Source organism: Colias eurytheme, chromosome 22 (assembly GCF_061535395.1).
Source record: "Colias eurytheme isolate Ceu_HAF_F1 chromosome 22, ilColEury1 Martin Lab GWU primary, whole genome shotgun sequence".
In the NCBI taxonomy this organism is placed as follows: domain Eukaryota; kingdom Metazoa; phylum Arthropoda; class Insecta; order Lepidoptera; family Pieridae; genus Colias; species Colias eurytheme.
In genome coordinates, this window is record NC_143001.1 from 7597089 (window position 1) to 7658036 (window position 60948).

Consider the following 60948-nt stretch of genomic DNA (forward strand, 5'->3'; position numbering starts at 1 on the left):
CACGCTCCAAAAATTCTGCAAGTCATCCACCATTAATGTGATCTATACAATATTACCTAACTCCATTCTATTAGCCCAGAAACACACATTATTAAAAGTTTTCTTTGTTTTCTACTTTACTAGCTTTCCGCCCGCAACTTCGCCCGCTTTGTCTAAAACATAACAAATTATATACTAAAACCTTCTTCTTGAATCACTCTATCTATTACAAAAAACCGCATCAAAATCCGTTACGTACTTTTAAAGATTTAAGCATACATAGGGACATAGGGACAGAAAAAGCGACTTTGTTTTATACTATGTAGTGATTACCTAACTCCATTCTATTAGCCCAGAAACACACATTATTAAAAGTTTTCTTTGTTTTCTACTTTATGCACTAACTGAGCAAAAGTAGAGAAACTATATTCTCTATAACAGACTTAAGAGGGCGTATAAAGCCAGATAATTCTACGATTAAGCCTCGCCCATTACGCGCCATGCCGCGCGCCCTCACAATACCCTCATACACCCGGCTCATCCAACGTACGTAAAGTTCATCGCACGCTAAATTATACACAATATTCTTCGCTCGTTCAACGCGTATTTTCGGTAGTTAGTAGGTATGTTGTCTAAAATAATTGTATAAAACAGTGAAGTTGAAATCATCACAAATTATGTAATATGTCTTTTTATTATTATTTGTTTATAATTATTAATGATAATCTATACATATTATAAAACAGTAAAAAAACTGTCTGTAAGTATGTAATATATTAAAAAAAACAATATTAGGGAAACAGTATAGAGCACGAATCCGTAAAAAAAGTCTGTCGAAATAGCGAGTATAGATACTATTTTTAAATAAACATACGCAGTCGACGACACACATTCCTCCAGAACTTTATTTTGATTAATTTGGTTATAGTCCATTGAATGAGTCCCTCCAAGGGGGGTCTAGAGTGCGTGAGTTAGTAACGTAAGATGTTTCTTCGGAAACATGTCAAGAGTCCCTAGGTAATAAACATACTAAAACCCCGGGCCACTAGGAGGAGCCCCGGAGTGGGGGGAGGGGGGAAATGGGTCCATTTTTTCATTTTTCGCTTAAATCTCAAAAACGGTACATGTTAGAGAAAAACTTTCAAGGAAAAATTGAAAGGCCATAAAATTATCTACAAGTTGCACCTGAATAATTTTTTCCTATATCCTACCGTTTCTGAGTTATACGCAGTAAAACATGATTTTGGCTCAAACAATTTCAACATCAATCTATCAAAAAATATTTCTTTCTTTCAAAAAACTCAAATGTGCAACTTGTGACCAGTACTGATAGATTGCTCTTAATTAGTTCTATAATTGGTAAAATAAACACATTCCTCCATGGAAGCCTTTAGGAGGAATCGATTGTCAAAATATTATATTAGGGCAGTTTGAGTTACTGAACTTGATCTTTTTATTTTTTTCTTCCAAAAAACTCAAAAGTGCAACTTGTGACCGGTACAGATAGATTGCTCATAATTAGGTCTATCATTGCTAAAAATACCAGATTCCACCACGGAGGCGTTTACGGGGAATTGAATTTTATCAGGGTAGTTACGATACATGAACTTTTTAACTAACTACCCTAATAAAATACAAACATAATTCTCAACATTGAGATAATATTACTACATATGGAGGAGACACAACGAACAAAATCTGTGCGCCATGTTTTTGCTCAACTAAGTTTTAAAAATCATTATCTAGTCAGGTACTTACCGATAAAAGTTATTCTTTTGCACTTTTCCGTATTATTTGTGCAATATCGTAACACACACGAAGGCATATTTGATGCGTTTCACTTTAAAACCATTAAAAAACATAAGTGATGTAGGCGGTGTCGTCTCCATATGTATATCTCAATGATTCTCAAAAGGAATTTGTACCTATGTAGGTACCTTATTAATAATATTATATTTACCTACGTAATAAGAAACAGCAGTGCCAATTTGTTTTCATTGTCCAAAATAAAAAGTCAATTACATACATACACACCATAGAATCAAACCCAATTCAAACTATATATTATATCACACGCTCCAAAAATTCTGCAAGTCATCCACCATTAATGTATTCTATAATACAATATTACCTAACTCCATTCTATTAGCCCAGAAACACACATTATTAAAAGTTTTCTTTGTTTTCTACTTTACTAGCTTTCCGCCCGCAGCTTCGCCCGCTTTGTCTAAAAGTTAAAACATAACAAATTATATACCTTCCTCTTGAATCACTCTATCATTACAAAAAACCGCATCAAAATCCGTTACGTACTTTTAAAGATTTAAGCATACATAGGGACATAGGGACAGAAAAAGCGACTTTGTTTTATACTATGTAGTGATTACCTAACTCCATTCTATTAGCCCAGAAACACACATTATTAAAAGTTTTCTTTGTTTTCTACTTTATGCACTAACTGAGCAAAAGTAGAGAAACTATATTCTCTATAACAGACTTAAGAGGGCGTATAAAGCCAGATAATTCTACGATTAAGCCTCGCCCATTACGCGCCATGCCGCGCGCCCTCACAATACCCTCATACACCCGGCTCATCCAACGTACGTAAAGTTCATCGCACGCTAAATTATACACAATATTCTTCGCTCGTTCAACGCGTATTTTCGGTAGTTAGTAGGTATGTTGTCTAAAATAATTGTATAAAACAGTGAAGTTGAAATCATCACAAATTATGTAATATGTCTTTTTATTATTATTTGTTTATAATTATTAATGATAATCTATACATATTATAAAACAGTAAAAAAACTGTCTGTAAGTATGTAATATATTAAAAAAAACAATATTAGGGAAACAGTATAGAGCACGAATCCGTAAAAAAAGTCTGTCGAAATAGCGAGTATAGATACTATTTTTAAATAAACATACGCAGTCGACGACACACATTCCTCCAGAACTTTATTTTGATTAATTTGGTTATAGTCCATTGAATGAGTCCCTCCAAGGGGGGTCTAGAGTGCGTGAGTTAGTAACGTAAGATGTTTCTTCGGAAACATGTCAAGAGTCCCTAGGTAATAAACATACTAAAACCCCGGGCCACTAGGAGGAGCCCCGGAGTGGGGGGAGGGGGGAAATGGGTCCATTTTTTCATTTTTCGCTTAAATCTCAAAAACGGTACATGTTAGAGAAAAACTTTCAAGGAAAAATTGAAAGGCCATAAAATTATCTACAAGTTGCACCTGAATAATTTTTTCCTATATCCTACCGTTTCTGAGTTATACGCAGTAAAACATGATTTTGGCTCAAACAATTTCAACATCAATCTATCAAAAAATATTTCTTTCTTTCAAAAAACTCAAATGTGCAACTTGTGACCAGTACTGATAGATTGCTCTTAATTAGTTCTATAATTGGTAAAATAAACACATTCCTCCATGGAAGCCTTTAGGAGGAATCGATTGTCAAAATATTATATTAGGGCAGTTTGAGTTACTGAACTTGATCTTTTTATTTTTTTCTTCCAAAAAACTCAAAAGTGCAACTTGTGACCGGTACAGATAGATTGCTCATAATTAGGTCTATCATTGATAAAAATACTAGATTCCACCATGGAGGCCTTTAGGAGGTATTGAATTTTATTAGGGTAGTTACGATACATGAACTTTTTAACTAACTACCCTAATAAAATTTCAATTCCCCGTAAACGCCTCCATGGTGGAATCTGGTATTTTTATCAATGATAGACCTAATTATGAGCAATCTATCTGTACCGGTCACAAGTTGCACTTTTGAGCTTTTTGGAAGAAAAAAAATAAAAAGTTCATGTATCGTAACTACCCTGATAAAATTCAATTCCCCGTAAACGCCTCCGTGGTGGAATCTGGTATTTTTAGCAATGATAGACCTAATTATGAGCAATCTATCTGTACCGGTCACAAGTTGCACTTTTGAGTTTTTTGGAAGAAAAAAATAAAAAGATCAAGTTCAGTAACTCAAACTGCCCTAATATAATATTTTGACAATCGATTCCTCCTAAAGGCTTCCATGGAGGAATGTGTTTATTTTACCAATTATAGAACTAATTAAGAGCAATCTATCAGTACTGGTCACAAGTTGCACATTTGAGTTTTTTGAAAGAAAGAAATATTTTTTGATAGATTGATGTTGAAATTGTTTGAGCCAAAATCATGTTTTACTGCGTATAACTCAGAAACGGTAGGATATAGGAAAAAATTATTCAGGTGCAACTTGTAGATAATTTTATGGCCTTTCAATTTTTCCTTGAAAGTTTTTCTCTAACATGTACCGTTTTTGAGATTTAAGCGAAAAATGAAAAAATGGACCCATTTCCCCCCTCCCCCCACTCCGGGGCTCCTCCTAGTGGCCCGGGGTTTTAGTATGTTTATTACCTAGGGACTCTTGACATGTTTCCGAAGAAACATCTTACGTTACTAACTCACGCACTCTAGACCCCCCTTGGAGGGACTCATTCAATGGACTATAACCAAATTAATCAAAATAAAGTTCTGGAGGAATGTGTGTCGTCGACTGCGTATGTTTATTTAAAAATAGTATCTATACTCGCTATTTCGACAGACTTTTTTTACGGATTCGTGCTCTATACTGTTTCCCTAATATTGTTTTTTTTAATATATTACATACTTACAGACAGTTTTTTTACTGTTTTATAATATGTATAGATTATCATTAATAATTATAAACAAATAATAATAAAAAGACATATTACATAATTTGTGATGATTTCAACTTCACTGTTTTATACAATTATTTTAGACAACATACCTACTAACTACCGAAAATACGCGTTGAACGAGCGAAGAATATTGTGTATAATTTAGCGTGCGATGAACTTTACGTACGTTGGATGAGCCGGGTGTATGAGGGTATTGTGAGGGCGCGCGGCATGGCGCGTAATGGGCGAGGCTTAATCGTAGAATTATCTGGCTTTATACGCCCTCTTAAGTCTGTTATAGAGAATATAGTTTCTCTACTTTTGCTCAGTTAGTGCATAAAGTAGAAAACAAAGAAAACTTTTAATAATGTGTGTTTCTGGGCTAATAGAATGGAGTTAGGTAATCACTACATAGTATAAAACAAAGTCGCTTTTTCTGTCCCTATGTCCCTATGTATGCTTAAATCTTTAAAAGTACGTAACGGATTTTGATGCGGTTTTTTGTAATGATAGAGTGATTCAAGAGGAAGGTATATAATTTGTTATGTTTTAACTTTTAGACAAAGCGGGCGAAGCTGCGGGCGGAAAGCTAGTAAAGTAGAAAACAAAGAAAACTTTTAATAATGTGTGTTTCTGGGCTAATAGAATGGAGTTAGGTAATATTGTATTATAGAATACATTAATGGTGGATGACTTGCAGAATTTTTGGAGCGTGTGATATAATATATAGTTTGAATTGGGTTTGATTCTATGGTGTGTATGTATGTAATTGACTTTTTATTTTGGACAATGAAAACAAATTGGCACTGCTGTTTCTTATTACGTAGGTAAATATAATATTATTAATAAGGTACCTACATAGGTACAAATTCCTTTTGAGAATCATTGAGATATACATATGGAGACGACACCGCCTACATCACTTATGTTTTTTAATGGTTTTAAAGTGAAACGCATCAAATATGCCTTCGTGTGTGTTACGATATTGCACAAATAATACGGAAAAGTGCAAAAGAATAACTTTTATCGGTAAGTACCTGACTAGATAATGATTTTTAAAACTTAGTTGAGCAAAAACATGGCGCACAGATTTTGTTCGTTGTGTCTCCTCCATATGTAGTAATATTATCTCAATGTTGAGAATTACGCTATCAACCTAACTGTGCCTTATGAGATACTTATTCTTATATTCTTATTACTTATCTTAAATCAGTGTTATTTTTCATGAAATAACAAAATGATGTATTTTTTTCAGTTACTAACGTAAATTATATTTACTTAATAATTAATAAACCTTACAAAATCCTTCACTACAATATTTGAAATACATACTCTGCAAGGGCGGATCCAGCTTTAGTGCCAGGGGGGGGTCACATAGACGTGGTCAATTTTCAAAAGCTATATTTTGGTAATTTAATTGATACGTAGATTTAAAAAAAATGGTCAAGTGCGAGTCGGATTGGCGAACCAAGAGTTCCGTACAAACATTTTTATATGTTTTAATATTAAATTTATGCTTTTTGCGATTTTTTGAAATAAACTCAAACTCAAACATTCATTTATTCAATTAGACTACTATTTAGTAGCACTTTCGAATCGTCATTACATAGTATTTTTAACATTTACCACCGATTCGGAAAGCAGTATCTATGGAGAAGAATCGGCAAGAAACTCCATAGTTGCTCTTTTAAAATAATGTCAATAAATTTACATAATATGTAACTTATATCTAACTACATAATATGCCAAAGAACTGTCCTGTGGTTTTTACGCGACAACCCTCCATGGGTCTTTATCGTCCATATATTCCTGAATACTGTAGTAGGTACGCTCTCTGAACTAGTACATTTTTTATGTAAGTTTTAAATTTAGAACTACTAAACTCTTTAATATTGTGAGGAATTATATTGTTATAAGCGTATACGCAATCCCATAAATGAATTTTTAACTTTAGCTAATCGGAAAAATGGCATTTCAATTCTATTCTTGTTCCTTGTGCCATAATCGTGTCTATCTCCTACTCTTGTGTGTAAGTCAGAGCTTTTGTGTACATGCAAAATATTATTAAATATATACTGTGATGGTACAGTAAGGATACCAGTATTCTTAAAATGATCTCTTAGTGAGTCCCGAGCACGTAAATTATATATAGAGCGAATGGCTCTTTTCTGTAAGATAAATATAGTTTCTATATCTGCAGCCCTGCCCCACAGTAGAATTCCATAGGACATAATGCTATGAAAGTAGCTGAAATAAACCAATCTAGCCGTATCTTCATCGGTGAGATGCCTTATTTTTCGGACTGCATATGCAGCAGAACTGAGCTTACCTGCAGCGGTGTTGACATGGGCTCCCCACTGTAGTTTCTCGTCCAATGTTAACCCTAGAAATACAGTAGACTCAGTAGGATGCAATACCTCCCCGTTCAAGGTACCTAATACCTCTGTTCAACTTTTTTACATTAGGAAGTAAAAATTCAACACAAGTGGTTTTTTTGGCATTTAATAATAAATTATTGGCAGTAAACCATTCAGATATGTGTAAAAGAGCACTGTTCACTTCGTCAACATTTGGGTCATGCCTATCCACATTAAAAATTAATGAGGTATCATCTGCAAACAGAACTATTTCACACCTATCCTGCAAATAATAGGGAAGATCATTGATATATACCAAGAACAGGAAGGGACCTAAAATTGACCCCTGTGGAACACCAATGTTAATTGACGCACCGCTAGAACGTTCTCCATTAACAACTACAGTCTGTATCCTATCATGCAGGTATGACGCTATGAGGTTCTGGGCTTTTCCTTTAATTCCATAGTGATTAAGTTTACGTAACAAAGTACAATGTTCAACGCAGTCAAATGCCTTGGAGAGGTCACAAAAAATCCCTAGAGCATTTTTTGAGTTTTCCCATGCCTTATATATATGTGTTAGAAGTGCAACTCCAGCATCTGTGGTTGAGCGCCCCTTTGTGAAACCAAACTGTTTGGTGTGCAGTAAATTATTAGATGCAAAATGACTACTCAATTGGTTTAATATTAACTTCTCGAACACCTTACTTAATGTTGGTAAAATAGAGATAGGTCTATAATTGTTACAGTCTTCTTGATCGCCCTTCTTAAATAGAGGTATAACTTTACTAAGCTTTAGTAAATTAGGAAATGTACCATAGTCACAACACTTATTAAATATGAAAGCTAAATTTTTCGCAATATTTTCTATTATATTATTAACTAAATTTACGGACATTCCCCAAAGATCACAAGTATTTTTTAAATTTAGTGTCTTAAAGGCTGTAACAATATCATTAGCAGTTACATGTCGCAATTCAAATAATGTGCTGCACCCCGCAACATAGTCTTCATTTAAAGAAATCTTCAAATGCAAGCGCAACATCAACATTTTTGTCAATAACCAAGCCATTATTAACAAGTTTTATGGTATTACTTGATTTGCTTTTACCCATTTCACCATTAATAATAGACCATAAAGATTAAATATCAAGATTCTGTGTTCACGGGAAGTACCCTGTAGGTCTTGATTCCTGTTATTTAATTCAAATTCTATGTCAACGCAATCTGAAGAATAAGCAATTAGAGGCGCATATTCTGTAATTCGCAACTACTTGCAAGGGAATCATCAACCAAAATTCAAAACCTACAAGGTACTTCCCGTGAACACAGTCTTGAAATTTGGTTAAAAGCAACGACTTAAGCACTTACAAGCACAGATAAAGAAAAAAATCCTTTAAACAAAATTGTAAGATACAACATAATGAAAAAATATGTTTGCTCGGAGTCCTCGGTGCGTGAGTCCGACGCGCACTTGGACGATTTTTTGTTGTAATTTGACTGTATTTTCTATTGTTCGTTTGAAAAAAAAATTTGCTATTTTATATCCACGAACTGGGAGATTTCGATATTTGAGGTTTTGTGTGAAAAGTGTAACAGCAAAAGTTGTAGAAAAAAAATTAATTACATACAACTTTACCATTACACTTTTTTTATTATTTTTTTTAAATCGAAAAACCTGTTATTTGTCCTTAAATTACGACCATAGGTCGACCCTAATAAACTTTTTCTATAATTTTTGTTATATTCTCTTCCGTTACCGTTTGTAATTGATTTCATTGTTCTATATTACTTTTATGTCTCAAAATTCAATAAAAACATCATATTGAACAGTATTAATTTGTTAATTTAAAAAAGTTAATATTAAATTAGTGGTCCACTTAGGTCGTGGACCTAGCCCAGGGGGGGGTCATGACCCCGTGACCCCCCCCCTGGATCCGCGCTTGATACTCTGCTTATTTCTATACTAAACGGAATAGTCCCTTTTCTAAAATGTTTTCTAACCGAATTTTGGCCACAAGTCCACAACGAACAATGCGATTATATGCTATTTGCTACAGAATTATTACCATGGGGAATACCGAATATTTAGTAGCTAGTTGAGAGAAAACTAGTGCTCCTGTTTTATTTAGTAAATGTACAATTTATAGAGAAATTCAAGTATGAAAATACGTAACTATGTTGTCATTAGCATCTAAATCTATATATTATTATGTTATAAAAATGAATGTATTGCTAAGTGTAAATCTTGAGAACGGCTCGACGAATTCAGCGGAAATCGCCGGAATCGACCAAACTCGTGAAATTATTCGACGAGAAACAAATCCAGTGCTCTTACGATTTGCGATCTTCATAAACTAATTGTTGGATATGGTTATAGCTGGTACTAACGAAGGAATGTACATAAACAAAAATAAATGATATTCTATATTATTATATAATAAGATATTATATAACTTTAATAGTAATAGCGTAAGTGCATACACGCATTATTAAAACGAAAAACCCAACACGTCCATTATTTTTTGACCTTTGTTTTCTTCCAAGTTCCTAACAAACGTAGTTCTTCATATATTTGCTATAAATATAAACCAATCTTAGTTCGCTGTAAGGTGAACGTAAAAGTATACAGTTACAATGGGCAAATTGAACAAAAAATCCATAGTTCCGACTTACCTGTCACTTTAGTATAAAATAGATGGAGAATTTATTATGACATCAGTACACTACGAGCTGAAACTAAAATGTACACTGTACAAGCATATGTGAGTTATTTTTAATAATTATTAGTGATAGGCGTAACGGCTGAATATATTGTGATGTGGTTTGTGTGTGTGCGCGGTTGATTTTGTGTTTGCAAAAACTATAAGTAGATTTTTAAGGTTTTAGTGTGTGAAGTAGGTTGTTAAAATATTTTTAGGGAAGATAACACTATTATCTACTTTTAAACAGGCTTCAAAAGGAATTTACTTTCATAAAAAAAATGAAAAAAAAACATACGCAAACGTGCGTTCATATGTTTACGAAGAAAAATAATTAACCCAAAAATTATTACTCTTACGTCTTGATATGTAATTTAATATGTTTATTTCTTCTATAAAATAAATTTAAAAGCTCCATATAAACTACGGCACCTATCTGCACCCTTAACCTCTTTTTAATTACAACAGAGTGGCGAGAAGAACCTCTCAGCATAATGACTAAGTATTAGAAATTAATGACTGCGATTTTTTTCTTATTAACAATTTCTGGGTCAATTCTGTAATTAGTTTTTTTAACGAGAGATAGATAGAGGGCATTTTTATTTGATTCTTAATTGATTGACTTAAAATAAGCCTTAATTGTAGATAGAAAATATCGGTTTACAAGGAACTTTTTAACGGAATTTGGTTATTATTTGTCTCTATATTTTCTCAATTAATATTTTAAATTAAATCACGGGTTGACTAACCGCGCTTGCCATAAATATTTAAACCAAGTCCTTTAAAAATATTTATACCTCTAGTTTTTCATAACTCATCCTTCACTAGTTTTTCATTAAACGAAAATTTAAATATATAAATATTTAAATACATATAATGTTATAATATCTCAAATATCGAAAGGTGCATAATTCATAAATAATAGGTAATTCATGATGAATGAATAGGTAATAAATGATAATTATGTACCTAGGTTTCTGTTTTAGTGATGAATTTGCGTTATCCCGCTTTTCCAATTTAATCATACTTTATACACATCACCATCGTTCTTATAGAAAAACATCACGAGGGAATTGACATTTCCGAGTTACAAAGTAAAGGTTTCAATCTACTTATATTATGTACCTATTGAGGTATTCAGTTAGACGTATTATATATAATATTGTTTTTTTTAATATATTACATACTTACAGACAGTTTTTTTACTGTTTTATAATATGTATAGATTATCATTAATAATTATAAACAAATAATAATAAAAAGACATATTACATAATTTGTGATGATTTCAACTTCACTGTTTTATACAATTATTTTAGACAACATACCTACTAACTACCGAAAATACGCGTTGAACGAGCGAAGAATATTGTGTATAATTTAGCGTGCGATGAACTTTACGTACGTTGGATGAGCCGGGTGTATGAGGGTATTGTGAGGGCGCGCGGCATGGCGCGTAATGGGCGAGGCTTAATCGTAGAATTATCTGGCTTTATACGCCCTCTTAAGTCTGTTATAGAGAATATAGTTTCTCTACTTTTGCTCAGTTAGTGCATAAAGTAGAAAACAAAGAAAACTTTTAATAATGTGTGTTTCTGGGCTAATAGAATGGAGTTAGGTAATCACTACATAGTATAAAACAAAGTCGCTTTTTCTGTCCCTATGTCCCTATGTATGCTTAAATCTTTAAAAGTACGTAACGGATTTTGATGCGGTTTTTTGTAATGATAGAGTGATTCAAGAGGAAGGTATATAATTTGTTATGTTTTAACTTTTAGACAAAGCGGGCGAAGCTGCGGGCGGAAAGCTAGTAAAGTAGAAAACAAAGAAAACTTTTAATAATGTGTGTTTCTGGGCTAATAGAATGGAGTTAGGTAATATTGTATTATAGAATACATTAATGGTGGATGACTTGCAGAATTTTTGGAGCGTGTGATATAATATATAGTTTGAATTGGGTTTGATTCTATGGTGTGTATGTATGTAATTGACTTTTTATTTTGGACAATGAAAACAAATTGGCACTGCTGTTTCTTATTACGTAGGTAAATATAATATTATTAATAAGGTACCTACATAGGTACAAATTCCTTTTGAGAATCATTGAGATATACATATGGAGACGACACCGCCTACATCACTTATGTTTTTTAATGGTTTTAAAGTGAAACGCATCAAATATGCCTTCGTGTGTGTTACGATATTGCACAAATAATACGGAAAAGTGCAAAAGAATAACTTTTATCGGTAAGTACCTGACTAGATAATGATTTTTAAAACTTAGTTGAGCAAAAACATGGCGCACAGATTTTGTTCGTTGTGTCTCCTCCATATGTAGTAATATTATCTCAATGTTGAGAATTACGCTATCAACCTAACTGTGCCTTATGAGATACTTATTCTTATATTCTTATTACTTATCTTAAATCAGTGTTATTTTTCATGAAATAACAAAATGATGTATTTTTTTCAGTTACTAACGTAAATTATATTTACTTAATAATTAATAAACCTTACAAAATCCTTCACTACAATATTTGAAATACATACTCTGCTTTCAGTTCTCTCAGTTCCATACAAACATTTTTATGTTTTAATATTAAAATGCTTTTTGCAATTTTTCCTTTATCTGTGCTATAAGACGTAAGTTTCTGTTAAATAAAGATTAAATATCAAGATTCTGTGTTCACGGGAAGTACCCTGTAGGTTTTGATTCCTGGCAACACTTGCGAATGTTGATAAGCATGAAATGTATGTTTTAGCAATTTTTCCTGTGCTGACATTGCTTTTAACCAAATTTCAGAACTCTGTGTTCACAGGAAGTAGTACAATACCTATAGATTTTGATTCCCTTGCGATAATGTCGAAATTTGCGATAATTTACGGCATAAACGGCTGTATCTTTTGATTGCGTTGGCTTATAAGTTTGATTTTTTCACAGCTATAAGGAACCGTAGATTTGAGTATTCGGTATGAATTTCAGATTGATACCTCCACGCGTTCCTGAGAAAAAGGGTCTTGATAGGCAGACAAACTTGAAAAATATATATTTTTTTGCAATTATTCCTGTATCTGTATTATAAGATGTTGCTTTGTAGTTTGTACCGAATTTCAAGATTCTGAGTTTACGGAAAGTACCCTGTAGGTTTTGAGTTTTGATTCCCTTGCGAATGTCGAAATTTGCGAAATTTTTCGGCATTTACGGATGTATCTTCTGATTCGTTGACAAAGAAGTTTGATTTTATTATAGCGTAAAGTTATTATAGACTTGAGTTTTTGGTATGAATATCAAGTTAATACGTGTCAGCGTTCATGAGTAACAGGGTTGTAAGTTAAAAAATTTTTTTTATATTTTTTTATATTATAATCTAAGGAAAAATTCATGCTTTTCGCAATTAGTAAACAAAGTCGTTGTCTCTGTGCCTATGTCCCTATGTATGATTAAATCTTTAAAACTACGCAACGAATTTCGATGCAGTTTTTTTAAAGATAGAGTGATTCAAGAGGAATCCATACTAATATTATAAATGCGAAAGTATCTCTGTCTGTCTGTCTGTTACTCAATCACGCCTTAACTACTGAACCAATTTGCATGAAATTTGGTATGGAAATATTTTGATACCCGAGAAAGGACATAGGCTACTTTTTACCCCGGGACATAGGATAGGTTTTATTCCGGAAATCCCACGGGAACGGGAACTATGCGGGGTTTTTTTTACTGCGCGGGCGATGCCGCGGGCGGTAAGCTAGTCTGCGTTATAAGACGTTTGATTGTACTAAATTTCATGACTCTGTGTACTCGGAAACTACCCTGTAGGTTTTGATTTCTTAGGGAGTGTCGAAAAATTTCATCAATTACAGCTGCATCTTTTGATTGCGTTGGCTAAAACGTTTGAATTTTTCACAGCATCAAAGGACCGTAGACCGTAGGATTTCGACATTAGCAAGGGAATCAATACCTGCAGGGAGCACCCTGTCCCGTAAATACAGTCTTGAAATTGAGTAAAAAGTATCGTGTTATAGCACAATATAGTAATAACTGTGAAAACCCTAATTATTTAATTAAATTAAATAAAAATATATTTTTTAAATAATTTTAAACTTACAATCCCTTTACTCATGAACGTCTACATGTATTTAATTGATATTCACATCAGAACTCAGGTCTATAATAACTTACTTAAATCTGTTATTTAATTCAAATTCTATGTCAACGCAATCTGAAGAAAAAGCAATTAGAGCCGCATATTCTGTAATTCGCAACTACTTGCAAGGGAATCATCAATCAAAACCTACAAGGTACTTCCCGTGAACACAATCTTGAAATTTGGTTAAAAGCAACGACTTAAGCACTTACAAGCACAGATAAAGAAAAAAATCCTTTAAACAAAATTGTAAGATACAACATAATGAAAAAATATGTTTGCTCGGAGTCCTCGGTGCGCGAGTCCGACGCGCACTTGGCCGATTTTTTGTTGTAATTTGACTGTATTTTCTATTGTTCATTAAAAAAAAATTGCTATTTTATGTCTTATCCACGAACTGGGATATTTCGATATTTGAGGTTTTGTGTGAAAAGTGTAACAGCAAAAGTTGTAGAAAAAAAATTAATTACTAACATACAACTTTACCATTACACTTTATTCCGCAGTTTATAGTTTTTTTTTTTAAATCGAAAAACCTGTTATTTGTCCTTAAATTACGACCACAGGTCGACCCTAATAAACTTTTTCTATAATTTTTGTTATATTCTCTTCCGTTACCGTTTGTAATTGATTTCATTGTTCTATATCTTATATAGCTATTACTTTTATGTCTCAAAATTCAATAAAAACATCATATTGAACAGTATTAATTTGTTAATTTAAAAAAGTTATTATTAAATTAGTGGTCCACTTAGGTCGTGGACCTAGCCCAGGGGGGGGTCATGACCCCGTGACCCCCCCCCCTGGATCCGCGCTTGACAACAATGCTGATAACGATCTTATATAATATTGTTTTATTCCGTTTTTATTAATTATTTGGCGCAGTCTGTCGTGGTTTCCTTCTTTCCTTCCTATTTAAATCTACACTAATATTATAAAGATTTGTTTACTTTAGCTACTTTCATAGCATAATGTCCTATGGAATTCTGCTATGGGGCAGGGCTGCAGATATAGAAACTATATTTATATTACAGAAAAGAGCCATACGCTCTGTATATAATTTGCGTGCTCGAGACTCACTAAGAGATCTCTTTAAGAATACTGGTATCCTTACTGTACCGTCGCAGTATATATTTAATAATATTTTATATGTACATAATAACGCTTACTTACACACAAAAGTAGGAGATAGACATTGTTATGACACAAGAAACAGAAATAAAATTGAAATGCCATTTTTCCGGCTAGCTAAAGTTAAAAATGCATTTATGGGCCAAGGTATACGCTTTTACAACAGAATTCCTCATAATATTAAAGAGTTTAGTAGTTCTAAATTTAAATCTTATATAAAAAATGTACTTGTCAAGAGAGCCTATTACAGTATTAAGGAATATATGGAAGATTAAAACCCATGGAGGGTTGTCGCGTGAAAACCACAGGACAGTTCTTTGGCATATTATGATAATATATTATTATGATATTACTTAGGTAATTTGTAAAATTGTAAATCTGACATGATTAAAAAGAGCAACTATGGAGTTTCTTGCCGATTCTTCTCCGTAGATACTGCTTTCCGAATCGGTGGTAAATATTAAAAATATGTACTTAATGACGTTTCAAAAGTGCTTCTAGAAGAAGTCTAATTGAATAAATAAATGTTTGAGTTTTTGTTTGTTTGAGTTTGAAAGAGGAAAGATTTGTATGTTTGTTGGTTTGTATTGAATAGGCTCCAAAAGTACTGGACCGATTTTAATGATTTTTTTTCACTGATATGTAGCTTGTAGCTTACATAAATAAGCAGTTACATACGCTCTAAGCATAGGCTTTATTAAAATTCGTGTTTATTTTACATGGTTCAGCCCGGGCAGAGCCGAGATGAGCGGCAATATTTTATTTTGTGTTTATTTTATATGGGTCATCCCGGGCGGAACCGGGATGATCGTCATCGGCTAGTATATTATTATGCTTCGCTAGTAATATGCTTTGTTTTGAATATTTATGTAGTACATTGCACTAAATTCAATTTATAAAAGGCAATAAAGATTCCGGATCACGTCTAGATTTTTAAAAATTCCTTAAAAAATTCAGAAACCGACCGTATATTATATCATACGGTGTGACATGTACCATGTACATACAGAAATTATTGTGAAATTGCGTACTATCATTGTTAATTTATGTATTTATGTTTAATTAATGTTCTGTACTAACATAGTAATTAAGGAAAAACTAACAAGTGGACCTATGTTTTGTTAATAAATGAATTTGAATTTAAGTAGGTATATGTTTATTTCTCTGAAACTACCCTCCTAATACATACTTTACATTTGAGTTAAATGAAATTTTCAAAAATATAAAAATATGAAGATACATTCGTGCATGTTTTACTGGTCGATTTTTTAAGCCCAGCATTTTATGTCAAAGCATTTTTACTATAGTTTTCACTGGGAATCGAACCCAGAATTTTATTTTAAGCTCAACATTGAAAATCATAATTAATTGAATAAATAAAATACGTAATATTGCCATATATTACTTACTTTTCAAAAGAAGTATATATTATATCAGAGTAAAAATCAAAACGAGAAATAGAAATAAAACACCTTCATAAAGAATATCATTTATTCATCTATTTACAAACAACACTTAATCTAAAAATGCGCAGTAAGTCTGTCTATCTCGTAGAGATCACTGAATATCTCCTCCACTTTTGTGCCTATCTTCTTTGCGATCTGGAATAAAACAAATTATTATTAGTAAAAATACTTGTATTTTTTTGTAATCTTTGTAATATAAAAAAATCGGGTAGCGGTAAGGCATTTAGTGTTAAAGATTGAAAGAAAGCCATTTTATAACATTCAAATGCTTTAAAACTTTTTTATCTAATTTTTTTGTCTTAATTACATTGTACATAGAAATTAAATTATCTTTATGGTGTATCGGGGTAATTACGAATGACAGAGTAAATATACAATAATATAATATAAAAGTGTACTGATGATTGATTAAATAAATTGATTGTGAAGTGGTATTATCAAACCTGTATGTATGTATGACTATGTATGTATGTTTTCATACAATAACTTTACCTCTGAAGTATTAAAATTTTCGATATAAACCCACATCCGTAATTCGCCGATACATTAAAACTCGATTTTATTTAATTTGGTAATTTATATAAGAAAAATACTTACGTCTTGTTGTTCATTTATCGGCATCGAAGTATACAAAGAAACTAAATCTCCGTCCAAAATGCCTCGCGCCGGACCACCGCCTCGTCTCACACTTTTATAAGTCCTGTATAATTATAAAATATTATTATTTATATGTATAATTATAATAATTAATCATCTCATAATAAAATCTATTTATATAAAAGTTATTTTAATTACAAAATTGCAACTCAAGAACGGCTGAACCTATTTCAATGATTTTCGGTTCGATAGATTTGTCTACGTTTCATAAAATTTAAAAAGATTAAATTATACATATTAAGGGCGTATGTAATTATTTTAAAGATTTTTTTTAAAGCGTTTCTGTCGAGGGAATTCACATTTATCCATTTATATATTTTATTCAAAAGATTTTTATAAGACTTTCAAAAACTTCATTATAAAAAGCTTTATCGAAGAGTTTGTTTGCTTATTTGTTTGTTTGAAGGCGCTAATCTCGGGAACTATAGTAGAGCCATTTTAATAGGCAACATTTGACATTTCAACAAAATTCAACAACGTAACCTAGTAACGACGACATAGAATAACATGATATTTCGTTTTGTTAGAACTGCACATTTGCTTAACTTTTTTTCAATTACGATTACATATTTATAATAATAATGACCGATACAAGTAATTTTAAGATTTGATTTTACTGATAAACCATTCTAAACATAATAAACAATTTCTGAATTGAAGATCTGACGTCGCTACAATTTTGTGTCAATAAACCTTTTTTCTTTTTAAATACCAGAGACGTTACTCTAAAAATCGAAATCTGACATCTAGAATCGAATGCATTGATTACTTGTGAATAAAAATTATCATAAATTAATAAATTCGATTGACAAATGTTTCAAATCCGTATCGATTAATTCACTTTAATCGATGTTTTTAAGCAGGTTACCTCTCTTTGAAGATAAAATTGATAGACGTCAAATGTTGCCTATTAAATTGGCTCGACAATACTGGTCCGATTTGAAACATTCATTCGGTGTGAGATAGCCCATTTATCGAGGAAGGCTATATGATATATATCATCACGCTAAGACCAAAAGGAGCGGAGCAATGCGGGTAAAACCGCGGGGCACAGCTAGTAGTTTATAAGATACGATATTAAAATATAATTATAATTACCTATAAGCTCTAGGATTCAAACCGGCGATATGGCAACAATAATTATTCATAACATTTTGCAACATCAACAATCTTCGGTACACTTTTTCGGAGACTGGCAACACGTAGCCCACTCCACCGTCTAAGGTTGCTATATACAAAAAATAGTAAAATTAATTATTGAAAAATATTAAAATTATATACTTTATTGGCCTTTACCTTTGGATTCCTGATCAGGGCGGGTTACTACGATATTATTATAGCAGTAATATTTCCAGTGTGGGAAAGTGATAGCGCTTACATAGCGCTATCACTTTAGGACATATGCAAGTAATTCAGACGGAATTTATAATTTATACAGCATTTGAATGCTATAGAACTAAATATCGCAATCCGAATTTTTAATATACTTTAAAACTCACATGTCGTTGAGTTTGTTTGTCTTTGTCGTTGATTTGAGTGCAAATTTGCTGTTTACTCTTATGAAGTACTTTAAAAATCAAACCTGTATTACTATACAGGTTTGATTTTTTTAGTATATACTTATACTCACTGTAAACAGTAACATGTCGTCTTTGCTCGTTAATATTTCTCTGATTGACAAAAGAATTTGTTTGAGCTCGAGCCGCGATACGAAACATGGCGTGTACCTGCTGGCCCAGGTGGTAGTCGCACTTGCGGATCAGACGCTGACCTGCAGACATACATACATACATTATATTCATCTATATATCACATACATGTGTAAAAAAGTTAAAAAAAGACGGGTTGCACTGGGGGAGTGCCGGCAAAAGTGAAAACTTGATTATTAACGTTGAGCATGTTTGATATTTTGGAATGGTATCCGTCTTACGCTTTTTCGATCAGGTCACGTGTCCTGACGCTAGTTTAAGATTTTATACCCATTACAGAAAAAGTGCTCAACGCCGCTAAAGAAGTTTTCACTTCAAAAAGACAAAACAAAACAAATAAAACATTACCTCCATAACTCTCTCTAGCTTGTGGCTGATACATAAACAACGCTAGATTGCCTTCCACCTCGCTAACTAAGAAACCAAGACTAGTGTTGTCCACCATGAATTCCATGTCATATATCTGTCAAACACAATGTAATAATTGAAAATAAATGATTTAAAATTTAATGTAACAATTTATTGACTGTTTCATGCTCATTCAAATACTCAGAAAAAAATCGAAAAACTCCTAAAGAGGTATTTTTACATCTCTTTTTTTAATGGCTCTTAATTTACGCTAATTTGATTCAAACATCTATAATGGAATCTATTATTCAAAGTTTATTATGAAATAGCAGTTTATCAAAACGTCTCTCCATTATTTCCTACCTTAAAAAGCGGTCCTAAAAACACGGAGATCAGAAATTAAAAAAAAATCGTCTCTTAAAACAATTAATTTTGCGTAAATTATAAAACACCAAAGATAATACCAAAAATTCCAAACCATAGACTAACATTAATACTTTTACCAACGAAATATGGATCTGCGATATCCGAATTTTATGCAAAATAAATAAAATAAATCTCACCTGCGCGGTCCTAAAGTCCCGCGAAACCAGAGACAACGTTCTATGCTGGTCTTGATATCTCAATAGAGATATGGACTTATATACATCGGCCACTAAAATCAAGTTTTTAACAGCTAACATTCTGTGGACATAGATTTGTGTGTCTATGAACGCTACTCCCACTAGATCGTTGTCTTTGAGCTGCCAAATGTAAATCTGAAAGGGCATAAAAAAATTATAAAAATAAAGTATGGAAAAGTTTGTTTTAAGAAAGGCAGAATAGTGTAGCTTATATAGTTTTTAATTACAACCGTCTTGGAATACCAACTCAATGAATTTATTTTTTTATTGCATTCTTGTTAATGAACAAGTAAATACGAACAAACGGAATACATAATATAAGTCATATTAGATTACAATTTTGAGTAAGCTGGCAAGAGTTTCTTATTTTTAGAAGCCATCCAGAGCTTTAACAATTATATCCGATCTATAGTGTGAAGTCCCATGTCCCCTAGTGGGGTAAGGGGTAGATGCATTATACATACATCTGTTTCACTGATCGATTTTCTTTAGGGACAAGTAGGTGATCAGCCTTCTGTGTCCTGCCAGACCAAGACATTTTTTTTTCTTCGTTTCCACCGGGAATCGAACCCAGAACCTCTCCGGTTCTACGCTCACGCGTCAACCACTATACCAAGGAGCAAAACACTTGTGGCACACTTAGAAATAAATTAAGAGAGTTATATTATAAAGCTGAAGAGTTTGTTTGTTTGAACGCGCTAATCTCATGAACTACTGGTCCGATTTGATAAATTCTTTCGGTGTTAGATAGCCCATTTATCGACGAAGGCTTAGGCTATATATCATCACGCTACGACCAACAGGAGCGGAGCACTGCAGGTGAAACCGCGAAGCGCAGCTAGTATAAATATAAACAAGATCTCACCTTCTGTCCAACAGCCGATATGAGATACCCCAAAACCTGCGTGAGCGCAGTCACGGGCCCTTTTTGTTCTTTCGCGTATATTTCTTTAAATCTATTCTTCGTTAATGGCTGCCCTGGCTCAGGGACCACGTCGATTATGTCGTAGATTATTATCTGGGAATAAAAAAACATATATGTAATATAATAAGGAAATACATTATATATAATGTATTTCAACAAAACATATTAGAAAACAAATAATATGAAACGTATATGCTGCCATCTATTGCTAAAATTAGCAAAGTGTTAGTGAACTGTCACTTTTCACGTCCAATTAGAAATTAAATTTAGTCATTTTTACACAGATATTTGATAATTTTAGTAAATAAAAATGATTTAATATTTAAATACATTGTGCAATAGATATCTGAAATCTAAAAAAATAGGATATTTCTAAAACAAAATAATATATAAATAAACAAATTTAACTCACTCTTCCTCTAGAAGTGATGTCTTCTCCATAATTATAATTAGTACCAATAGCAATGTAACCGCGACGACCGGACCTAAGTGAAATTAAATAATTTTATTTAAGGTATTTACCTTATTAAGCATATTGTAAATGACAAAATAAATTACGTATTTCTAGTATGCTTTCGCGTCGAAATTAAATTTGAATTTTCATTAAAACCCAATCTGACATAGTCACATATGGATTGAAATTCAAATCAATAAAAATGATTGGTGCTTTAAAAGCATAGAAGGCAATTTTCATATACTTAAAAGGTTTAAAGCTAATCTATTCAAATCCGGTTAGAAGGACCAATAGGCCCAGATTAAAAAGTTACGCTTTATCATCGAAATTAGTGAAGCTTGAACGATTAAATTGTATCAACTTATTCCTTCTAATTATTGTATGCATAAAGAAACTTTATGACTATGTACTATCATACACTAAAAACAGTCTATATAACCAGGCATTTAAATCAATATAAAATTGTTTATTTGTAGCCATCTCTTCCAGGCAAGTTAAATAAAACCGGCCAAGTGCGAGTCGGACTCGCGCACGAAGGGCTCCGTACTATGGGGGGTCCTTAATATATTTTTATTTGCTGTTATAGCGGCAACGGGAATACATCATTTGGGAAAATTTCAGCTTTCTAGCTATCACGGTTTATGAGATACAGCCTAGAGACAGACAGACAGACAGTAATATCCCCATCTTACAAACAGGCAAAACTAGAATCCTCAAGAATACTAAAAAACAACTCACGTGGTCCCTTCATAAGATAACGATACATTTTTCAAACAAGTGACATGTTCCCATTCTTCCAAAGAAACCCGACTTCCGGGAACAACCTCCCATGAAACCGGCGAAAACAACATCACTGAAAATTTCTCTTGCATCGGGTAAGGGAATCTGGAGAGGGTAGAAAAATAAATTAAACAGAATAATATAATATGTATAAGTATAGAATAATAATTGGTTTGAGTTATCAGGCAGTAAAAAAAAAGTGAAGTCGCGTGTCCCCAAGTGGGGTAAGTAAGGGCAGATGCATGATGCATACATCTGTTTCACTGATCGATTTTCTTTAAAACAAAGGACAAGTAGGTGATCAGCCTTCTGTGTCCTGCCAGACCGAGACATTATTTTTCTTCGTCTCCACCGGGAATCGAACCCAGGACCCCCTCGGTTCTACGCTCACGCGTCAACCACTATACCAAGGAGGCGGTCAAGCAGTGCCTTCCTTGAATATTGTGAGGAAATCTACATTGCATATTATATTAAAAAGCTAATGTTATGAAGTGATAGTTTTGTAACATCGAATTATTGGTGAAAAAATAATTTTTATGGCGATTAAATTAAAAAAAAGGCCATGCTAAACTTAATTTTGTTCCCCATCCCCGAATATCATATATCATAGCGTCATTTTATTGGACTCCTAACACCTTTTTTTACTCTTCCTACTTATAGTATAAATTAAAAAAGACTGCGTGTATTTCTCGCAGATACACTTTACAAAAACCACTTTTTTCACTTAATTTTTAACCCTTACCTATCTCCCTTATTCTCGGTACTTTTTTCCTTGTCTTCCCCGTTAAATTTGTAATAAGACGTGGTCGGTGTTGACACGGACGACACTAAGCAATAAGTCTTCGACTCCAAATGAAAAGTGACTGCGTGAGGTGTTTCTCGTAACGGCACTTTCCGCACTGCCCATGGAGCGTCATAGGAAAGGTGGGTTGGTAATACGCTGATTCGTAGTGAGCCCTGAAAATATAAAAAAAGACGTGTGTCACTCGGGGACTGCCGCGGCGCTATTGCATGCTTTGCCTTCAAGCCACACCTCCGAGCCCGTCGGAGTGGGGAGCGTGAGGTTTTTTCGTTACGGAATTTCTGGATTCGGTCCCCGCGCTCAAGGCCCGCGATAGAAGCTATGCAATAGCTTAAAAACATAAAACAATAGATAGACAAACAAAATTACAATACAGACATGTTGGGTTCTGATACCAATACTACTTTGGACGAACAATAGAAATAAAAGAAGACCGGTTGAGAGGAAAACAGAAAATAACTTTCATAAAGTTGCAAATCTATACTAATACTAGCGGTCCGCCCCGGCTTCGCCCGTGGTACATATGAAAAATAGATGTTGGCCGATTCTCAGACATACCCGATATGCACAGAAAATTTCATGAGAATCGGTCCACCCGTTTCGGAGTAGTATGCAGACTAACATTGTGACACGAGAATTTTATATATAAGAAGAAGATTATAAAGGTCAAAAGTTATAAATATTTATCTGTTATTTCAATTTCCACGAATTTTCACTCATTTATTGAAATAAATATTTTTTATCTTTTAAAAAACTTGCTTTTCATTTCTTATCTTCCAAAAATGTTTTCCTAAAACTTGATCCAAGAACATATTTTTTTCTTTGTTCACATAACTCACCTTAGTATTAAAATACAAGAATCCTTGCGGGCAATTAGTATTATTGAACGACGCGAAGCTAGCAACAGGTGCTTCTTCCAAACTCAACGGGTGTAACCTTAGTTCCCCACGACCACTCAATATGAGAAAGTATGGCGTTTCCCCGCATATAAAAACGCCGTTATAACCGCCTACGTTACCTAAAAATATGAAAAAAAAAACGTATTTATAAAAGTAGGTGTATAAATATAAACGTCTGAAAAAATTTCTTTAATTTCTATTTCAATTTTTCTGAAAACAATGGTTGAGTCGCTTAACAAGTGATCCTATCATGTCACTTTTTGTCATTTCTTTTCACGTCATGTTTTATCAAATGACGTCACGATCTGTCGTAAACACATCGAATCACGCCACGTCACGTGCTGTCACATCATATCTTTTCACGTCATGTCTTATCATGTGACATCATGCTTGTCACAACACAACACATCACATCACATCACGTCACATCACTCACCGAAATATCTCAAATACCGCACGTTTTCCCTCAAGGTTGCGGCTTCGTATCCATCATCAGGCGTCACCAGCGGTGTCCCGCGGTAACCGAACGGGAACGAACAGGACACGCGGGAGAAACGGAGCTTAAGGTTGCCGCGGGGGTATTTGTAGGCCTGGAAGTGATTTATAAGTTTTTTATTGTATTTATTTTTGAAGTGAAAACTTCTTTAGCGGCGTTGGGTATAAAATCTTAAACTCGCGTCAGGACACGTTACCTGATCGAAAAAGCGTAAGACGGATGGATATCAAACATGCTCAACGTTAATAATAAAATTTTCACTTCTGCCGGCACTCCCCCAGTGCAACCCGTCTTTTTTTCCTCGTAGTATTGTCTGCAGGACACAACCAACGCTATTTATTTGCTATTTGCACAACGCAGGATTTGTATATTGTTGCAGACCCTCCACGTGCGTGCTGTGACCTGTGACCCGATGTAAGATCCTCTCCATCACGAACAGCACCCACCTGGTAGACCAGCAGCTGGTCGTCCATCCGCAGCAGCAGCAGCGGCCGCGAGCCCTTGTTGCCGAGCCCCACCACCAGCAGCTCCCGCAGACCCTCCACCAAAGTGCTGTGACCTGATGTCAGATCCTCTTCATCGTTGGGGTTCAAGGGCATGGGAACTGATTCTAAGCTGTCCGCTAGTATCTGGAATTTTCATATTATACACATCACTGAATAGTATAAAACAAAGTCGCTGTGTAGGCTTAAGGGCCGATTTTTCAATGCTTGGATAATACTTATCCGTCCAATAAAGTATTACACGATAATATTAAAGTGTCACGTAAACTGTCAAATACGAGCAATTAGAATACATTTTTAAAATGGTAGTTTTATACATTATTCGACGAATAAGTTTTAACCAAGGATTGAAAAATCAGCCCTTAATCTGTTAAATTATGCAACGGATTTTGATGCGGTTTCTTTTTTATAAATAGAGTAGGTAGATTGGGTTTAAACAAAGCGGACGAAGCCGCTAGGAAACATTAATAAATGTGGTACCAAAACACAAAGACCAAATTAAACATTATAATGCCAAAAAAGTTCCCAAGTCAGGCAAAAATTACAGAAAAGATTCTGTAACACTGGTTTAAAATCTCGGTCAAGTTAATCAATTGATATGTCAAGTTAATTAATCGATATCGATAGCTTAAGTTAATAAATCGATATCGATAGGTTAATTGAATTAATCGATATCGATAGGTCAAGTTAATCAATCGATATCGATAGGTCAAGTTAATTAATCGATATCGATAGGTCAAGTTAATCAATCGATATCGATAGATTAAGTTAATTAATCGATATCGATAGGTCAAGTTAATCAATCGATATCGATAGGTCAAGTTAATCAATCGATATCGATTGGTCAAGTTAATTATTCGATATCGATAGGTTAAGTTAATTAATCGATATCGATAGATTAAGTTAGTTATAATCGATATCGATAGGTTAAGTTAATTAATCGATATCGATAGGTTAAGTTAGTCAATCAATATCGATAGGTTAAGTTAATTAATCGATATCGATAGGTAAAGTTAATTAATCGATATCGATAGGTTAAGTCAATCAATCGATATCGATAGGTTAAGTCAATCAATCGATATCGATAGGTTAAGTTAATTAATCGATATCGATAGATTAAGTTAATTAATCGATATCCATAGGTTAAGTCAATCAATCGATATCGATAGGTTAAGTAAATTAATCGATATCGATAGGTCAAGTTAATCAATCGATATCGATTGGTCAAGTTAATTAATCGATATCGATAGGTTAAGTTAATTATTCGATATCGATGGTTAAGTAAATTAATCGATATCGATAGGTTCAGTTAATTAATCGATATCGATAGGTTAAGTTATTTATCGATATCGATAGGTTAAGTTAATTAATCGATATTGATAGGTTAAGTAAATTGATCGATATCGATAGGTTAAGTTAATCAATCGATATCGATCGGTCAAGTTAATCTTGTTACTTTGTCTAAGGCCCCTGAACCTATCGATATCGATTAATTAACTTAACCTATCGATATCGATTGATTAACTTAACCTATCGATATCGATTAATTAACTTAACCTATCGATATCGATTGATTAACTTGACCAATCGATATCGATTGATTAACTTGACCTATCGATATCGATTGATTAACTTAACCTATCGATATCGATTGATTGACTTAACCTATCGATATCGATTAATTAACTTAATCTATCGATATCGATTAATTAACTTAACCTATCGATATCGATTAATTAACTTAACCTATCGATATCGATTAACTAACTTAATCTATCGATATCGATTAATTAACTTAACCTATCGATATCGAATAATTAACTTGACCAATCGATATCGATTGATTAACTTGACCTATCGATATCGATTAATTAACTTGACCTATCGATATCGATTGATTAACTTGACCTATCGATATCGATAAATAACTTAACCTATCGATATCGATTGATTAACTTAACCTATCGATATCGATTAATTAACTTAACCTATCGATATCGATTAATTAACTAAACCTATCGATATCGATAAATAACTTAACCTATCGATATCGATTAATTAACTGAACCTATCGATATCGATTAATTTACTTAACCATCGATATCGAATAATTAACTTAACCTATCGATATCGATTAATTAACTTGACCAATCGATATCGATTGATTAACTTGACCTATCGATATCGATTGATTAACTTAACGTATCGATATCGATTAATTAACTTAACCTATCGATATCGATTAATTAACTTAACCTATCGATATCGATTGATTGACTTAACCTATCGATATCGATTAATTAACTTAATCTATCGATATCGATTAATTAACTTAACCTATCGATATCGATTAATTAACTTAACCTATCGATATCGATTAATTAACTTAACCTATCGATATCGATTAATTAACTTAACCTATCGATATCGATAAATAACTTAAACTATCGATATCGATTAATTAACTGAACCTATCGATATCGATTGATTGACTTAACCTATCGATATCGATTAATTAACTTAATCTATCGATATCGATTAATTAGCTTAACCTATCGATATCGATTAATTAACTTAACCTATCGATATCGATAAATAACTTAACCTATCGATATCGATTAATTAACTGAACCTATCGATATCGATTAATTAACTTGACCAATCGATATCGATTGATTAACTTGACCTATCGATATCGATTGATTAACTTAACCTATCGATATCGATTGATTGACTTAACCTATCGATATCGATTAATTAACTTAATCTATCGATATCGATTAATTAACTTAACCTATCGATATCGATTAATTAACTTAACCTATCGATATCGATTAATTAACTTAACCTATCGATATCGATTAATTAACTGAACCTATCGATATCGATTAATTAACTTGACCAATCGATATCGATTGATTAACTTGACCTATCGATATCGATTGATTAACTTAACCTATCGATATCGATAAATAACTTAACCTATCGATATCGATTAATTAACTTAACCTATCGATATCGATTAATTAACTTAACCTATCGATATCGATTAATTAACTTAACCTATCGATATCGATAAATAACTTAAACTATCGATATCGATTAATTAACTGAACCTATCGATATCGATTAATTAACTTAACCTATCGATATCGATTAATTAACTTGACATATCGATTGATTAACTTGACCGATCGATATCGATTGATTAACTTAACCTATCGATATCGATCAATTTACTTAACCTATCGATATCGATTAATTAACTTAACCTATCTATGACTCCTATCTATGTGTCGGAACATTTATCACCATATTATAAGTCCCTTCATGCTAAAACACGCCTCGTTGCAAAGGAAAAAGGTATAAAATTTGTCTGGGTAAGAAACGGGAGAATTTTGACCCGGAAGGATGAGCGATCTCAACCCATACAAATTAAGAACTTCGAATCTCTTAACAAAATATAGTATCATTGCCCTAGGAAAAAGTCCGATATTTAATATTTTACCATTCAATATATATTATCAAAATTTTCGAGGTATGAAAACTAAACTAGATGGTATAAGGTTAATGTCACTGCAAACCGAATACGACATAATTATTGGTACGGAAACTTGGTTGGATTGTTCAGTATTTGATAACGAGATTTTAAATGAAAATTATAATATATATAGAAGAGACCGGCAATCTACGGCATCTACAAAGACGAGAGGTGGTGGTGTTATTATAGCTATATCTAAACAAATTCAATCTGTTCGTATGCGTCACCTTGAAAGTATATATGAAGATTTATGGGTTTCATTGAAATGCATATCGGAGGGCAAAACTAAGGATATCTTACTATGTGCTGTTTACTTACCTCCTCCAGTGTGTTCATATGTATTAGATGGTATTTTGGAAAATATAAGTAATGCTATACAATCGCATCCATGTGAATCAATAGTTATAGGTGATTTTAATATGGGATTTATTGACTGGACGGTGGAATCAGATATGTATTTACGCCCGTGCAACTATGATACTTCATCTGGCTTGTCTCTAGTGGATTTCATGTCTCAAAATGATTTACTCCAATTTAATAATGTTAAAAATCATAACCAGCGAATTTTAGATTTAGTTTTTGGCCGAAATTGTCAGATTGAAGTATCAAAGGTTTCTGTTCCCTTAGCTAGATTAGACCCTCATCATCCGGCAATTAAAATTAATGTAGCATTATCGAAATCTAAATATTTAATAAACAAACCATATGCAAGTCGTAAATTTTTTAAATCTGATTATTGTTTGATTAACTCCAAGCTGTCAGAGATAAACTGGGAACAGGAATTGGTTTCGTGTAAAGATGTCAATGTTATGGTTTCAAAGTTTTATAGTTTGATCAATGATGTAATTAATCTTCACGTTCCCAGCCAAAAAACAAAAAGCCGAAAATATCCTATTTGGTATAGAAAGGATCTTATAAAGCTAATCTCTGAAAAAGAAAAACTCCGTAAAAGGTTTAAAATCTATAAAAATCCTAGGGACAATCTAGAAGTCAGCATCCTGAGTAAAAGAATTAATAAATTAATTAAATCTCAATATAAGGATTATATAACTAGTATAGAAGCTTCAATACAGCATCATCCTAAAAAATTCTGGACGTTCATTAAAAGTCGTAGAGGTTGTTCGTCGACTTTTCCCTCAAGAATGAAATTAGGTAATTTGTCTTCCGATACTGGACCTGGCATTTCCGAGCTTTTTGCTTCTCATTTTAATTCAATATTTTCATGTAGTGACCAGCAGGTATTAACCGCGGATAATGATATATATTCACAATTCTCCATATACGATATCGAGGTAATTGAGAGCCATATTCTAAAATTGCTCCGTTCCCTCGATCCTAGTAAGGGCGCAGGACCAGATGGAATCCCGCCATTTTTTATTATTAAAACCAGCCATAATCTTTCCTTTCCGCTCAAAATCATATTTCAGAAATCCCTAGAGTCTTCGATTTTTCCAACCGCGTGGAAGACAGCAAATATCGTCCCTATTTACAAGAAAGGCGATAAAGATGATGTCAAAAATTACCGACCGGTTTCTCTACTAAACACTTTCTCAAAAATTTTTGAACGCTTGGTACTATCCGCCGTTACTCCATACTTTAGCAACCTTATCAATGATTTTCAGCATGGATTTTGCAAAAATCGGTCGACAGTGTCAAATTTACTGCACTATTCAACATATATCAGCGAATGCTTAGACAGAGGCTCTGAAACGGATGCCATATACACAGACTTCAGCAGTGCATTTGACAAAGTCGACCATACAACACTGTTGGTAAAATTGAAGAATTATGGCTTCCACGGAACTCTTATCCAATGGTTTCATTCTTATCTTCGCCATAGGGTTCAAAGGGTGACCATGGGTGGATTCAGGTCTCGTGAATATATTGCGACGTCAGGGGTTCCCCAAGGGTCACACCTAGGCCCGACTCTTTTCTTAATCTTTATCAACGACATTTCTAACTGCATTAGTTATAGTAATTGCTCAATCTTTGCCGATGACCTAAAACTTTATCGTAGTGTGAACAATTCTGATGACGCATATCTTCTGCAGCATGATATAAATGCTATTCAAGTCTGGTGTAAGAATAATAAAATGGAGATTAACGCTGACAAGTGCCTTCACATAAAATTTTCTAGAAAAAAGAATTCTTTTAAATCAGCTTACACAATTAATCATAAACCTGTTAAGGAAGTGTCAGTAGTTCGTGATCTAGGTATATTATTTGACAAAAAACTAAACTTTTCAAACCATATTGATCATATATGTTCTAAAGCTTGGCAGATGTTAGGTTTTATAAAACGGAATACAAAAGATTTCAGACAAGCAAGTACGATAATTTGCCTATTTAGTGCCCTAGTTCGTAGTCTATTAGAATATGCTAGTACGATTTGGAATCCGCATTATCAAATTCATATAGGCCGCATTGAACGCCTACAGAAAGCTTTCACAAAGTACTTAGCTTTTAAGGATCACCGTATTTCGTATAGGGCAGCTTATAAAGATAGACTGGATCACTTTAAATTAAACTCTTTGGAAAATCGCCGTCGTTTACTCGATTTATATACATTGCATAAAATTATTCATGGGAACCTTAGCTCTAACCTAATTATGTATTTGAATTTGTCAGTTCCACGCTCTATTCCACGTTACGGTGTTTCTAGTACTTTCTGCCCAAGTCTATCCCGTACTAATTTAAAAAAGAATAGTCCATTTAATAGGTTAATGAAAACGTACAATAGTGTTACCAATAAAAGAAATAGCTTACAACATAGTAATAACGTTGACATTGACATCTTTCACGATAATTTTTATAGTTTTAAAAATAAAATAGTAAATTTTATTCAGTGACTGTGTTGTATTTTTGATGTATTTGATGTATTTTATGTGCTTTATGTGTTTTTATTAATTTGTATTTTATGTGTTTTAGCCATGTTTTAATTGAATTTTATATATTTTTTATTTCATGGATGTTTCAAATTTCAAAATTTTAATCATGTTATCATTGTAGTATTAATTTTATGTATTCTTGATAAATTTTTAATTATGTGATGAATTTTATGTTTTTTCGTCAATGGATGATAAACTTGATTATGTATTTTTAGACTTTTAAAACTGAAAAATTTTAAGACATTTTTTTTTTTTTTTTTATAATTGTTGTATACGCCTGCTTTATGGCCAATTCAGTTTATGAAATAATTATTAATGTATTTCTGTATATTGTATTAATTGAGTCATTATTGGTGTGTCTAATAAATAAATAAATAAATAAATAAATAAATTAACCATCGATATCGAGAAATAACTTAACCTATCGATATCGATTAATTAACTTAACCTATCGATATCGATTAATTAACTTAACCTATCGATATCGATAAATAACTTAACCTATCGATATCGATTAATTAACTGAACCTATCGATATCGATTAATTAACTTAACCATCGATATCGAATAATTAACTAAACCTATCGATATCGATTAATTAACTTAACCTATCGATATCGATTAATTAACTTAATCTATCGATATCGATTAATTAACTTAACCTATCGATATCGATTAATTAACTTAACCTATCGATATCGATTAACTAACTTAATCTATCGATATCGATTAATTAACTTAACCTATCGATATCGAATAATTAACTTGACCAATCGATATCGATTGATTAACTTGACCTATCGATATCGATTAATTAACTTGACCTATCGATATCGATTGATTAACTTGACCTATCGATATCGATAAATAATTTAACCTATCGATATCGATTGATTAACTTAACCTATCGATATCGATTAATTAACTTAACCTATCGATATCGATTAATTAACTAAACCTATCGATATCGATAAATAACTTAACCTATCGATATCGATTAATTAACTGAACCTATCGATATCGATTAATTTACTTAACCATCGATATCGAATAATTAACTTAACCTATCGATATCGATTAATTAACTTGACCAATCGATATCGATTGATTAACTTGACCTATCGATATCGATTGATTAACTTAACCTATCGATATCGATTAATTAACTTAACCTATCGATATCGATTAATTAACTTAACCTATCGATATCGATTGATTGACTTAACCTATCGATATCGATTAATTAACTTAATCTATCGATATCGATTAATTAACTTAACCTATCGATATCGATTAATTAACTTAACCTATCGATATCGATTAATTAACTTAACCTATCGATATCGATAAATAACTTAACCTATCGATATCGATTAATTAACTGAACCTATCGATATCGATTAATTAACTTGACCAATCGATATCGATTGATTAACTTGACCTATCGATATCGATTGATTAACTTAACCTATCGATATCGATTGATTGACTTAACCTATCGATATCGATTAATTAACTTAATCTATCGATATCGATTAATTAACTTAACCTATCGATATCGATTAATTAACTTAACCTATCGATATCGATTAATTAACTTAACCTATCGATATCGATTAATTAACTGAACCTATCGATATCGATTAATTAACTTGACCAATCGATATCGATTGATTAACTTGACCTATCGATATCGATTGATTAACTTAACCTATCGATATCGATAAATAACTTAACCTATCGATATCGATTAATTAACTTAACCTATCGATATCGATTAATTAACTTAACCTATCGATATCGATTAATTAACTTAACCTATCGATATCGATAAATAACTTAAACTATCGATATCGATTAATTAACTGAACCTATCGATATCGATTAATTAACTTAACCATCGATATCGATAAATAACTTAACCTATCGATATCGATTAATTAACTTAACCTATCGATATCGATAAATAACTTAACCTATCGATATCGATTAATTAACTGAACCTATCGATATCGATTAATTAACTTAACCATCGATATCGAGAAATAACTTAACCTATCGATATCGATTAATTAACTTAACCTATCGATATCGATTAATTAACTTAACCTATCGATATCGATAAATAACTTAACCTATCGATATCGATTAATTAACTGAACCTATCGATATCGATTAATTAACTTAACCATCGATATCGAATAATTAACTTAACCTATCGATATCGATTAATTAACTTGACCAATCGATATCGATTGATTAACTTGACCTATCGATATCGATTGATTAACTTAACCTATCGATATCGATTAATTAACTTAACCTATCGATATCGATTAATTAACTTAACCTATCGATATCGATAAATAACTTAACCTATCGATATCGATTAATTAACTGAACCTATCGATATCGATTAATTTACTTAACCATCGATATCGAATAATTAACTTAACCTATCGATATCGATTAATTAACTTGACCAATCGATATCGATTGATTAACTTGACCTATCGATATCGATTGATTAACTTAACCTATCGATATCGATAAATTAACTTAACCTATCGATATCGATTGATTAACTTAACCTATCGATATCGATTAATTAACTTAACCTATCGATATCGATTGATTGACCTAACCTATCGATATCGATTAATTAACTTAACCTATCGATATCGATTAATTAACTGAACTATCTATATCGATTGATTGACTTAACCTATCGATATCGATTAATTAACTTAACCTATCGATATCGATTAATTAACTTAACCTATCGATATCGATTAATTAACTTAATCTATCGATATCGATTGATTAACTTGACCTATCGATATCGATTAATCAACTTAATCTATCGATATCGATTAATTAACTTAACCTATCGATATCGATTAATTAACTTAACCTATCGATATCGATTTATTAACTTGACATATCGATTGATTAACTTGACCGATCGATATCGATTGATTAACTTAACATATCTATATCGATAAATAACTTAACCTATCGATATCGATTAATTAACTTAACCTATCGATATCGATTAATTAACTTAACCTATCGATATCGATTAATTAACTTAACCTATCGATATCGATTAATTAACTTAACCTATCGATATCGATAAATAACTTAACCTATCGATATCGATTAATTAACTGAACCTATCGATATCGATTAATTTACTTAACCATCGATATCGAATAATTAACTTAACCTATCGATATCGATTAATTAACTTGACCAATCGATATCGATTGATTAACTTGACCTATCGATATCGATTGATTAACTTAACCTATCGATATCGATAAATTAACTTAACCTATCGATATCGATTGATTAACTTAACCTATCGATATCGATTAATTAACTTAACCTATCGATATCGATTGATTGACCTAACCTATCGATATCGATTAATTAACTTAACCTATCGATATCGATTAATTAACTGAACTATCTATATCGATTGATTGACTTAACCTATCGATATCGATTAATTAACTTAACCTATCGATATCGATTAATTAACTTAACCTATCGATATCGATTAATTAACTTAATCTATCGATATCGATTGATTAACTTGACCTATCGATATCGATTAATCAACTTAATCTATCGATATCGATTAATTAACTTAACCTATCGATATCGATTAATTAACTTAACCTATCGATATCGATTTATTAACTTGACATATCGATTGATTAACTTGACCGATCGATATCGATTGATTAACTTAACATATCTATATCGATAAATAACTTAACCTATCGATATCGATTAATTAACTTAACCTATCGATATCGATTAATTAACTTAACCTATCGATATCGATTAATTAACTTAACCTATCGATATCGATTAATTAACTTAACCTATCGATATCGATTAATTAACTTGACCTATCGATATCGATTAATTAACTGAATCTATCGATATCGATTGATTAACTTAACCTATCGATATTGATTAATTAACTTAACCTATCGATATCGATTAATTAACTTAACCTATCGATATTATTGATTGACTTAACCAATCGATATCGATTAATTAACTGAACCTATCGATATTATTGATTGACTTAACCAATCGATATCGATTAATTAACTGAACCTTTCGATATCGATTTATTAACTTGACATATCGATTGATTAACTCGACCGATCGATATCGATTCATTTCGATTAATTAACTTGACCTATCGATATCGATTGATTAACTTGACCTATCGATATCGATTGATTAACTTGACCTATCGATATCGATCAATTTACTTAACCTATCGATATCGATTAATTAACTTAACCTATCGATATCGATTGATTAACTTGACCTATCGATATCGATTAATTAACTTGACCTATCGATATCGATTGATTAACTTGACCTATCGATATCGATTGATTAACTTAACCTATCGACATCGATTAATTTACTTAACCTATCGATATCGATTAATTAACTTAATCTATCGATATCGATTGATTAACTTAACCTATCGATATCGATTAATTAACTTTACCTATCGATATTGATTAATTAACTTAACCTATCGATATCGATTAATTAACTTGACATATCGATTGATTAACTTGACCGATCGATATCGATTGATTAACTTAACCTATCGATATCGATCAATTTACTTAACCTATCGATATCGATTAATTAACTTAACCTATCGATATCGATTAATTAACTTAACCTATCGATATCGATTGATTAACTTAACCTATCGATATCGATTGATTAACTTAATCTATCGATATCGATTAATTAACTTAACCTATCGATATCGATTGATTAACTTAACCTATCGATATCGATTAATTAACTTAACCTATCGATATCGATTAATTGACATAACCTATCGATATAGATTAATTAACAACCTATTATATAGATTTCGCTGTCTGTTTGTCGGACCATCTGTCACCTGTATCCTACCAGCTGTATCTTATGAACCATGATGGTTGGTCAGTTGAAAATTTCAAAGAATATGTATTTCTGTTGCCGCAAAACAACAAATCCTAAAAAGCAGAATTAAATAAATATTGAAGGGCGCTTCGATACAACAATCGCGATTCATTAATTTTATTTTCGAATTTTTCTCAACCGATTATTTTTTCGTTTGTCTTTTAATTCTATAAACCTCCTTACCAATAAAAAAAAGTAAAGTCTGTAAAGTCGGTTTACTGACGATAGTTGAACGTGACAACGTCCGATTGTGCTTCTTTGTCGCTCGTTCCGCGCTCTCGCTCGCACTTCAAGCCTTACATGGAACGCCTCAGAGCGAGGTAACGCCGCATGAGTCATGTTTTTTCGTGCGTGCAGCCGGCTATATCGAATTATAAGACGTTGTCACGTCAAAAAATTACGGAACCTGTTGTGGCTGGAGTTCGACTCACAACTTTTTAACTTAACATATTTTTTTAAACAAGCAATATTTTAAATAACTCACCCGATTGAAATGGATATTTTTGGTTTTATGGCATTCAAATGCTTTATAAATATAAATTTATAAAGAATAGAAAAAATTCGATCACGAGGCGGGACTCGAATTGGTCAGGCATCCGCCCCGGAATGGCGCGAAAGGATGCGGGTTCGAGTCCCGCTGAGTGATCGAATTTTTTCTATCTATACAAATATTATAAAGAGGAAAGGTTTGATTTTTTGTTTGTTTGTTTGTTTGTATGAATTGAATAGGCTCCGAAACTACTTGGCAGATTTGAAAAATTCTTTCACTGTTGGAAAGCTACATCATTTCTGAGTGACATAGGCTAGGTTTCATCCCGGAAATCCCACGGGAACGGGAACTATGCGGGTTTTTTTTTTGAAAACGCGGGCGAAGCCGCAGGCGGAAAGCTAGTTCTTTATAAATTTATAACTCACCCGATGTCCAGCACACACATCGCGCACCAAAAAGCTCAATTTCATCTCTGGCAGGGAGTAAATCTCCAAATTGCCGTTATCCCTCAGTACGAAGAGCCAATATGTCGGCTTGACCTCCGCGAGCTGTTTCTTCCACCAACGTGACACGCGACGGGGAACGCCGGGGTTTTTCGATTGTTCTGCTAACATTATCTGTGAAATAATAGAAAGAAAGAAAGATAATTTATTTGACTCCACAATAATAACAAACACAGTTAACACACAATACAATATTTAAAATTAAAACAACACAACATGAAACAATACAAGTACAATAAATATAGGAGTAAAATAAAATAAAATAAAGCCGAAAAGTGGATCCAAGTCAGACAAAAAGTTAAATAATGACGGTAAGTACTGTAGCGTTTAATAAATTGTGTAAATAATAGTGTGTTTGTTTGTCCTTCTTTCACGTCGCAACGCAACGATTTAATGTTTTGATTTTTGTAGTTAAAGATAATTAGAATAACAGACAGCAACTTTTACCGCGCATCTAATTCGTACGAGAGAGAATTTCCTATGAGCTTTTTTTGAAACAATTAAGACCTAGTTTGTTTGTCTATATTTTATTTTAATTTGTTCTGAAACCGAAGCATTTTTGTATATTATTTTTGAAGTGAAACTTCTTTAGGCGCGTTGAGAGTAAAATTTCAACGTCATGACAATACCGTCACGTCATGGAGTAAGGCGACGATTTTGGTATGTTTGAATCTTGCCAAAGAAGTTTCACTTCTGACACGTGTGTTCAGCATACACGCTCTTTTTTAACTATATTCTGTCATGTTAAAATAACTACTAATAAGAAGATAATAGACTAATAATATACTAAGATATTAAGATACTTTGAAATTTATTTTTAACTGTTTTCTCTGAAATAAAGCTTTAACTTTATAGTTTTTAAATAATTTTTTTTTTATTTTAAATTAAATAGTAGGATTGTAAAATACTCACGCTAGCCATCGAAGCCGGTGTTTGATCACCACCATACAGCAGCTCATCATCATTGAGTTCATACACCACGCCCGGCTTCAGACCTTCGGCTTTCACGTTCTTGTTCGCTTTGCCCGAAAACTCGCCTTTCACCTGGTTATAAATTTATTTTAGTGAGGGTAGTTGGATGTTGGAAGAATTTTTTTCAATTTGATTAAAGAAAGAAACGAAATAATAGTGAAGATAATGGCTGTACTGGTAGCGTTTAAAAAAAAGGTTAAATAAAATTATAATATCCTGAGGAAATAAGATCATGTCCAAAAACAACAGAACAATGATGAATCAATTGATGACGTAAACATAGGGATAAGGGAATAAATTGCGTTTATAGTCAAAATTGCATATCTAAATAATATAATATTGATAATGATGATTGTCTCGATCCCAATAATAATGTCTATGGTAGCAGTATTGGAAGTAATAGTGTCAATTATAGTTCTAGTGCAAGTGATAGTGATAGAGATACATGCAAATGTTATTGAAAGTGATAATGCTAGTGCATATGGTACTGATAATGACAGTGATAGTGCTAGTGTTAGTGATAGTGATGCAAAAGTGCAAATTCTATTGAAAGTAATAATGCTGGGGCAAGTGATAGTGATATCGATAGTTCTAATACTAGGGCAAAGGCCAGTCATATTAACAGCCCTAAAAAAACGACTAACTCCTAATAACAAGTTCCACCCACCTGTACAGGAGCGCCGACCTGCGCGAACAGGCCGCTCAGGTCCCGGTACGGCGCCGCGCGGACCACGCCCGGCCGGTGCGGGACCGCCTGCCGCGTGGGGGCCAGGCGGGCTGACTGGAGTATACAAACAAATAAAAAAAAATGTTGTGTGGTTTTATGAAACCACGGTAAAAGTGAAACTGTTCGAACGGTTCCGAACACTGCTTTGTGCCGAGTAGGTATACCTACTCGGCAGCCGCGATACACGCGACATGCGCTACATAGACCAAAAAGTTTGAGACGATGTAATAAAAGTTTCACTTTAAAAATCATCACTATAGCTGTAAGGCTACGCAAGATTTCCCCATTGAAAAAAAAGTGGCTGTAGGGCTGTTTGTGTATGTGCGCGGCGAGGCGGGGGAGAGTACCGACCGTTCCGTTTCTTTCTAATTTCTAACCCGTCCTCTTTCTTGCCCGGTCCCCACCAAAACCGCACATACCAACACCGCCTTACAATCACTGCACACAAGCTATAGTACAAAACATAGTTTCAAAAGATAGAAAATAGAAAATTTCCGCTATCTGTCTGTCTGCCCTTAAATAGGATTAGATCTTTAAAACTACGCAACGAATTTTGATAATGGTTTTTCTAATAGACTGATAGAAAAAAAGTCGGTCGTCGGTACTGTAGATACAGGTGAAACATTTTTATATTTATGCTATGTCATATTAAACATGCCGTTTCTAACTGTAATTTATAAATTTCACATTTACAAAGCTAGCAACAATTTACTTTTAAAATTAAAACAAGTAACACAATATAACACAATATAAAATCCATAACCTCAATCCCATAAAATCCTAAAAACACAGTCTTACCAAAGCGTCCTTAGCTCGCATTTCCCTTAGAGCCAGTACTAAAGCTCTCCCACAAGTAGACAGCACACACAAGTACGGGTCAGCTGTGATGGCAGTTCGAGCTGTCCATTCCAGTGATATGGACTGTATTAACGCACCATCTGATTAAAAAATGTCCAAATTTTTCATCATTTCTAGTATTTTTTGTGAGTATTACGCCAAGGTAAGCGAACATAATCAAAAGTTAAGAATCATTTGACCAAATTTTCCAAAAATATGCCCAAAACAGGCCTAAAAGTATCTTGCCCTTTTCTATCTAGTACCAAAATTCAATTGCTTTATAAAGAATAGTTATTTTCCCATAGTCTACATTTCCCTTAAGGGCTAGAACTAAAGCTCTCCCACAAGTAGACAGCAACACACAAGTACGGGTCAGCTGTGATGGCTGTTCGAGCTGTCCATTCCAGTGAAATGGACTGGATTAGAGCACCATCTAATTAAAAGAGGGTATTTTATGTAACTCTTGCCCCCTGTTTTCCTGTATATTACGGTAAGTAACATTTGAGACGATTTTATGAAAAAATGCCCAAAACAATCCTAAAAGAATCCTGCCCTCTTCTAAATAGTACCCCAACACCTATATCGTAAGGAATAGTTATTTTCCGAACCGCCGTGATGGCAATTCGAGCTGTCCATTCCAGTGAAATGGACTGGATTAACGCACCATCTGGGTAAATAATACTTTATTTTGAGCATTCTTTAGTGCTTTTTTTTTCTGCAAAAACTTCTAACTTAACTCTATCGCATTAAAGAGTCAAAAAACAAACAACAAACAATTCCAAAACCTTTATATCGTAAAAAATAGTTATGAGAAGAACAGGAAAAACTTTTTATAAACAGCAACAATTTCAATACTGAATTTCCTAAAAAAATATCCAGAAAAAAAAATTTATGCGTGTACTAGAGTACACACGTAACACCTTGGCCACGGACACCGGCGGCGCGACCGACGGCGCGACGGGCGGCGCGGCAATTCGCGCGGCGCGGTAAGCATGCCACGGGCAGTTGCGTTCGCCGCCGCGACCAGTGTAGACGAGGAGACGAGATAGCTTTATCAAAGTTAGCTCGACGTTGTTTGGAGAGTAGCAGCTTTTTTGCTCAAGATTTAATGTTTGGAAGATATAGTGGAGTACACGAATTAAATAGAAATCGTGTTACAGACGGAGAATTCCACCAAAAATATGAAAAATATAGGCATGATGAAAAATTATGTTGCGGGTGGCTAGACTTCCAAATAGCTGGTCTAGCTAGAATTTCTGGAATAAAAGCTTCCGTCTCCATTTTCGCGAAAAAAAAAACAAACTATTTTAAATTAAGTTCGCTCCGGGATAGTCCATTGAATAAAAAGTTCTAGAGTGCGTGAGTTAGTAACGTAAGATGTTTCTTCGGAAACATGTCAAGAGTCCCTAGGTAATAAACATACTAAAACCCCGGGCCACTAGGAGGAGCCCCGGAGTGGGGGGAGGGAGGAAATGGGTCCATTTTTTCATATTTCGCTTAAATCTCAAAAACGGTACATGTTAGAGAAAAACTTTCAAGTAGGGATGTAACGATACATGATTTTGCCGATACGATACCGATACCGATATTTGTAGTAATGTATCGGCGATACCGATACCGATACCGATATCGATGGCTTGGTAGAAAAATAAATAGTGAATTATGCATAAAAAGTTACCAACATGTAACTGTTAATCGTATTCTTTTAAATAATTTGGAAAATCCAAAAGTGCACGCCTCATAATTTTTTTTTTAATAAATATTTATTAATTAGTATTTTTGTTTATTTAATAACAATTAAACCACATCGAATCAGACCCTGAAAAATGAAAGGGTTCTATTCCTGAGCATACTCAAGCGTAAGAGAAAAAAAAAGACTCGATTAGTAAAGTATTTCGGTCGCTATCGTGTTAACAAGAAAAAGGATCCGCACATACAGACACACGGACGTCCAAGACAGAACTTTTTTAAACTGTTTTTTAACTAGTTTAAATAACAAAAATGACATCAAAAATATCATGAACGTTAAAAATAGTGTTTTTTCTTAATATGTGTGTGTATGTATTATCTTACAAGTGCAATGTATGATACATAAAGACATTTTAAGTTTGAAAAATCAGATGTTTTGCGCGAAGTGACAGTAGTACCCACCTCAACGCTTCGCTTATGAGGCGTGCAATAAAAATGCCAAACAAAAAACAACAAAATTATTATTTTAGTACATAATATTATTATTTTACTAAGTCAGTTAAACTTTAAGTAATACACATACAATCAGTACCTAATAAAAGTTTACTATTCTGCCGTCCTTTAACTAGAAAGCCGTTAAGCCCACGAAGTGAGTTTCGAGTAAATGGCAAAAGACACGGAAATCGTTATTTCTTAAAAATTATGACACTTACAATAATTATTGTGAGATACATCGATCGACATTTAATTATATATAAATATTAGTTTTTACCCAGAAACTGTTATAATTTATTTTTAAATTCACTTTTTCTCGTTTAGTTCAGCATAATAATCTGAAAATTTTAACTATTTACTGGACAAGACGGCCGTTCACATACCATAGCGACTTTTTAGCTAAGTAATTTAGTATTTTTATTTTCATTTTGTGATTTTTTTTTATTTAGTAATAAAATGCTTACCTAAAACGTCGTTAAGCTACTATAACTATGTACTTTTAAGCTATGACTTTCGTTTTAATTTAAATTTCAAAAACTTTATAATCAGCGTTTAAGGGTTTTTGGATGCTTTTGTACTATGATTCTATATACATAGTTGTACTAAATTTTAATCTTACTAATGTTAAAAATTTGCTGCTGTCTGAGGCTTTGCTCTCGGGAATTACATCCTCTAGGTCAACCATCAACCAATGGAAAGGAAAAGGATCAAAAGCTTTTAGGTTTAAGTATTAAGGATTTAAACACTATCTAAATTGATGGTTTTAGCGTCTTATTGTGAGTAACAAGTATTTTAAACTCTTTTACTAAATGACTCTTTTAAGTTTTCGATAAAATTAACCTTTATTTCTCGTCATGTTCACGTTTATTTCATTACAGTGGCTCATTAAGGGGTTAAGATTGAGATAAATCTTCTCGCTTTTCTTTTTTGGAACCGTATATTCATTTCGAATTGCAATTTTAACGTTATTTTTTAAATATTCTTCTGCAAGTCACGGATATGTGAGTACATATAGAACCACAAACATATAAACATAAATCGTTTCCTGAAAAAAAAATTAAGACTTGTGCACAAGGTTTTTGAAAAAATAAAACCCTGGTTTCAATAGGGCTTCAAGCTCTTACATGTGGGATGCTCTTAATAAATAATGTAGAACCGCATATCAAATGATTAGAAGACTCTTTCATCCACATTCAGAAAATATAATATACCAGAATATGTGAAAAAATAACAGGAGGTAGAAAACTTTTTATTTGATACTATGTAAAAAATACAAATCTTAATAATCTAATACATATAAAGATAAGAAAAAATAGCAATAGTTGCAAAATGGACTCCCCGTCAGCGGGTCAAGGGTAGTGTACTCCTAACAATTTTTGTATCACCATCTCTAGTACATTGCTTGACAGTCGATTACTAATTCCACCCAAGGGGTAAATTACATAATTAATAAATAGTTTTAAAAATTAAATAGTACAGACTGTCTTTCTTCTCTTTCTCGGTTACAGAGACAAATCAGAGTCTAAACAGAGAAGTACGATTGAAAGTTCGCACTGTCGTAACCATTACCTACCAAATTTTCGTAACTTTGACTTGTTATATTTTCCGTAATTCAGCTGCTAGATTGTTTAAAACGTAGTAAACCTGATCAGAAACAATACGTCTTGTAAAAGAAAATCAAAAACAATCGGTACTCTGCTTGGGAGCGACATTATTTCATCATCACTCTCATCTCCAAAACTGATGCATCACCAGAATCGGATAACTGCCTTTTAGCTTAAAAATGAGGGTTAGCTGCTTTGTAGCTAAGCAAAAAAGTGTTATTAGAATTATTCCTAAATAAAATTACTTAACTAAAAAAGCGTTAAGGGCGAGTAACTGCAAATAAGGTAAGGATTTCCATTGGAATCGTTATATGAAAGCATATCATAAAGCAGTTATAGTCCTTTTGCGTCCCTATAGTCAAGTATAATCTGATAACGTACTTTTAGTCAAGTAAAAAGCTAAAAAATAATTATTAAATCTGGCGGTTAAGGTACTTTTAAGGAAATTTAGCGAAGTAGTGTTGGTTAGACGCTTTCAAGTTATGGAATCGCTGAAAATTGTGTTACTTAACGGCTTACAATATTTTCATATATTTATAACTATTAATGCTAGAGAAATTATTCTTAGACAGAAAGATAGAGAATTCTGAACTCTATCACCCTACATTTAAAACTGAAAATTGTCCATTTGAGGGTTAACGGCTTTTTAGTTAAAGGACGGCAGTATTGGTAGAGTTTTTTCAGAAAACAAAGTGCGCACGCGCGGGCGGCCTCCCGCACAGTTCATTGGGCGCGGATTTTTGAATTATTTGATATCAAAAAAATTGGTTGTTTGTAAAGTAGGTTTACGATCGAGATGTTTACGTGATAACATAATGCAGTGGTAGCGCTCGAGATGAAACGGGAGATCGGTCCGTCTCTCTCTCGTTATACCTGCGATCGCGCTCGTGAAGTTTTGGTGTGACACAAGTTTATGAACATGTCACCCGACTAAAACGATTTTAGAAACGTTATCACGTTAAAAATTAAAAAAATTCAAAATTATTTATTTCTTTCCTTTACATAAACAAATTTGTGATTGGAACACTCCTAGTAAGCAAATAAAATGCTTGTGTCAGGAGGTTCCGCTCTTCCTTAACACTATTACAGAAACAGAAATAAAACAATATGAATGAATACAATGCAAAAACATAAAAGAAAAGAAATAATTTAATAAAAAAATATCGGTATCGGTTGATTTATTATCGGCGATACCGATATATCGGCTTGCCGATATATCGGCCGATATATCGGTATCTGTATCGGTATCGTTACATCCCTACTTTCAAGGAAAAGTTGAAAGGCCATAAAATTATCTACAAGTTGTACCTAAATCATTTTTTCCTATATCCTACTGTTTCTGAGTTATACGCAGTAAAACATGATTTTGGCTCAAACAATTTCCACATCAATCGATCAAAAAATATTTCTTTCTTCCAAAAAACTCAAATGTGCAACTTGTGACCGGTACTGATAGATTGCTCTTAATTTGGTCTATAATTGGTAAAATAAACACATTCCTCCATGGAAGCCTTTAGGAGGAATCGATTGTCAAAATATTATATTAGGGTAGTTTGAGTTACTGAACTTGATCTTTTTATTTTTTTCTTCCAAAAAACTCAAAAGTGCAACTTGTGACCAGTACAGATAGATTGCTCATAATTAGGTCTATCATTGATAAAAATACTAGATTCCACCACGGAGGCGTTTACGGGGAATTGAATTTTATTAGGGTAGTTACGATACTTGAACTTTTTATTTTTTTTCTTCCAAAAAACTACGTATTTTTATCAATGATAGACCTAATTATGAGCAATCTATCTGTACCGGTCACAAGTTGCACTTTTGAGTTTTTTGGAAGAAAAAAAATAAAAAGTTCAAGTATCGTAACTACCCTAATAAAATTAAATTCCCCGTAAACGCCTCCGTGGTGGAATCTGGTATTTTTATCAATGATAGACCCAATTATGAGCAATCTATCTGTACCGGTCACAAGTTGCACTTTTGAGTTTTTTGGAAGAAAAAAATAAAAAGATCAAGTTCAGTAACTCAAACTACCCTAATATAATATTTTGACAATCGATTCCTCCTAAAGGCTTCCATGGAGGAATGTGTTTATTTTACCAATTATAGACCAAATTAAGAGCAATCTATCAGTATCGGGCACAAGTTGCACATTTGAGTTTTTTGGAAGAAAGAAATATTTTTTGATCGATTGATGTGGAAATTGTATGAGCCAAAATCATGTTTTACTGCGTATAACTCAGAAACGGTAGGATATAGGAAAAAATGATTTAGGTACAACTTGTAGATAATTTTATGGCCTTTCAACTTTTCTTTGAAAGTTTTTCTCTAACATGTACCGTTTTTGAGATTTAAGCGAAAAATGAAAAAATGGACCCATTTCCTCCCTCCCCCCACTCCGGGGCTCCTCCTAGTGGCCCGGGGTTTTAGTATGTTTATTACCTAGGGACTCTTGACATGTTTCCGAAGAAACATCTTACGTTACTAACTCACGCACTCTAGGCCCCCCTTGGAGGGACTCATTCAATGGACTAGGGAGTAGTCGCCGCGTCTGCCGCTCGACTCCGTGGCCTGCGCCGTAATAACTCATACATTTGTTTCGATCGCTAGTCGTGCCGCGCGATTCGCTCGGGGAAATTCGCCGGTCGTCTCGCTGGTCGCCGCTGCGCGTGGCATGCCCAGTACATTTCCATACATTTGATTCATTCGCAAGACGCGCCGCCAGTCGCGCCGCGCGAATTTTCGCTATAGCGAATTGTCCGTGGCCAGCACGTAAGAAGTGAAACTTCTTTATGACCTTAAAAATGTCACGAGTATGGCGTAACGCAAAAATGTCACGCGTACGGCGTAACGCAAAAATGTCACGTCCAACCCCGATACAGAAGTTTCACTTCAAAAAACTGAAGTACTTTACACTAAAGTTTCTATTATCTACTTTATAAATGTTACCAACTTCTAATAAGCCGTATAGCCACAGTGGTAACTTGCACCATAAACTTGTTATTTCCCAAATTTCCGGCAAAAACTGTCGGCGCGTTCGTCAAGAAGCCAGAGTTGTCTACTTCGTTGATTTCCTGCCCCGTTTGTAGGATCTGTAAAGATTAATTTGTAGATATATCATTTATAAAAGGAGTCTTAAAAAGTTCTCAAGTCCTTTTGAATCGTCAAAATACAGAAAAAAAGAGCGTGTGTGCCAAGCACACGTATTGACGTGACGCGACCTTGAAATTTTACCCTCAACGCGCCTAAAGTAGTTTCACTCCAATAATAATTTGCCACTGGCTTTTAAAAGTGCTCATCTAAAAAAGATGACTATAATTCCATAGTTTTAATTGCATGTAAATTTTAATTGATTTCTATTTGGATTTTATTTAAATTGTCATTGATATATTTGTGTCTGTGTAATTATAAATGGAAGACACAGGCTTCTGAAAAATAGTTTTTATTTATTTATTTATTAATCATTTATTCAGGAAATATACAATTTACATATTACAATTCTTAAAAACTAAACAATTTAAAAAATATATATACAGTCAAAATCTGTTATAACGACATCGAAGGGACTACTCATATTGAGTCGTAAAAACCGATAGTTGTAACAACCGGTGACAGGTATTAATAGGAAAGATAATATGTACATACATATGTATATTCATGTAAGAAATTAAACCACATTTTGTTTACTTCAATACAAACGTATAATATAAAATAACAATATCATTTTTCCATCATTTTTTTATGCATAAAATCTGTAATTTTAGTTTGTTTGAAACACTTCTGTCGTGCATACACATTTTGTAATTCACGTTGGATTTTAATCAGCGTATCGTCCCAATTTCCCTGCATGTCCCCCTCTTCACTAAAAAGAACAATCTTTCGTAATACACTAACAGCATTGAGACCGTCAATCAAAGTTGGCACTGTAAATTGTTCTTCCGAGTCTTCCTGTTCATTTTCATTTTCCTCTTGAACTTCACGTATTTTCCCGCCGACGATGCCATGTCGAGCCCGGAAACGTTGAATCCAACTAGACGAGCAAACAAAATCTTCACCAAAACGTTGAGCAAAATCGTTTGCTTTTTCTTGAAGAATTGGTCCATTTATTGGCACATTATTTGTCCTTTGATATTTAAACCACTTTAACAAAGCTTCCTCAATCTTCGTATGCCGCGTTGTTCTGGCTCGTTTCATTTTCAAAAAATTCTTGTCGTAAAGGATTTGAATTTTCTCCCTTTCTTTCCAAATGGTTGAAATTGTCGAGTGTGATACACCATATTCTTTTGCCAGGTCTTTGTTTGGAATTCCTTTCTCTAGCTTTGAAATAATACGCGATTTTTCTTCGATATTGATTTGTTTTCTTTTTTGCGACATGTTACAATTTTCACAGTTAACTCAACAATATGATTTGGTGCGCCTTGTGTAACGATAAGTAAGAAACTGACTTAAGAGATATGACGAAGCGGGCCTTGAGGCTATGGCATGCATGTGCTTTGTTTCTAAGAATTACAAAAGACCCTAAACTTTGTTTACTTTTACGATCATAGCCATTGACTATTATACTGTGCCAGATGTGGATACAATTATCTACCTATTCAAATTGTTTGCAATACAGCTGAGCCGGTCGTTCTACAGATATAATTCTCCGAAAACATTAACCAAATGTGGTCGCTTAATGCGGTATGTCGTAGTAAACAATGTCGTAAAAACCAATGTTTTCGATAAGGCGGTCATATAACATTCAGCCAGGACCTTTGAATTTGGTCAATTTAACCGGTATGTTGTTCTAAACGATGTCGCCACAAACAGTTTTGACTGTATACTTAAAAACTAAAATTTAAAAAAACTAAAGTTTTTACTATCTTAGCAGCCTGGGGTCACTTTGATTTGTAAAATTATGATTTAATATTAATGTAAATATGTACTACTTTTCCACCAAACTACACTCACCATGCTAGTATCATCCTGTGTGAGTATCATATACGCGTGCGTCCCCTCCATGTCTCTGTGCGCTTCGCGTTGCGTTTCCGTTTGTTCGCCGATCACCGTCCACATGTCTACACAACCTGCACACACAGACATAATGTTATTAGTTTTCTATGTAATATTATAAAGAGGAAAGGTTTGTATGTATGTATGGGTTTCACGCATAAACTACTGGACCGATTTTGATGAAATTTGGCACAGATAATCTTCAGACCCTGAGAAAGAACATAGGCTACCTTTTATTGCGAAATATGTACCACGGGCGAAACCGGGGCGGATCGCTAGTATAACATAAAGTGTGAAAGTGACGCGTGTATAACGACATGTCAAAGTGACACTAAAAATATGTGAAAGCGACACTTGTCAAAGTGAATGAGTAGTTACATGTCCACACAGCCTGCACACACAGACATAAGTTATTAATTACATATTAGTATAACAAAAAGTGGCAAAGTGACACTTATATAACGACATGCCAAAGACACTAAAAATATGTGAAAGCGACACTTGTCAAAGTGTCGCTTTCACATATTTTTAGTGTCAGTTCAAGAAGCTTATATCTAATACACTGGAGATTTCAGTATGAACATTAACTTGTAACAAGAAAATATGACATATGACTTTCACACCTAACTTGGCAAGTGCCGGCAGAAGTGAAAACTTGATTATTAACGTTGAGCATGTTTGATATCCATCCGTCTTACGCTTTTTCGATCAGGTCACGTGTCCTGACGCGAGTTTAAGATTTTACCAACGCCGCTAAAGAAGTTTTCACTTTTTAGGATTTCTATAGTCAGTTGCAGCTGTCTCGCTCACCCGGCAGCTCGAAGGCGGTGACGAGCTGCGGCCTCAGCGAGCGCTGCAGCACACACAGCGCGCCGTTCTTCCCGCGGCCGCAGCACGCCAGCAGCTCCAGCGCGCCGTGCTCCGCGCGCCGCTCCGCGCTCAGCAGCTGCACCTCGCCCATCGATATGTCGCCGATCGGGCACGTGTTCAGGAGAGAGTCACACACCTGACCACAACGACACAAACTTAACAACTGAATAGGGACAAGAGGCAAAAATCTATACAGAAAAGACACATAAATATACCAATCGGACATTCAACCGAAATCATAACAAAAAAGACAGAACGCAAATCATTTGATTGGACACCAAAAATTATAATTCGACTTAATAAAACACCGGACATGGTCATGACTCGAGAAATGGGCTTGGTCTAGTAGTGCAAACAAATGCATCCTGTCATCCTATATGTAAATAATACAAATGTACTAAGGGAAAGTTGCTCCACTTAATTTTTAAAAATTAAATCATTCGTATTGCATAATTTAATATTCGTAATAAGTACCAAAAATGACAATTTGAAACAATTTTCGTGAAAATTACACCGGGTGATTTTTTTTTTATCAGTACACAAAATTTGCGAATACTTTCTATTGATATCTTCAACTTCATGTTTATATAACTGATCAACTTTTACAAAGAAATTTGGACGAAATATAAAAAAAAATAAGCTTTCCATACAAAATGCAGAACTCTATACATTTTTTTCGACCTAAGTTTCTTAGTGAAAGTTGTTCAGTTTAACTAATAAAACGGATAAACAAATTTTGTATATAATAAAAAAAATGTAATGTTTGTGTTAAATGAAAACAAAAGATATTTATTTCTGACTAGCTTCCGCCCGCGACTCCGTCCGCGCGGATGTCAGTCTTCGCGTCTTCTACAGATTTATTATATTATGTGTAATATATAGATTTATATTGATAAACCTAATAAATCTTTTGCTAGCATTCTGATGCTTTATCGGTTGCACTGGATTTATCTCTTTTTTTTCAATCGCTTGAATGATATAGGATGGGTCCTTGATGGGCATCGAATGCTGAAGTCTCGAATCAATCAATTCTGACAGTAGGCAATTTATGTAAAATCTTGATAATGGTCCATCATTTTATTTTGCCTAAACGTTACATACTTTTTTATATATTCTATTTTTAACGAATGATTCACTCCAGTCCAAACAGCAAATAAGCAGACTTCTGCTTCTGCAACGTTTAGTTGTCCCTGAATTTAGAAAAAATAGTCATGATTCTTATCTATGACAAAAGTGTTATTTTTTGCATTGTATTTCAAATATTTAATTTTTTTTAACCGCATCTTCCGCATTCATGTCTTTTGCCGGAATTAGACATTTAACTTCTACTAGTCCCATTTTCCCTTTTTGATATGGGAGTGTATAAAGTAAATTTTTTAGATATTTCTCGTAATACTTTTAAAAAGTTATTATTGTCATTTTGCTCATTAGGTAAAGTAATTTCGATATCAGTTTTAAGTTTTTTGATACCTGCAATAATAACGTCATAATCGCCTGCACATACTTATCGATTACAACCTGTATACAATCCACCATCCACATTCATAATGTTTTCCTGTCCTCCTCTCCTTTACGCTGTTCACCGATACATTTGAAATGAGTAAATCTGCTACCACTGAAGGATGTTTCATTGTGATCAGCAAATTTTCACCACTGTTGTCGATTATTTGTTTTTCATTTTTAATCAGCAATTGGGAATCATCAGTTTTGTTTTTTGCAGATTGGTGATGTACCCTAACAATACGTCGAAAAGGGAAAGCATCAACGAATTATCGTTTTCGTCCTCTTTTTTTATTCTTCGCGTCTCTGTTACTTCTGTTTGTTTAGTTCTCAACACCCACTGAATTTTCTATGTTATTGTGATCTTCCATTACATCTGAGTTTTGATGATGTGATGATAATCCAATCGTTTTAATATTGGTACTTAGAGTTGGTAGACTAAACTAGAAATGGCGGACTAAATTTGTCAGCGCGTCTGTAAGATCAGAATATAAAACCAACATCCTGTATTTAAGTTACAAAATTAATAATCAAACAACATGCCGCTACGTTGAAAATGACTAGAAGAAAAAATTAAAACACCTCGGATCAATTTTGGAGTAAACAAATCATTTTCCCCGTATGGGGATTTCCCCGGATGAACTTGGGAAGTTCAAGTTCTCAATACAAGTTTATATTATATTTCGTATTTCTCAAACGAAAAATAAACATTTTTGGAACTTCAAAAAAATTATATTATAAGAAAATTTATGAGCTTACTTTAGTTTTAAAGAAATATACATCCCTTTACTGACACCCCGTAAAATAAAGAAATTGTTGCCAATCACCTTTGAAATCTATTTGGTTTCATTAACTTTATGTTCGAAGATAATTTTTTTTCTAGTAGTTACACGCGTATTTTTTTCGTTTATTTTCCATATCGAAATCAAATGTTTAAAAATACGAATATTTGCACAAAACTAAGATAAAAATAATCAATTAACAAAAATATTAAATTTAATAAAGTAGAGCAACTTTCACTTCGGTATGAAGGAAAATCGAGCGTAGAGCACACGTCAGAACGCTCCGGCCCAAGGAGCGCGACTAATAAATTCGCTAGGATTTTTCCTAATTATTTTAAATATTTTTTTAATATTTAAGGAATTATCAAAATTCAAAAAAAAAATTTTTTAAAGGATTAATACTCATTGGTCTTCAACCAACTCGAATAAATTAATGGAAAAAATAACTTTTAGCAGTATTTATCAATAGATTTTGTAAGGCAAAAAATGGGAAATTTAATGAATTTATAACGTTCTAATTAAGAAAATCATAAGTTTTTCGGCAATTGTGTTCAGCAGTTTTTAATAACGACTATATAAGGATAATAATGCGCTGATCAGATTGTGTAAATTGTAATCGGTTGCAACGTAGTGAGTGCACAAACTTAGCTCGAAATGTTTTTGGGGGAAATAGACTTATCTTGAAGGCCTGATTAAGGTAACATAAAGTAACTTTATAAATGTGAAAAAATTCACGCGCATTGCGTATATAACACTAATTGATAAACAAGAAAAAAAAATTCAGTTTATCATTTCATTAGCCGGAAAAAAATTGTCAAATAACTTGTTGAAAACGCAATTTTGCTAGACTGCAGCCTTAACAAAAAAGAAAGAGAGCTAAAAGGGGCAAACGCTTTTACACATTATATCAAGAAGAGTTAAGAAACCGAAAAGATTTAATGCTTAAAAGAAAAAAAGATAAGTAACAATGGCTTATTACCAAGTTATAATCATAAAAAATTTAAAATATTGTGTTTACTAATTTAAAAAATTACACCGTGAATATGTCATTTAAAAAAATGTGATGTAAACTATGTAAATGTGTTGTTCTTATTTTTGTTAATTCGTATTTTTATTAAATTACATTTGTGGAATTACACCGCAAATGTAATTTAATAAAAATAAGAAATTAACAATATCTAAGACTGACTACACACAGGCATCAAAACCTGTTTCACTTATTCTGCAGCACTGATATACTGATATCTTTGATGTGCATCAAAAAGTGTAACGGTCCTAAAACTGAGCCTTGGGGAACTCCACAATTTATTTCTGCACTGTCAATGACAAAATTATAATTTATCACTATTTAATATCTGTTACTAATATACAATTTAATAATTTATCAAATGATTTAACAGTTATCGCAATGTTGTTTATTTTTTCTAACAAAATAGAGTAGCTTACTGTATCGAATGCCTTTTTGAAATCTGTAATTATGTTTTGTTTATACAACCAATCGTACTCAACGTATTGAAGTAAGGCAAAATATTAAAAAAAAAAAAATGTCTTTATTTTTAAGACTTATTTTATTAACAGACTTTTGACACTGGCCAAATTCTATGAAATATACCATGACATTTTCAATTTAATTCAAATTAGGCGAATTCTGGCAAATTTAATTGAAATGACGGCATTTATTTATTTTATTCATCAAAAATCACAATTCCAACACTCCCAGTCAACTAAAAGAGCAACTATGGAGTTTCTTGTCTGTTCCTCTCCATAGATACTGCTTTCCGAATCGGTGGTAAATGTTAAAATATGTAATGACGATTCAAAAGTGTTTCTAGAAGAAGTCTAATTAAATAAATTAATACTTGAGTTTGAGTTTAGACTATCTAAGAAGTTTAACACTTAAAATTTCAACTTTTTAAGGCATCTGTAAAAAAGGAACTCACCTCAAAAACATAGCTAGTCAACTGTGTAGACGTCCTAATATCAGATCCATACACTTCTAATTCATCTTTATCACTAATCTCTATCACATTACTAGCAACACAATCACTTATTGTATCCATGCGACGTTTCTTCGCGGCCGGGTCTGTTTCTTTTTGCGCTTCTTTTTCCTTGTTAGATTGTTCCATTTCTCTTGTCGCTTCTGTAATTTTTGAGTAGAGGAATATGAGCTTTTGGGTAGTGGGATAAGGTTCAGTTCGCGATGGCAAGTTACTTGAAATATATTGCTGTTTCAAGTCATGGAAAACAAAATTGATATTGATATTTGTATGAGTGAAATATTAATTAAAATGTGCTTTGCTGTTGTTGCATTATTTTCATTAAAATCAAATCGAGAACATTTTAATTTCATGGGTAATTATCAATAAGCATAAACTTGCAAAAAATCATTCTGAATTAAGATTAAGGATTAAAAAATATACAAATTTCACAGAATTAGGGTTCCAATTTCTTTTTTGCGTTAATATTTGTATAACAACTTACCAGCATCCGTAAGATCTATGGTAGCAGCTAGCGGTCTATCGATAGAAAATATCATTCTATTCTCTCTCTCTGTCACTCTCAGTAAAAGAGAGTTGCCCAACCGCGAGCCGAGGAACAGAAAGTCTTCTTCTATGACGCACATCTAAGAAAATAATTTAACGTTTAACATTTTATATTCTATTGCACTTCAATATGTTATATCGAACTAGCTGTGCCCCGCGGTTTCACCCGCATTACTCCGCTCCTGTTGGTCTTAGCGTGATGATATATAGCCTATAGTCTTCCTCGATAAATGGGCTATCTAACACCGAAAGAATTTTTCAAATCCACCAGTAGTTCCTAAGATTGGCGTGTTCAAACAAACAAACAAACTCTTCAGCTTTATAATCTTTATAATATTAAGTATTTACTGTAAACTAGCTTTCTACCTGCGGTTTCGTCCGCGTTGTCGATAACTTTCAAATTATGTACTAAAACCTTCCTTCAGAATTTCTCTATAAGTGAAAACAGGATGTGTGGCTTGAAGGCATAGCATACCGCTGCAGTCCCCGAGTGCCACACGTTTTATTTTTATTTTTTAGTAAATAGTTTGAACCAAATAAATTAAAAACAAAAAACTCACACAGCTGGTCAGCACAGAAGCCGCAGCTCTATCCAAATGGAAGCTGTTCACACTGCGAACGCTGTCAGACAGCATGGTCAGCACGTATAACTGACCACCGCGTAACGCTAGAGCAACTCTACTCTCCCCTAGAGTGGCTACTTTGGCCCCATCGAGCGTTATACACACGCCTTCTTGGATACCTAAAATATATTTATTTATTTAGGGTTGATTTTTCAATCCTTGGTTAAAACTTATTCGTCGAATAATGTATAAAACTACCATTTTAAAAACGTATTCTAATTGCCCGTATTTGACAGTTTACGTGGCATTTTAATATTATCGTGTAATACTTTATTGGACGGATAATTTTTATCCAAGCATTGAAAAATCGGCCATTAACCATTTATTGTTACCACACCATTTAACATTACAATGTACAGTATATATAGTTGTATAGATGCATAACATAGAAAGTACAATATATTTTTATTTGAGTCAAATACCTAATGAAAAAAGTAATTTCAACAACTTATATCTAAATGATAATGATATAATTAGAAGAACATATGATTAAAAAAAATCAAAATATTTAGACAGTACACAGTATAAATATATTTTTTTTAATCCCGTTAGAATTCCGCCTCGAGATCGAATATTTTGTATTATTTTAAAATTTATATTTATAAAAAATTAATTTGAATGCCATAAAAGTACACAGTATACTTACGTAAAGGAAAATTCGTAGTGTGCGTTGCTATACTGTTCAAAGATACTCCATATGGTGGTACCGACTGATTTAGGTATATGAGAGAATTCGCTGCCAATATCAGGCAGCCACCTAAAATAATAAATTATGGCATTAAAATAAATAAAAATAGTATTTAAAAGGGTTCAACTTCATACAGATATTTGTAAGACATTTGTAAATTCAGTTACAGAAATTTCAATATGAATTCGTGCAAGTAGTTAATACACTTTCAAAAATTTTCCAAGATGTTTCATTTAACTGCTAGATATCATACCGATTTTGATTTAAATTCATATATCATGAACAATCTCACTCACTCACCAACTCACCCACTCACGCACTCACGCACTCACCCACCCACTCACTCACTAACACACTCACCAAGCGGCTTCTGTACAGGCACAGCTTGCAAGCAATCGAACGGTAACCCAGCGGTGGACCAAATCACTGGATGCACGCGTGCGCTCATGTTGAGAGACACGCCCGCCATTGCGCACGTGTCGCTGCGTACTGCTACACGACTGGAAAATAACATTTATAAAAATAGCATAATAACATTTTATAAGGGAAAATTAAAGTTGGTTATAGAGAGAGATAGAATATAAAATAATTGACTTATCATGAATGAATTCAAGAAACATTTGCCATTGTAAGTGTCGCTGCGTACTGCGACACAACTAAAAACATAAAAAATAAACAAAAAAGGGAATTGATATTATTTTAAATCAATTGAACTGAAGAATAACTGAAGCCGTTTTTTTTATGATACCCTAAGCTATAATTAATTGTTTTTTATCCCAGTTTAACTCGCGTGAAAGCGAACCAAGCGACTTATTAAATAGTATTTGTTATGTGATATACATAGAAATCTAAATAACAAGACACTAGAAGTCGTAAGCGCGCGTGACCTTGTCGCCAATCAGGTGACTTTCACATCACCAGTGTGTTCGTCACAGTTCAGTTGCTATGGAGACGTATGTGTGTAAACATGGTGTGTTTCAGCATTTCCCATTGCGGAAATTCTTCCACAAGTTGTAATTATACTAATAAAGACTAATATTTCATCGGTAAATATTTTTTTTTAGAAATAATGCCGTTTTTCCTTAAAATTATAAAATATTTACAAGTATTACGAGTGTCACCATAGTAATCGAAATAACAATGAATGACACAGTTTCAACCTTATTGGAGTAAAAAGAAACAAAACGTCTCATATTCTTAGGGATGTTATTCTAAAATAAACCGTAAATTCGTGCGTTAGGATACATATTAAAAAGCTTAATTTAATATTTAAGTTAGTTTTCACTAAAATCAAGTTGTCCAATAAAAGGCATAGTTTACTTGTGTGTATTGTTTAGCTATCGGTTTAAATGTGTTGATTTTGGCGACAGCGGTTTTCATACGAATTATGACATTATAGCACTTCTATGTGTCTTGTTATTTAGATTTCTATGGTGATATATCATAGTGTAAACACATTGTAATTCATACAAAATTCCACTCATTATACACTCACCGGCACGGAATCTTGGCCACTTACAAATTTGACGATAAAAAAAGTTTGAAACGTTTTTCACGATTTTTTTGTATGCAGATATGTTAACATATTATTTGTTTAATTTTATGGTAAGAAATCATTAAGTTTGAGAATAATCTTTTACCACTTTTTAAGAGTTACTCGAAATTTGTGATTTGTGCGGTTAAGCCGAAGTTACGTATTGTTCGTTTTAAACTTTTTTTCGATATCATTTATGACGTTTTATGATATCGTTATTGTTGTACTGTAAGTCAATGATCATAACAAACAATAAAAAATTCCGTTAACATCTGAACAACCCGCTCAGGCCACCACAATGTTAGACCAATGACTGCCGCAACGTAAAGTACCTAATGTACAGTACGTACCACGTTCAGCGGTGCACTATGCATGGAGAAGATACCAGGATACGAGTAGCTACACGTGCAGACCAGGAAATGAAGGCGTGGGGTGCACATCAGCTCGAGAAGACCCGTTTAGTGTTCAAGAGATACTCAGAAATGGCTTTCTGACAGTTTTTGAGATACACCACCGGCTCTAAAACACCAGGATAATAAATGTGAGTGAGCAATCGGTGAGAAGACTAATGAAGGAAGTTAATTTGAAGGTTTTCAGACCAGCACGCCGTCCAGAACTCCTCAGACATCACAGAGAAACACGTCTTCGTTTTGCACGAGAACATGAAAACTGGACCCACAGCCAGTACGCTCGTGAGGTGTTCACAGATGACTGCTAAGGCACTTTACGAGCTTCTGATAGCCAAGAGTCAGTATAGAGGAGACGAGAAGAGAGATTTTCACCCATCACCATACTCAAACTGCGATTTTTCATGGAGAGTCAATAATGGTATGGGGAGGTATAAGTTCCGATGCTCGCACGGAGTTAATTATCGTAGATAATGGCTTAAATTTAATCAGGTACATCGAGGAAATTCTCCCGGAACATGTTTAGCCCTATTACAGGTTTATCAGTCAAGAAAATTTGCTACTAATACACTATAACGCACGTCCGCGTATCGTACGATGCGTATAAGAGTATCTTCAAGAGGTTATTATTGAAAAATTGGAGTGGCCAGCTCGTAGCCCGGTTCTTAATCCAATAGAACACACCTGGGACATGCTTAAAAGAAACATAAAGTTCGATTCCAAACCAGCACCAATGTTAGATGAGCTTAGAAATACAGCTGGGGCCGTTTGGTACACTATAGCTCAAGTGGACATCAAAAATGTCTTCTAGAGTATGCCAGACTGGATGCAAACAGTGTTTAAGGAAAGAGAAGGAAACACCCTATATTAAAAGGTTAATTTTTTTTTTTATGGAAACGTTCTTTCTAATTTTTGTGCATTTTTTAAGAAATCATTTAAATTTCACAGGAAAAGCGTAAATTCTTGTTTAATTTATATCTACGCGGTAGTACTTCTTATAAACTTCCAATTATTACTAAAAGTTAGTAAAAACATTAAAGTAACTAGTTTTGATTAAATTTTTATTGAATTTTGTAGTAGAAAAGAAATATTGTTATTTTACCCAAAAATTTGCAGTGGCCAAGATTCCGTGCCGGTGAGTGTATTATAAACAATTACAGGTATACAATCCCTATGTTAAAAAGCAACAATTTTCAATATTATATTAAAACTTACCCAGGAAAAGTCCTGACTGGTTCATACAATAACAATAATGTAGGTTCATAATAACCATACAGGAACTGTATATCTAGAATGTTATCTATCTTTTCATCTAGATCTTTTAAAACTATCACATATGATGCGAGTGTAGGGGCTCTCATTACTGGTTGAGCTAGCTGGAAGATGGAAAATTAAGAAATTGTTTTTAAAATTTATTTTTTATTTCGTTTTTAAAAGTAATAATATTATTAATAAAATAGATGACATTGTAAGATTGTAAAAACAGTTAATATTAGCTTAAAAACGTTTTTTTTTACATCTATGCCCCAAAAATATTTAAAAATAGTATGTTTTACCTGTATTTATCATATTATTGAATTATAGCCTTGGCATAAACATTTACCGACTTTAATTTCATTTTAATTTTTGTACGGCATCAAATTACACAAACTTCATCAAATTATAAAAATACCCACAAAAAAACCTTTTTACAAATACATTTAAACCAATTTACTCACATTCTTTTTATCATCGTCTAACGGTTTAGACTCCAGAGGGTCTCCTTCATCCGATGTTATGTCTTTTCTGAACGGTAAGACGGCTAACTTCTTTCCATATAAGAGCATGACGGCACATCGAAACTCTGGGTCCACACGAATCCAGGGAATGTGTGGGTGGGTGGTCCAGCCGTTCTGTAGAAATTTGGTTGAAAAATTAATGTTTGAAATAAATTTTTTGAATATGTTTGTTACAAACTCTAACTGTACTGCTTGCAAACAGCCTTGTTGATTTAGCAGTAAATAATCTTTGTTAGATTGTAAAGTGAAAAGACTAGGCAATTGAAAATGATTTACATGTTATATTACTAGTATGATGATAGAGTCATTAATAAATTTGTAATTATAGCATGTATTATAGAATTATAATAGCTTATAATAAAATATTGTTTTTGCAAATCTTAATAATGAATATTATTATCAAAATCAGCATTAACTAATACAACGGTAGAAAACTCATACGAAACCTACCTTCATATCATCCTCCTCAAAATAATGCATGCTCAATGTAATCAAGTTGTTTGTCTGTGGATCATACTGCACTACAGATAGCTTCGCTTCTCGAAACGACAGTAGCAACAAATCTCTACCAGCACTTGGGCATTTGACTGCAGCGATAGACATTATGTTACCCCATAGCGTGTATGACGCTAGGCATTCTAACTTCATCTTAGGTGGTACTGGTTGACCGGCTGGAGTGAAATATATTATTTATTTAAAATCATTTGTATACAGATTAATAATTGCATGTTTTATATACATTTTGGCTTGAATTTGGAATGATATTTGATGTAAAGAAGGAAGAAACTGTATAATTTGTTGGATAAGCAAGAATTTCTGAACTAATTGAACTGAATTTAGATAAGCAGATACATTATGACTTAAAGAAACTTATAGAGGACGTTTTTGGTACTATTTAAATGAATAAAAGCTAGTTTGTTGAAAATAGATCGTTTATAAATATTCCTCTTCTAAATGCTTAAATATTTCGAACACAAAGTTCAAAAAACTGGCCAAGATCTAAATAACTAGAGAGAGCATAAAACAAGTAGATAGTATTTAATATTCTGCATAAATTACCTGCATTAACTTCTTTCGTGTTGCCTTCAGGAACCAGTCTAAAGACTTTTAAAATATTAGCGCCTGCGGTAACCAAGCATGTTTCTTCGTTTTCGAAAAAGCAGCAGCTCACAGCATACTCCACGCCCGTAGCGGGATGAGTTTGCCGGGCAATCGAAAACATTTTTACGAGCTAAATGCTTATACTGATAGGTTATGTTTTTAAAACTATAACACTGTAGTTAAATAACACTAGACTATTCTTATTCACAACGCCGTTGCATCTAGGAATGTTAAATGAGAATTTCACGTTAGCATTTTACTTTATTTATTCATACACAAATACAACAATAACAGCCGACGCTATATTGTTTTGACTCTTGACCGTGGCTTGACATTTCACAAGTGTCATAAAAATCGAGTAAAAATCTGTCACAGTTGAAGTATATGTACACAGATACAAAATTTTCACGATAGTGTTGACCAAAGAGACACAATAGCCGAATCGTAAACAGAATCCACAGTATTACCATATTTAATATTGTAATACTGTGCAGAATCTTTCAATGTACGTGCCATGGACGTATAAAAAAAGACGGACGCCGTATTACGAACAAACAACGTGAAGCCACCATAGTAAGCTAGCGATCGTGTAAAGACAATAAACACGCACACACTCTCACCATAGTAAGCTAGTCGGCCGCCATTACGTCGTGAACTACCGACTGATTAACTGCGTCACTGTTTCACAAAAAATATTTAAAATGCCGTCTT

General features: G+C 33.3%; 1 protein-coding gene across 1 annotated transcript; it reads right to left on the reverse strand.

Annotated features, from left to right (window-relative positions):
• Positions 1-16484: 16484 nt before the first annotated feature.
• Positions 16485-60559, reverse strand: Cpsf160 (cleavage and polyadenylation specificity factor subunit 1). The gene is made up of 29 exons (XM_090115191.1): positions 60196-60559; positions 59587-59807; positions 59077-59250; positions 58574-58734; positions 55778-55917; positions 55376-55486; positions 54667-54848; positions 54045-54186; positions 53504-53703; positions 49222-49417; positions 48370-48485; positions 46373-46511; positions 39590-39729; positions 38732-38845; positions 38005-38136; positions 37015-37206; positions 24613-24795; positions 24107-24260; positions 23611-23789; positions 22712-22926; positions 21928-22074; positions 21148-21220; positions 20676-20828; positions 19751-19945; positions 19188-19302; positions 18761-18901; positions 18229-18358; positions 17071-17173; positions 16485-16608 (listed from the first exon to the last, which is right to left on the reverse strand). Exons 1-29 carry the CDS (start codon positions 60356-60358, stop codon positions 16528-16530), a joined length of 4392 nt encoding a protein of 1463 aa, XP_089971317.1. The 5' UTR covers positions 60359-60559; the 3' UTR covers positions 16485-16527.
• Between the last annotated feature and the right edge of the window lie 389 nt (positions 60560-60948).

What these genes read in the sequence shown, in the direction of transcription:
- Cpsf160 (XM_090115191.1), bottom strand. Translation starts at nt 60,358, where the DNA reads ATGTTTTCGATTGCCCGGCAAACTCATCCCGCTACGGGCGTGGAGTAT. An exon ending in CCAGTCAGGACTTTTCCTGG is followed by an intron (nt 55,918 to 58,573) that starts GTAAGTTTTAAT and finishes GTTATTTTCCAG; the next exon opens with TCGTGTAGCAGTACGCAGCG. An exon ending in TTGAATCCTAGAGCTTATAG is followed by an intron (nt 17,174 to 18,228) that starts GTAATTATAATT and finishes ATAATTATACAG; the next exon opens with GACTTATAAAAGTGTGAGAC.